Below are 72089 nucleotides of genomic sequence, written 5' to 3'. Positions count from 1 at the left end.
CAGTCGGGCCCGATTATCGTGTAGTGTATGGCCAGCTTAATTCGCTGGAATTTTGATACTTTCTTTGACCCAGTATTTGTATTTTGTATCAAAATACTTTTCAATGTATTTTCGCCCATCTCTAAGTAATCATGACAATGTTGTTGTATTGCATTATTCTCACCAAAAAAAGGACAAACAGGACGTGGCAAAACAATGACACATTACCTCTCACCTTTTGATATGAAGTCCACTTTAGAAGCACAGTAGTTTTCCCTCTCGAAGAGCGGTAGTTTCACTTCACTTTAAATCATCTCAGGGTAGATTAATGCACAACGTTTCTGGTGCGAAACCTGTGGGAGGTGAACGTCTATTCAACATTGGTTTAGTTTGTTTGTCAGATCAAAGCGAAGAATCAAAAGAGAAATCCATGGCAGATTTTTACCAAGATAATCTTTACTTTAAAAACAGCAGACATGGAAATGTTATGAAGTTACATTTAAATAATCACCAGTTTCTTTCCTTCAAATAATGTTGACTTTCATTGAACAAACAAAGAGACAAAAGAGAGAACACAGACCTTTAGTCATTCCACTGAAGGTCATGTGTTTGGAGTATATGGCATGTTACCCTTTGACCCACCTGCCCCCATCCCCAATGGGTACAGTACTGTATGTGCATATAAGTAAAGATTTACTAAAAACAAAACAAAAAAATCACAGTCTCTGATTAATTCATCTTTTGTACATTCATTAGAAGCTACAGCACTTCTGAGGGTCACGTTTGACCAAGAAATGGGATGATCAACAAGACATGTTGGCTTGTATGTTCTGGCAAGCTAGCGCTGCATCACCTTCCATAAAATGGACCATCATCGACTTTTCAACAGTTCCAGACCTTTGAGTTTTCTGATCACGCTGCCTGGCGAAATAACCTCAGAGATACTCTGAGCGGCTGCCGTTTTGTCTTTCCCAAACTCTTTAGAGAACAAGCAGCAAGTCACTTCAACAGTGATTGGATTGTAAACAACACAGAACCACAGTACAGTGGCCCCACGACAAAGGGTTCTTTTTAAGCAATCATCGTCCCCTCTAAATGAACTCCAAACCTTCGTATTTCACATCCCCTATTTTGGTTTCGGGCAAGAGGATGCGTCCGTCTAGCGTGAAGGCCATGATGTACGTGGCGATCGTTCCGGCGTCCTCCTCCGACTTGAGCGCCAGGATGATCTGATCGTCCGTGTTGGGGACGAACTTGAAGGAGGAGAATCCGTGGGTGGGGCTTAGCGGCCCCACGTGGCTCATGGTGATGTCGCTGAAGTCTGGCGAGCAGCTGAGGACCAGGTTTGTGGCGCGCCGCTCGTCCGCCGTCTCCTCGTAGCGTTCTGTGCTGGCGCGGCGGGGGAGGAAGAACCAGCGCTGCAGGGTGTCGCTCCAAGCTGCCGACTCGTGTATGAGGTAACCTAAAGGCGGGAGAGAGTGATATGAGAAGATGTATGGCAAAAAATTCCTCCGCTGTATACAAATCAGCATTATAGCCTGTAATACATGAAGATCTCTACTGGATAATGTTAGCTCTGAGAGAGTGTGTGTGTATTTTTTTTATTTTTGGCTTTTATGCCTTTATTTGATACTGACAGGAAATGGGGGGAGAGATGGGGAGTGACATGCAGCAACGGTCGTCCGGATCGGGAATCAAACCGGCGACGCCGTCAGGCATCAATGCCAATGTGGCAATGCCTATGTGGTATGCGCCTGGACCAGTAGGCCAGCGGGCACCCTGTGTGTGTGTGTATTCTGATTGGCTGCTATGTATGTAAGGGAATGTACATTTCTCATCACCTGCCAAAATGTATAAGCACTCTTATGTTTGAACTGCCATGTTCATGTGCAAAAATGAAAATGATGCCTATTTAGGATGTTACAGCCATTACACCCGATTTTGTTGTTGTTGATGAGGTACCAACGTCTTAAGGATGCTATTATACAGCTGGGTTACAAATGTAAACTGCTTGTGTTCATATGGGGAGGCATTGGCAAAATTCTGTTTAGTGTCTGTGATAATAAGTCAGGCAACATATTTGGAGGAGGCGATGCTTCCTGTATCTGTTATCTTTCTGTATCCTTTAACAGTTATTGTTGAGTTTCCCAAGTTTCTGCATCTACTACTGTTTGTGTTCAAGAATGTGTTGGTAAATGTGACCACAAAAAAAAGATGTTAAATGTGTGTTGTGTGTGTGTGTGTGTGTGTGTGTGTGTGTGTGTGTGTGTGTGTGTGTTTGTGTGAGTGTGTGTGAGAGAGAGAGATAAGCAATTGTTGTTGACAGTATAGGTAGGTTTGCGCCCTCACCAGGTGGTTCGATCCCTGCAGCAGACTTCAGAGATTTGTATCTGGGGACCCAGTTCTCGTGCTGGACGTCCCCTCTATAGCCCACCACTTTCACCCACTCCGGGTTGTTGTTGACAAATTCCCCCGCCGTGGTGGTCCACTCCTTCCCCAGACCGCCGACGTACAGATGCTCATCCTTCACCGCCAGCCACTCTGCTTTGAAACCTACCGGGAGAAAAGTTTCAACATCACCCACGTTTCTACAGGGAACCATTTCAATGTGTGCACTAGGGATGGGACGATATGCGATGTTATCGTTTATCGTGATAAAAACACTCACGATAATCGTATTGTGGAGATTTAATTCATTGTGATATCGTCCTCTGTCATGCACTGGGATCAATTCACCTTTTATTTGCTGAGCTGCATATCCGGTACCACATAAACCCTCTATAATTGGTAAAAGGTACTTATAATATACATACTTTTTTTCACTCTCTATGAAATGTCAAAAAAATGCCGATTTACAAGCTCACAATTCGTGAGCTTGTACATCTGCTATTTTTTGGCAAATATTCCACCCCAGGATAATGGATTTTGATTATCACAATAATATCGCAAATTGCTATTTCTTTGGTTACAATAATCGGGATATGAAACTTTCATATGAAAGAACCTGACATCAAGTTACTTGTGCTTATGGATGTTTGTAACTGCGGGGCATCACTGACCTTTGGCCACAGAGCCGTCTCCATCGGTCAGGATGACCCACGGCACGGCCTTGTCGCCGTCGATGTTGTACACGACGCCCGTTCGGTCGTCAACGCTGTAGAGCTTTCCGTTGAACACCACCAGCTCAGAGAGCTCCATGCCCCTCCCCTTCTCCGACAGGTGGCTCTCCAGCAGCACCCTCTCGGCGTCCCACTCCACCGCCACCTTGTCACCGCTCTGGGACACCAGCAGGTAGCCGCGGCGCATGTAGCTGAACCACGTCAGCTTCTTGTCGCTGCGCGAGTTCGTGTCGAGGTCGGCGATGACCCCGATGCGGTAGCGGGTGCCCTGCGGTGTGCGCTCGGGGACGCTGAGCGGGTACGTGTCGTTGTAGCGGGACTCGGCCTGCCTGGGGCCGGGGCGGCCGGGCCTCCAACCCTGCGGGCTGGACGGGCGCGACCGCAGCCCCTGGCCCAGGTGCATGAAGAGCAGGAGCACCAGGACCACGGTCGCCGCCACCGCCACGATGGACCGCCATTTGAGGCGGAAGCGAGGGTCAGTGGTGTTGGCCATGGAAGCCAACATGGGGAGACCACCGACGGAGATGCGCAGAGGGTTCATAGGATCATTCTGCTCCAGTCGAGTGTAGCCTGGAGGAGCAGGCATGGAGGAATGTGCACCAGCAGGAGCTGCAGGCAGGAGAGAGGATGGTTAATAATGACCCAATCTAACTGGGTTTCTTACTTCTTATGTCATTTGAGGGCAGGGCAGGGCAGGGTGACTACTAAGACGCCTCAGGACGACTGGCAAGGTCTGGTAGAGTGGTTCCCCTGACATCACAGTGACATCAGAGCATGATGACATCATGATCAATCATCATAGGGCTGTGTTTGATGTCTACGCTATGTCCCAATGGGGACAGCACCAAGAACTGCAGATTTAGGCGGAATGTGATAGAAACTACCGCAAATAAATGGAAATACAGCTGTAAGAAACTGGGTGACAGCAACTGAAGCAACCCAATACATGTCCCACATAAGACCATAAGAACTATGAAACTCTAACTTCCTTTACTATATTCACTTAGTGGGGCGGCAGTGGCTCAGGAGTAGAGTGGCCGCTTGGCAACCGAAGGTTCCCAGTTCGATCCCACTCTACCCCAGAGTTAGTGTCGAAGTGTCCTTGAGCAAGACGCTGGACCCCTAATTGCTCCCGAAGAACAGGTTGGTGCCTAGCATGGTTTCCTCCACCATCGGTGTGAGTATGAAATGAATGTGTGTGTGAATGGGTGAATCATTATATACAATCATTGTAGAGTGCCTTGGACAAAGGCGCTATATAATTGCATTTCATTTCTTCTTTAGTGTGGCAGTTACATCCAAATGAAATGTCCTTCATATCCTAAAGGCCTAACAGGTTATCTAACCTGCATACCGGCAGTCTGATTGTGTACTCAAATCAACCAACGGGCAAACTGAGCTGAGGGGCAGAATAGACATATTTAGACAGATATTATACAACCTAACGTGCCACGTAGCCACTAGGCTTGTATCGTGTCCATGATTGGGTTGGGACCATGTCAGTAGTCTATAATACCAAATATCAGGACATCTCAAACATAGTCATGGTCAACAGTACATTCAACTGCATGTAACCACGGCATACAAAACCAACTGTATCAGGTGTCTGTTGGACTACAACGTGGCTAGTACCTACCAAGACTCAAATATGAGCATCTAGAGAATCCACAGGCCAACATGTAAAATGCCACTGTCTGCTTTAAAGCCAATACCTGCCAGTTACTGTCAAATCTCAAGCCATTTGTATCCTCCTCAGGCAGTGTATCATAAACATCCATCCAAATACATCAAAATATATATGACTCTATGATCCATCTATGATATTACCAAAGGCACAAATATGTACGTTAAAAACCTTTCATATGTAAAAATCTTTTAAACAATTATATTAATTCTGATCGCCTACAGTAGATATTCATACAGTACCATGAATAGGGTCCACCGACAGCTCCTTCATCCAGGTGATAAGTCAACACTCAAAACATGTGAAATAGGACTTAAAATCCGAGGTAAAACTCATACGACTGACTGTGTGACAGTCCTCCCAGTTACTGTATATTCTTTGAGGTGAACAAAAGCAGGAAGAGGGTGGGAGGTCACACACAGGCATGTCACACTGACACAGGTAATGTACCACGTCGACGTGAAAGGAGGGAGTGGCCCATTCAGTCCCTTTAGAAAGGGACAGTGCCAACAGGTAAAGCAGGAAATACACTACCAAGCTACTGTATCTCAGATATTACTAGCCAGCCCCTAGCCTAGAACCGGATACCAAGAGACAGGAGGCCGCGAACGTGGCAAAGACTCAAATTGACAGGAACGTCATTATCTAGTCTTGTTTATCCTCTTGGATCCATTCTGTTGAATGAACAAATCTATCTCTGATAAATTATATACATACAGACAGAATAGTAAGCTCCCTGCTTATATTTGTTCCATGACGGAACAGAAAGATAGCACTTATCGAACCCGCTCCACTGATATTGTAATGCTCAAGGTTCCTCATGCTAAGCCAGAGCTGGGCAAGGCAGCTTTCTCTGTCAGCGGCCCAACTTCCTGGAATGAGCTTCAAAAGTCTTTAAAAATCAGTTCCTTGCCATAATATGGTCAGTTCAGAGCAATGGTCCTTAACACTTTTGACTGTGATTCCAGCTGTTTTAATAGTTGTCTTGTTTTATGTACGGTACAGTTTAAGTTATTTGATTGTGTAACTGACTGTACTTTGATTCACATTCTGTCAATCTGTAATGAATTTTGATTGTGTATTTATTATTATTAACCTTGGCTAAATTTAAAATGAGGGCTTGCCCCTCAAATGTACTCCTGGCCTGGGTCTAAATAAAGGTGATGATGAGATTAAGTTTAACAGTAAGTCAGTAACTGAAGTCTAATACACAGTAATACATGATCTACTTTGCACCCGAAGGGCCTACACTTGGCTCCATAACCTTGACCTACTAGACCAACTACAGATTCACAACTAAATTCCAATGACCTCTTAATCTAATTCCAACCTCAGGAACTTTACTCCCTGTGGCCCAAACATGGCTGCATTTCTCTGAAAATGAGCAAGAGGAACCCGCCTCTCCTGAAAGGCCCTTTCATAACAGGGCCCCAAGTCAAACAGCAGTCCATTATGGCAGCATCATCAGTGGCCGTGTGCTCTGAGGCAGACCAGCTATCCTCTCCTAAAATACACAGTATCATGAAGCCTGTTGAAACTGAACAAAATGACTGTATTTTAACTTCAGGGTCATTTGTCACATCACAGGTTTACAGGGCAGGCATAAAAGAGCAGGTGACATTATTTGTTGTACAAGCGAGTTACAAAAGGTAAAGAATACAGAAAGAAACGAGGGAAACAAAGTCGAATAACAAGGAGGCACGATGCCAAATATACACTAGGTGCATCCGCATGGTCAAAATAGAAATACAATTAGACAGAAACGCTTCTTGTGCAAGTAGAGAAACATTTGCAGCAGATATAAATAGAGGCAGCAGATATAAATAGAAGCAGATATAGAACTACAGTCTTGCTTTCTTGTGCAGGTGAGAGAATTTTGATGTACTGAATTCCAAATGCAGTGGATCCCAGTACACAACACCCACAACCTATCGTGACTTATAAGGAGAACACAGCAAGAATATTTTTGCTAGGGTCCTCTGAATAATCAGAATCGTGCAGATCAGCTGACACCTACCCCTTCTCCTTCTTTTGCGTTGAACTACTGTCATCTTAAACACCAGTGAAAGTCCAGCTTAGTGCACTCAGTACTGTGCACTCAGTACTGTTCAATTCTACTACAGATTGCACACACAATGCAATCATGACTAAGGGACCGGGTGTTCTAACGTTGGGAGTGAACCTTAAGCATTATGACAGATTGACAAAGTGCAAGTCCAAAGGTGCAAACCATTCAAGCAGTCTAGTGAATAGGCCCCTGTTGTTTACAGTTCGCCCAGAATCCACCAGTAATCTTGGGTGAGCTCAGGTTACTCCCCACAAATGTATAATTAAGCGAACAAGATTCAGGAAATCACAACTGGCTTTTACCTCCTCGGTTTGAAAACCCACAAAGCCAGCAGGCTCAAAAATAAATCCATCAGAAACAAATCTACAGTTGTAATAATGACAACTACACTCCCACATCCACATAGCAGAGCAGCTCCTATGATGCAATGAGCGAGGCCGGGCTCAAGTGCGATCTGTTGACGATAACAGAGGGAGAGAGGTGTTTCTGGGGGATAAATCAGCGACACGCTCTGCACAAAAAAAGGGAAGGATCATCACTCATATTTATTTAAACAAATTGCCGTTTGTTAACACAGGCTGACACTTCTCTCTTTTGTAGGGTTTAATCTGAGAGGATGACAGTGACAGCAGTATAGTTTCTGTTATTATCCCTTAAACCAGGGGCCGGTCTACAAATTATTTCAGGCCAAGGAACCCCTTAGCTGAGAGAGAGAGATGAAGCAGGACCCCCACTACCACTACATATTGGAATCATGTTAAATGTGTGTTTTCAGAAATTTTACCACTTAAACCATCAATACTTTGTCATACTTGTTCTGCTCTTTTTTCCCCCCTGTACACCAAACCTCTTATAGCCGATCTACAAGCTCACATTGTGTCGCAGACTTGTTGAGCTTGTCGATCTGCAATTTTCGGCTTACGTTTCCCCCAGATTAGGAATGAGAGGGTTAAAGTAGTCCCTATCAAAGATTTGGAGCCCTAGGGGTCCCGGACCCCCTGCCTTAAACAACCAGCATAAACACGTGCTCCTGGAAACTCTCCCTGCCTTGTGAACCATCCTCTCCCATCTGAGAACATCTGGGGAGATGGACTTCAAAGGAAAGTGATCACGAAGCACCACGTTAAAAGAGAGAAATGAAGCTCACAGGTGTTCCTTCCAAGACAATAAATAGTTTACTGAGTGCTGTGGGCTGTAGGGTGGGAGGATGCGCGTGGCATTCCTGTAGAAACACTGGGTCATATACGCTAATCACTGATTTACAAATCCTTAAGACATGGGTCTTCAACAGGGGGTCTAGGGAGGCGGTCCTCAGAGTGGGCTACAGGCGGGCTGCCAAATCTTTATGCGATAGGAAATCAAAAATAAACAAATATGTTTTGGGTTAAAATATTAGCCACTTAACCCTGGCAACCCTATTCGGGAGGGACCAACACAAGCTTGAAGAGGAATGGTGTAGAGGGGGAAAAAAGAGCAGACCAAGTACAGAGCCAAAGGTCAAATTATTTCTTAAAGTACACATGAACATGAATCCGACACTGATGGATTAAGCAAGTTTACAAGTCATCTAGTCTATGTACATAGTCTATATCTATGACAAGTTGTAATCTGCAGCCCAATTTTAATTTATGTATAAAGTATGTGGTGGGTGGGGGGGGGGGTCCCTGCTTCATCTCTCTCAGCTAATAAGGGGTCCTTGGCCTGGAAAACGTTGAGGACCCCTGCCCAGTTAGAATGGCAAATTAAATGGTACACGACACGTTCTCTAGAGGCTTTCATGCACAGTAATTAGACTAAAGACCCCTAGTATAACCTATGTTTGATGGTTGTGAGAACTTGTGACGTTGGTCTCTCTCTCTCTCTCTCTCTGTGTCTCTGTCGCTTTCTCTCTCTACATACACACACACTCATTGCTAATCATTAACCAGTAGTACAGCTTTCCGTGTAGCTAAACAGACTGTAATGCTGTCAGAGGAAAGGCAGGGTTTAGAAGTGCCATCACATAATGATGACATTCATCCCAAGCGCAATCTCTCGCCATTTCCAGGTCCACAAAATGAAGTACTTTGATTCGGACTTACTGTAGCTGTTAGCTCTTCATTTTAAACGTCCCATAAAGGAGGTTGGAGTTGGGATAACATTGCGTCTTGCTGGCTTTGCTTCTCTTTGGATCCCCCAGGCAGCCTGCGTTCCGTTCGTTTAGCAGAAAAATGTTGTCACATTACTTCCTGTATGCTGTGATGACGCGCATGTCGCGTACTGCCTGCGCACGGCCTGCGCAGTGTTGCTGCACAGGGATGAGCCCAGTGGTGGAAAAGGTACTACTCAATCAATATTCAATCAATCAATCAATCCAATGCATAATGTCCATTCATTGATGACAAACCACCTAAACCCCATTTTCTAGCTGATTTAAATGTTGATGAATTTAATAGGCTACATTGTGTAGGACCACAATGGTATCAAGTCCCCAGGACATTTTTTGTGTCCTTTTAGCCCAAATGTATGACTGTTTGCATCTAATAAAGCAGGGGTCTTCAACGTTTTCAGGCCAGGGACCCCCAAACTGATGGGGAGATGGAGCAGGGCCAGGGAGCCCCTCCCTCGTAGGGTGGGGATGGGTGGGGCTACAACAAATATTGTATATTTATGTATAAAATTATTCAATCAATCAATCAAAATGTGCAAAGTAACTAAGCTGTCAAATAAGTAACAAATAAAGTACATATTTGCCTCTGAGGGTGAGAATGGTTGTCATCACAGCAGGTGGCACTTCCCTGGTGAATGGCCTCAAACACCTTCAGACTGGTCAGAGCCCCCTCCAAGGCCGCTGCCTGGGCCAGGTCATCGAGGTTACACAGCATTTGTGAGGGACATTTGACCAGGATCCTGTCCACTGAACTCTCAAAGGTGGCTGGGGTGTTGTAAAGATGATTAAAGACCAAATGGCGTATTTTTAAGTTGCCACAGTTCTTGGCCACTGGAGAAGATCTGATGGTCTTGGGACAAGCCTCGGGGTGGAGGGACCTCTGTTTGCTGTGTGGGACTTGAGTTACTAGGGCCCAATTAAGGTGGAGGCGGCCTTAATTATTTTATACTTTAGCTATTGAAAAATAACAGATATACAAGCTCACATGCGAGCTTGTAGATCTGCTATTTTTTGAAAAGTCGTGAAAATGTGTGCAAATCTTTGAACATATTTGTATTTTTAAGCGAACATTTGTAACTGAAATGTTGCTTCTGGGGGTCATGGAACTAAATATTTTGAGATGGAATTCCGCGGCCAAATACATATCATTTTGGGGGTCCTTCACATGAAAAAGTTTGAGCACCACTGACAGAAAAAAACCTTAGGATTTGAAATATAAGACTTTTCACGGTTTTTCAAAAATAGCAGATCTACAAGCTCGCAGCGCGACACTCGGTGCCACGCTGTGAGCTTGTAGATCTGCTATTTTTCAATAGTTAAAGCACAAAATGTGAGTGGATCCTTGTACCCAGTGCCCAGAATTTGGTGCGACACCCCTGCCCTCTGCCACTGTAGAGGTCCAGCGAGCTGAACCAGATGTGGTCGAGCACATCATCAATGGGGGGCAGCAGTAGCCTGGCGTTCCAGACACCGCCCTTTTGGTGGCGTGTGTGTGAAAGATAGATAGATAGATAGATAGATAGATAGATAGATACCTTTATTATCCCAAGGGGGAAAATTTGTTGCCCAGAGGCAGCACAGCAGTATAAGGTTATTAACAAAGTTACAGAGAAGTATGAAAAGAAAAAACAAGAAGAAAAAACAAGAGTACAGAGTACAGTAAGTACAGTAAGAGCAAGGTACAACAGGAAAGGGAACGAATAATATATATACATAAAGTGTCTTAAAGCACGACTATCAAAAAATAATACAGTGCCCAAATCAAAGTGACCATACAGTCAATGCTAGTTAGTGCAACAAGTATCTCTACATGTCAAACACAAGCAGAAATACTAAAAGAAAACTACTAACACAACCTAATAGTGCAGTGTCCAAAGGTCAGAGCGATAAAAACAACTAGCAAAAAAGAATAAAAATAAACAAGAAAGGGTGATGCGGCAAGACGCACAAAAAAAACACCCTCCCTGGAAGGTCCTTAGAGGTCAAAGTCAGTGCAGATATAGTTCCAGTAAGGAAAAAAAAGGCTACCATCGTCCTACGTTAGGAAGGTAGTCCTTGTCAATCGACCGTTGTGTGTCTCGTTGTACAGCTTGAGAGCAGCCGGTACAAAAGACTTTCCTAGTCTCTCGCATCTCCGCCCTGGGTAGACAAAATGGTCATTTCCTCTCTTACTCCAGTAACTGAAGATCTCAAGATGGAGGGGGTGGGAGGAGTTGTTCAAGATGGAGTCCAACTTCCTAGCCGTTCGCACCTTGGCAACTTCCTCCACCCCCTGCAGAGAGGACCCAACAACAGAGCCCGCTTTCCTCACCAGTCTATTTAGGTTAAAGGTGTCGCCCGCTCTGTTGTTGCCACCCCAGCAGGTTATTCCAAAAAAGAGGACACTTGCCATGACAGACTGGTAGAACATCTGTAGCATCCTATTGCACACGCCAAACGATCTCAGTCTTCTCAGGAAGAACAACCTGCTTTTCCCCTTGCTGTGAATCGCCTCCGCGTTGTTCGACCAGTCCAGTGAACTGTTCAGGTGCACTCCTAGGAATTTGTAGTTGTCCACAAACTCCACCACCTCTCCATTAATGGTGCTTGGCACCGGGGGGACTCTCTTGGAAGTGCGGAAGTCCACCACCATCTCCTTGGTCTTGCTCGCGTTGAGCCTGAGGTGGTTGGCCTCACTCCACTGCACAAAGTCCTTAACCACACCATCGTGCTCAGCCGTGTTGTCACCCGAGATCTGGCTGACCACCACAGTGTCGTCTGAGAACTTCTGCAGGTGACAGATCTTGGAGTTGAAGCGGAAGTCCGATGTATAGAGAGTGAACAGGAAAGGTGAGAGCACAGTGCCCTGGGGGGCACCCGTATTGCTCACCAGCACATCAGACCGACAACTCTGCAGCCTCACGTACTGTGGTCTGCCTGAAAGGTAGTCTGTGATCCATGCCACCAAGCCCTTGTCCACCCCCATCAGCGCAAGCTTCTCTGCCAGTAGAGGAGGTTGGATAGTGTTGAAAGCACTGGAGAAGTCAAAAAACATGATTCTGACCGTGCAGCCCAGATCTTCCAAGTGGGTGAATGCCTTGTGGAGCATGTAGGTGATGGAAAGAGGCTGGCAGAGCCAGGCTAGGGCAGCGGGTATGAGTTCCTGTGTGGCTGAGAACATTCATCACTGAGTCGTCCTTACTCTAGTCTGTATCATCATCAAATCACAAGACAACACCATGGAACTTCATCATATTTGATTAGATTGACTCAATATTTGACATATCGTCGTTGTCGGGTGGAAAACCGTTTGTTTTGAATTTATCATTTTTAAAATGATTTAAACTAGTGAAAATAGCCGATCTACAAGCACGCAAGGCGTTGTGTGCTTGTAGATCGGCTATTTTCATTATTTTTGTGCGACATACAAAACATACAAATGTGAAACTTGGAGATACAAGGTTTCTGCCCGACAGTGACGATATGCTGCAGTTTTGTGGTCAAAGGTCAAGGTCAGGAAGGAAGATGGTTGGGCGGGCCCAACTACGCACACCTCTCTAAGCAGGAGACCAAATTGTGTCTAAGCACATACAATCCAAGTGTAAACTCAACAACTCAAAACTAACCTGAAAGAATGGATGACCTTAATGTCACCTTGGTAGTAGCACCCTCTGCCCCTCCCCCCTCTTCTGTAAATATACTTTTACTGCTACTGTCTTTTTATTCATTTATTGTATGTCTCACTTATTGAGCACAATGGACCACAATAACCACCATAAACTGCACCTGACTGTGAAATTGTCCACCTGGTGGACAATTTCAAAGTCAGGTATAACTTATAACACATTTGTGTCAGTTCAGTTCCTTCACTCTTATCAGTAATCGTTTCTCAAATATTTGTGCAACGAACACACCCCAAGGAAGGTCCTGTTTGAACCGGAAGAATACATGGCTGAGTCAGGGCTGACCTCAAAACGTAACAAGTTTTTATTTGGCAAATGTAATGTGAAATACCGTATGTCGTGTAACAGTATACTGTATGGGAAACTGTGTTATTTCAAAACCTCAGAGCACACCATGAGACAGCAATGCATTTGTAGTCACAACTTGCTAGACTGTGAAAAAAAGAAAGGGTCCTGACGATACAAGTATGATTGTCTAATCCTGAATCACCAGGATTGATAAGGTTTAAATTAGCGAATAAATACACCAATGTTTTCCTACTAATTATGTCATATTGTCAACAAAATTACTGAAATCGACATTTTGGCTTAACTGTTAGTGTAACTGAAAAGTAAAAGAAAAATAATACATTAAAATTACAATAGCAAAGCTCCTTTAAAGGCACATTAAGAGTTTTGCAGAGGTAGCAGACAAACAGTCACCTTAATGTATACTATTTAAAATGCATTACGTACAGTCATTTGCAGCAGTGTGGGATTGATTAACCTTTTGTATAACGATCTTAGATTGTGTTATAGATATGCGATAAACAATCCCAAAGAAAGTAAGGCATGTTATTCAGTGCACAAAAGCCCTTTTCAGTTCAGTGGTTAGTTATACAGCTATAGCAATACAGTAGTTTTCTAAAACATTTTCCAAGGCACCCACTGAACAATGTATGGGTTTGTGGAAAAATAAGAACAATGCTTAGCATTATGCATTTTCTGAAGAAACATATTCTAGGGTTATGGCAGCTATGCTAATTTAAAAATTAAAGCAGATTTATGTGCATTAGAAAGTAACACAAAGATTCATGCAAAATGTCCAAAGCTCAGGCTTTCATTTAAAATGCAAAGCAACTTTCCCTGCAACAGAATACACCGTCACATAATCCCAGATTTGTGCTTTGATATTAACCGCTTTAACCCTGATGTCCCTATTTGAGCAAATTTTCAAACAATATCAGGTCTACAAGCAAGCTTGCAGATTGTCTGTCTTCATTATTTGTCATATTATGAAGTGCATAGGGCTTAGGTGGTTAAAAGCTCTTAAATTACTGAATTTGAACTTGAAGAATTATGCAAAAGAAATAAAGGGGGAAAGTAATAATTATAGAGTTAAGCATGGCACAGTGCCTTCATCTCTTCCGAGGCTACTTTAATTGTATCACAATATACTCTCAGATTCCACCTATATCAGGTGTGGGTATAAACCAGCAAATATAGCCACAGTATTACAAATCAAATAAAAATGAAAACCAAATTATACTTACAAACTAAACACATAACAGCGTGATTGCACCCTCCAATGTGCAAAAATGAATACAAAAACAACAACTTAAGTTTCAAAAGGGAAAGGAAATGTGGAGTGCAGAATACAGTTCAAACTGTAAATGAAATAAAGGTAACCTCTTTGTAAAGAAGGATTCGAGTCAGTTTCGCGTATAAGGCTCCCAGTCGTCTAGTATGCTGCTGGAGGCTGGTATTCTCCCGGAGGACGCTCCTCACTTTGGGTGATAGGTGACTGTTGGTAGCCCTGTGGGCCACTGCTGGGGTACGGTGGATAGCTGGGTGGATAAGGAGTGCTCTGGTCCTGGGCTGGGTCTGTGTAGCCAGAGTCCACGTCACTTACACCCTGGCGATATCTGTTGTAAGCTAAATATGTCAAATGACCCTGTGAAAGAAGAGGAATAAAGGTTACAGAATAGAAATTACTACTACTGCTACTACTGCTAGCAGTCAAATAATTTCATCAGGGGATATCGTTGGCATATATCCATCTAGTCCATGTAATTTTGCTAGGCAAATGCTGACCACACCCGGTGCACTGATGAGACAAGCTTACCCAGGTGATGATGGAGAAGAATGAGAAGGCTATTACAGCTTGAGCAGCATCAGTTACAACAAGTGTTCGGTCAGTGGTGTGGGACCACTGGCTGGCCAGGACACAGAAGCAGATGAACCACAGGAACGTCCAGGCTCCTACAGCCCAAAATGGAAAATGTAAGAATTTTGTTGTGCTTAATTTCAAGTACTGAACCTGAGCCATGTAATTATAAAGCCCTGTTGAAGTGGGTAGAACCTTGGGGTTTATAGCTACATAGCTTAGTTAAAGGGGCCACACCATGCTTTAAAACATATATATATTTTATATAAATATTGTTCATAATACGGTTTTATACAGGTTGTAGCCTAAACAACCACATCAGATATTGAAATTTCATGTTCCGTCTGTCTTTAATACCACGCCATTTCAGATGCAATACCAAAATGCCCTTTGTTGGCAACAGGGCACTGTCTTTGGGCTAAAATTGGAGACTCCGATGGAAGCTCGTCTGAGGACGACCGAGAGAGAGAGAGAGAGACGATAAGCACGGTACCATGGCACTGGCGCCATGCTAATCTTCTCTGTATCGTTCCAATTTTAGCACCACTTTACTTTTTGGGGGGCCAATAGGAAATTAGCCCAAAGGTGACCTAGACTGAGGGCAGATTTCAAAAGAGAACCGTTTCACTTTTAGCACATACACATTATGCAATCTTCAGCTATCTTCCATTTCCATACTCACCGAGCAAAGATCTCACCAGATAAGCCCTATGCCTCGTCATATGAAGAATTGTGAAACTGTTCCATATAACACCCAATATAGGTGGGTTTTATAAATGTTTGAAAAGAGTGTGACTAAATAATAACTACATTTCATTATAGTTATTTCCATTTCCTGAAAAGTAATTTGGACATACAAGATTCTGCCCGACGCCGACAATAGAAAGACAATTTGGTGATCAGAAACTATTGCCACATTTCTATTTCCTTTTCCTATTTATGTTACTTACTGTATCATTGTAGAACGTTTTCAACTGTTCTGAAGTGGGTGAACATAAATCATAATAATAATTGTTTCTTTATTCCATACATATACAGTCTATGATTTAAAATCTCACTCACCTGAGAAGACCAAATCAGCGGTAACAATGTTTTTTCTCTGATTGGCATTGCTGATCTGGGGGAAGTATCCATCCAACATGAGGAAGATGACGCACGCCATGAAGGCCAGAATTCCTATTCCTACGCCATAATTGCAGGCACTGTCGTTGCCGTTGTACATGCACTTGGCAACCGCTTGTGTCGATGGGTTGACGAAGCCTTCCGCCGTGATCGTTGCGAAAACCACAATGGAAAACACCTGTGGGTTAGGGTGGGGGGAAGAGAGAGAGAGAGAGAATAATCAATTATACTATAATGGTGGCAAAGGGCCTCTAGGTTTCAGGCACAAGCACACATAGACATCAAAAGGTAAAAAGTGCCCTCTCCAGACCATGAATGCAGTTTTTACTATGGTGAAAGAAATCCAAATGCCCTCTTTCCATGCCATACCTGAAGGCAGCATTCAAGAGAATTGCCTTGTCCAAACTTTCCTGAACTGGAATGCAGCATCTTATGTTGAAAGAATTGCTGTGTAGAAATCCATTTAGTGTACCGAAAATAGCCGACCTCCAGCGCGACGGCATTGTGAGCTTGGAGGTCTGCTATTTTCAATATTTTCACCAAAGGGCCCTTTTAGAATTTTCTGCCTCTCTAACATTCTCTGCACTTCCCTGCTCCCTGCTAGGTTTGCATATTAACCAAAATTAAACCTTAGCCTCACGTGTCACGTCCCTCCTTTTTTCCCCCTCTACACCACATCTCTTTGCCAAAAAACAGCCGTTCTACAAGCTCACAGCGAAATGGGTTTTAAGCTTAGATATGACATTTCCACCAAATGTTTCCCTATTATGACAAGGGACACTAGGATTCACGTGTTTAAGACAGAGGGCTATGCATTCAGAGAGAGAGAGAGAGAGATTCATTATATTATAATAGTGGCAACTGGGCCAGCCCAGCCTCTCTAGCTTGGACTATTAAGCCTGGGGGCTTGTGCATAAAGTTATGCATTAAGTCAACCAGTTGTGAGACTGTGTGGTGTATATCACATGATTCACATGGCAGGAGATTACCCACTTGCTGGTTCCCCTCCCACCATAACTTGAACACATCTACATACAACGTTAAATCAAACATACGAGACTTGTTTGATGAGTTCTCAGCATTACGACACATCATGAAACCAGAACCTTTCATTTCAATTCCTGTTTTGACAGCTGTTGATGAAAAGCACCTAACAAAAAAAGGAATGTCAAATGTCACATCACGCGGTAGGTGGTGGCATGCATCACAAGTTGTGTGTTTGTTCCAGTTTCATGATATACATCTGAGCTCATGTAAAGATTTACACAACCAAACATGTACTACTACTACTACTACAACAACAACAACAACAACAACAACAACAACAACAACAACATGTGTCAGAAACGTTAATGTGACTTTTTGGTGACACAGCACAACAATAGCTAAAAGTTAGCAGGTATATCCTAAAGCTGTGCAGTTGCAAAAAGAAAAGTTTAATACTTGACTTTTCTGGCAGGCAAAAGTTGAACTACAAGGCTATACCACCTGACAATGATCTAGTGTGTAATAACACTAATGTAAGCCAATGTAACTACAGCCAGTTGTGTGACAGCTGGCTGACATTAGCCAGCTAGCTAACATCAGACACACACACACACACAGCAGTGCTTTGAAAAGGCATCATCACTCACCCAGCTCAAGAAGCGTAGAATTGTTTGAGGTCGTTTCACAAAACTCTGGACATCAAAGGCACCACCGGCGAATGCGGCCCCGTATGCACCGCTTTCCATTTTTCTCGGCACGCAGAAGAAATCTGCCAGTAAATTAAAGTTTGCCTCGGTGTCGTCTGTTCTGCTTGATGTCACTTTACTTTTGTTTTCTCATCATCAGTCAGTTTCCTGAAACTTTTTCTCTCTCCGCCCCTTTCTTCTTTGAACACGTCTGCCACCATGACAACCCTGCTGGTTTGCATATCCGGTGCAGAGCGGATACGGAAATGGTCTGTGTGTGCATGTTTGTGTGTGCGTGGGAGTTGCCGGATATAGTAGGCGGCCCCTAAAACCAGATCTGAATATGGAGAAGCAAATGGAAACCAGACACGAGGTTACCCTAAAACACACCCACACTAATGGTACTTCAACTTCAGATGTTTGTTATTTATTCCTGGCAACGTTTTCTTTCAAATGTAGCTATTAACTTTTTAGAGAATCGGAATCTTAATGATTTGAATGACATACAGAGAGAGAGGCTCAGAGAGAGCTTTGATTTGATTGAATGATTGAAGACTTTATTAGAAGTTTGTATAGAAAAAGCTACAGTTTCATGACGGTACAGTTAACTGGTACAAGGTCAACTAAAAGGAGATCCTAGAAAAGCACTTGACTTATTTTACACAGGAAACCATTGAGCAGAATGACAAACTACAGTAGGCATGGCTTTGAAATCAGTGGCAGGTTGTCGAGGGATTGCATTGGCGCCCCCTAGTGTTGAACTTGCACACATCTCTCACATGAACGTTAGATTCTAAGGTACTTTACTGGACGCAACTCACGCAGACAAAATGCCATTGACCTTGAGGACAAACGAGTTTTATTAAAATCTGGTTCAGAGTTTCCCTACGCAAACAAACTAACAAACTAACTAAAAACTGTAATACTGTAGACCTATATTAAATAGGTAGGCCTATGTTCACATATGGATATAAATAGGCATAAATCTAAGTTGCAGAAGTAAGCTATTGATTAATTTCAAGACTGTATAATTAGGCCTAATTAATGCAGTCCTAACCATCTAAATTATTTGGATATTTTGAAGCCAGAGATGCTGATTTCTGCCAGGCATAATACCACTTTATGGTAACTAGACACACCTGTGCTTAATTCAATTGGAAGATCAGTTCTGGTGTCTTTACCTCTATGGTCTTTACCCAAAATAGACATTTTGGTATTTAACACAATCTTTTACAATACATTCCATTAGGGCCTTTTGAATGTATGTTTCTGTCTATTCGGACACAGAGCTCTCTGACAAGGCTGATATGAATAAGAATAACTATGATAAGGGTCAAGAGGAGGTCTAACGTCTGGGGGTGGGCTATTCAGGTCACTAGGCATGGTTTCCTGTGACAGGAAATTGTAGCATAATTTTGATTGTGAGAGTGTCTGCCATTGTCTTCATTTTGGTAGCATGTAGTGAAGGGATTGTTGATATTTTGTAGAAGGCATTTCATACTTGATACTTCAGTGACAGCTCATTATATGAATGGTATATGCATGACAGTAGGTCATAGTTTCCTTTCTTCTGATGGTGAAAATTCAGTGGTGAGTTCAATTCATTCAGATTCAATGCCAAGAGAGGACATACTGCAGTAATTTGACTTTAACCAGGACCATGGCATGCAGCATTGACTTCAATCTTGAGAGTTGGGATGTCGAATATGAGTAAGTTACATTTTGTATTTCTGTTGGAACCTTCTTTTTCCTAATGTCATTTTATGTTATGTCTTCTCAAAATGGCAGTTATTTATTTTGATATTGAAGTGTGTACTCAAACATGACATAAGTCTAGCCTACTTCTGCCAACACTACTGTATTTTTTATATTTTAAGACACATACGTATGGGTCTTCATTGAAAGGGCCATATTAAAAGTCCCATATCCTTCTATAACCATGTGAAAACATATAGCCTACAGTTGTTTTGTAGCAGTTGGGCTACGTTTAGTGCTCTAAGTAGAAATGTTGTATGATTCTTTTTGGAAGTCTGTATTGTTTATTGTTTCTTCCCTGCTGTTGTACTTGGAAACACCCCAGTTGCTCTGGGAAAGAGGCACATTCGTTTCAGTGGAGACTGAGAGTGATTCTCATAAACTCAATATATTTCTTTTAGCCTACGTTATATTTAGCTAATCCAAATTCAGGGAAAATGTATTAACTTAAACTTGCAAAAATGTACAGGAGTCTATTGACTCTTTGTCTGTACTGGTTACCCTTCACATAGGGACTTGGATGAGCGAGCCCGGGACTCACTTTGTCACCTCATCAAAGAGCCCTGCCGTCGCAGTCCTGAAACCCTGGAAATGGAGGATTTAACTGATGGCAGAGGTAGGCCTACCTATTATAACTTAGACAACTAAGATTGTACTTATATCTCTTGGAAAGGGCTGACATTGTGCTCTGAGAACAGAAATGTACATTATGTCAGTGCTTCCTCAAGATTGTAATTTGTTTCCCAGATAGACAAGCCTTCCAAACCAAGTGGTCATCTGCCACCCTGAAGGTTCTATCCTCCATGCCCAGTCGTGCTGCTGGTGAGATGACACTCAACACTAGAGACTGCACAAGGTCGTGATAGTCTCTATAGGCATTATAATGCACACACATATATACATTTACAATGTATTATGCAGAGCGACTTAACAAAGTGCTAGGTCAGAGTGAATGGCATGAACCCTAATCAACCAACAGGGTAAGTGGTAAGTACAGGGTGTCATGGATGGTTTTGGTTTTCTGTGAGAGATGGGCGATAAAATGACAGATTTCCCATGTTAATCTGAGTCATACTGGCTGTAACCTTCATCGCCCGCGCAGTGTGGAACAGTGGTACGCTCCCTTCAAGACTGTCCTCTGGACTACGTAGACGCCACACCATCTCCCAAGACTTCTTTCAGTCCTCGGGGATGACGGACCAAACTGGCGCTGTTCAGGCGGATTCAGAGGAACTCAGCCCAGAGGGTGGGCATCAATCCAAAACACGCATGCACGCACGCACGCACGCACGCACGCACACACACACACACACACACACACACACACACACACACACACACACACACACACACACTGTCCTGCTTGTCACCCACATTGTGTTACACAATACTAGGATAGACCTGTTCCCCCCCTGTCTCCAGTCTGCCCACTGGGAGTCAGTGTTGGCTGCATTAGCTGTCCTCTGAGCTCAAATCCACCAGGTAGTAGATCATTTGGTCATTTGTCATTATTTCATAATCTGCAGAAAACGAGAGCGAGCAGTTGGTGTCCACCCTCCAGAGATCATCAGTGGCTGAGCGTGCACGCAAGCTGCGAGCCATGCCACTTCATATGGCAGAAAAGAAGGCGCTCAGGTACTGCATGGGAACACTGACCAAGTGCCGAAAGGCATAATATAAAGAAAGAACCAAAATGAGTTGTTATTAATAGATTTAAGACCATTTACCGTAACTCACTTTTTGATTTCACAGGAGACTGGCGTTCAGTGATACCGAAACCTCTCTCATAAACAGAGATGTTCCTTGCTACAGTCGTCTCAAGGTGTACATTGTCAGGGTGAGTGTGACAAACATGACAGTTCTAGATACAATATGAATATTTTACCTGTACTCCTGTTTTGCACGAGTGTGTGTTTCAATTCAATCTTTATTTCAGACCCAGGTAGATCCATATCACAGTTACAATACAATAAAACATATAAATATATGTGACGGAGAGAGTCGCAGCCCCAGCCTTGAAGCCTCAAAAGTCTAGTATCTTCCCCGGACCAAAGAGATGTCTCTTTGGTCTAGTGGTTAAGATATTGGACTTTCACGCGGGAGACCCTGGTTCAAAGCCGGGTGGGGAGGTTCGGATGACCTCCGTTACATATATACAAAGATAAAAGCTAAATGTACCAAGGTCAAATGTTCAGTTTCTGACATACAGACACGTGCGCCAATGGTTCCACAGTCTAGATGAGAACCGGACAGAACTGTGTGAAGGTTCTGTTATAACAGTGATGATATCGACTCAGATGCCCTTCACATAAACCTGTAAGGTTGCGTAGTACAGCAGAGCAGGTGGGTACCCCGATACTGACAAACATCTGGCTTGCACTGGAGCTTCTCTGAGCTCTCAGCAGCAGCCTCATGCAGTCAATAGGCCACTGTGAGACGTCTGATGCTGCCTTGCCTGTAGCGACACCAAAGGTGGGCAGTATACAGTGGTGTACAAAAAGGATCTAAAGAGAGATATCTTCACAGCACATGTATGCTAAGTTTGCGACACAGCATGTTGGCTTGGGCATGCAGCTGTGTGATATGCACTTGTGCCTTATTGTGTTTGTCTATTCACAGACCTGGCAACACTGCTGGTTTAGTTGTCTGCCTTTCCTGGGCTCACTGCAGTTGTGGCATTCTCCACTTAAAAAACTCGCTGGGCGTTTTGGGACCGGCGTTGTTTCCTACTTCACCTTCCTCAGGACCATCCTGCTCTACAACGTCTTCCTCCTTGTCGTCAGCGGCCTGTTCCTGGTCATCCCTCAGGCCATCCACCCTCCTCCATCTGGCTCCAGTGACCACCCATTTACTGGCCTCGAGATCCTAACGGGCAAAGTAAGCGGGGAAGACAGGAACGCAACAGTCGATCTTGTGTAGTAGTGAAATGCAACTGGAAATGTAGACTTTCAATACACGTGCCAATTTTACTTCAGTGTCACGTTTCCTGAACCATAAAACCTTCTGCCCATGCATCGATCCAGCATCTTCTGTCAGAGTTAAATAATCTGTGTTTTGCTTGTGTCCTCCTCTATCAGGGCTACCTCTCTCAGAGTGTGATGTTCTATGGCTACTACACCAGTACAAATGAGAGTTGTAGACCTGCTGACCTCACCCCTGGTGATACTGGAGAAGACTCTGAGCAGCCCGTTTGTGACTCAATCATGGGTCGCCATTTGATGACATATAACATTCCCTTAGCCTACTTCTTCACCATTTGCATCGCTTTCTTAGTCACCTGCATCGTACTTGTCTACAGGTGTAATATCCACCCCATTATTTTATTCTGAGATAAAGAGTGCATCTTTTTTGCGTGTGTTCATCTTCAGTGTTTTTTATTTTTACTGCGTGAGTCTCATCATATTTGCATTATCGCACCTCAGCATATCCAAGTCCTTGGAGAGAAGTTACTGCGTGATCAGCTCTCATGGGAATCTGTCTCTAAAGGTGTTCTGCTCCTGGGACTTTAAAGTCAGCAAGAAGAGTTCTGTTCAACTGCAGTCTGAGAACATCAGCACCCACCTGAAGGTACACAGCCAGGCATTCCAGTGTTTCCCCAATAGAGGGTATGAGCATGCATAAAGTGAATGGCAAATCGAGTGGCAAGTCGAGTGGCAAAGTGAGTATAACGTTATTTAACATTGTTTAAAGCAATCAGATAGGACTTTACTTTTTGGATGTATGGGCTTTCAAGGCCAGAAAGTAGTTTTTGCCACTCAGTAGGCTTTCCCGCATAACTTCCTGGTACGATGATGATGTCACACGCATACCTATAGACGATGTGATCTCATGGACGCTCTGTCCAGAATGTCACATGATTTTCTCTGCTTGTAATCACTTTCATGCATTCTCAACATTTTTGATTGTGTTTTTCCTTCGTGCATAAATTATACATGATATTTTCTTTCAGAATTTGAATATAGAGCATTAGATCATTATTTGACCATACTCCCCAGTGGAGATCTGGAGAAAAGTTTTAAAAATGTTGTACATTACTTCATCTTCACTCTACATGAGCAGCATACAATGGGTTCTGTTGCATAATCACATTTCAATGGCAATAACAATTAGTTACACAAACGGACTTGGTAAATGAATGTGCAGGAAGTGAAACCTGAGATAAGGGATAAACAGGAAGCTAACTTAAAAGCTTGTCCTGTGCCTAAAAATGGCCCTGAGAGATGAAAGAGATTTGCATTTGGGATTTTAGAGCAATTTTGTGAGTGGTTACTCAACAATCAATGCTACACAGTCCCCCGTACACAGTAAAATATTCAGGGTACATTTATTTAATATTTGCTACACTCAAAAGTTCCATTAACACCGAGGATGTGAGCATGTAGAAATAATTTAACTGCCGTGCTGTAAGTGTTGCCATGAGTCATGACATTATAAACACATTTCCTGCGCCTTATGTTTGGTTCCTAGGAGCTGCTGTCTGATTTGATCTGTGGTGATGAGCAAAACAGTTGGGAACAACGACTGAGGCGCGCGACTGTGTGCCTGTTTGCATGGACCGTGTGTCTGTCCAGCATATCCCTAGCTGTCCTGGTGATCTACTTGCTCTCAGACCACCTGCACCTGGTGTGTGTGTGTGTGTGTGTGTGTGTGTGTGTGTGTGTGTGTGTGTGTGTGTGTGTGTGTGTGTGTGTGTGTGTGTGTGTGTGTGTGTGTGTGTGTGTGTGTGTGTGTGTGTGTGTGTGTGTGTGTGTGTGTGTGTGTGTGTGTGTGTGTGTGTGTGTGTGTGTGTGTGTGTGTGTGTGTGTGTGTGTGTGTGTGTGTGTGTGCGCGCGCGCGCGCGTAATATGTATTTAGAAGGATTTTTGTCACAAGAAGTGAAATATTGGTGAAATATTTAAATATTGTGAAGTGAAATATTGGTTTTCTTGACCCTCACATGCCTTAAAACCCTTAAAACCATACTGCTTTGCCCGTTGTGTTTTCACAGAAAATTATTTGTGAGGAGTGCTGTATGAACAAAGTTAAAGACAATTAAATATTGGAGCAGGCTCTGGCCCACATAACACAAGAAGGAAAACAAACTGTTCCATATGGAATCAATTATGGTTGTATATTAATTAATAGTTAGCATGACAATCATGGATTAATTGGTATTTTCTCTGTGTCTTCTCTGTGCTTTGTCATTTCCCCTCACAGCAGGGACAGAAGATGTTGGCAGTGGAAGGGACATATCTCACAGAAGTTCATGTTCTTGTCCTGTCCACTGTGGTATCAGGCATTAACCTGTTGCTCCCTGGCATCTTCAATCTGGCATCTCACATGGAAAGCTATAACTCGCCCAGTGTACACATCTATGTCTCCATCTTCAGGTGAGGAGAGAAACTACAACAACATCTCATATTGTCATTTTGAATATCAAACATATAATTTTCGGAATGTCTGAGTGAGTGTCTGTCTGTCTGTCTGTCTGTCTGTCTGTCTGTCTGTCTGTCTGTCTGAGTGTCTGAGTGTCTGTCACAGCGTTTCTCCTCAGTGGCTGGAGCAATTGATCTGAAATCGCATCACCATAAGCATATGAACACACCTGACATAACTGTGAAGCCTGTTTGTCACTTTCACAAATCATATGCTGTATATTAGCATTTTTTATGGTGTACCTATAATATCTATTCTGCATCTAGCTTGAGGCATATCTATTCTGCATCTAGCATGAGGCAACATGTTTAACCAGCTGTGTGTGTGTGTGTGTGTGTGTGTGTGTGTGTGTGTGTGTGTGTGTGTGTGTGTGTGTGTGTGTGTGTGTGTGTGTGTGTGTGTGTGTGTGTGTGTGTGTGTGTGTGTGTGTGTGTGTGTGTGTGTGTGTGTGTGTGCAGGCGGGCGGGCGGGGGGGGGGGGGGGTCGGTTGTCTGGCCCTGTTACAGATTTTGTCCAAAAATCATGCAGATCGGTACACAGTATTTCTGTAGCCATTAAACGAAACGGGTATTTCTTACATTGATGCTCCTACATATTATCATGCAAGCACCAGTTAAAGTTACTTTCCATCCCTCATATACTGTGTGCACAGTGCACATCCCATAACCCACCCACTGCACATCATTTCGGAGCTCATATCTTTGAACGGGTAAGGGCTAGTTACATGAAAACGACATAAAACCTATAGTGCAGATGAAGCAATTGCACTTACCCACTAAAAATGAAAAACTCTGCAATAGCAACAACAGTATCAAAATCAGCAGCAATTAAAACAGTCCATGTGTCACAGATCACAAGTGCAATGATCACGGTTCAAGCTCTAGTCTAGAGTTCATAATTCTCACAGCTACAGAGAAGAAACTATTCTTAAGCCTGGTGGTACTGGCCTTCATACTATGCAGCCTGTGTTTTTAGTGTTATAGCTCTGTCGTCATTCTACTGTTTAACGACCTCCAGGCTTTTCGGTGGTGATGGCTGATCTGTCAACATTGACACAAACAAGCGGAATCAGAATTGGAAACATTTCTGGCATTCGATCACTGTGTCAGTGACAGCTAGGATTCTTTTTGGTCTCTTTGAAAACAGGAACCTGCTGTTAAAGGTTGGTGTCATTGGCATCATGTGTTACCATTGGCTGGGGAGGATTGCTGCAGAACCAGTTAGCCACGGTCTCCAGGTACTGCTGGTCACAAATGGTCATAGTTAGCCCATCATTTTGAGCCCTGTAATTCTTTGCATTCCAAACATGCCACACAAGGCTATCGGTTATAAGTGTGGTTGATATTCCTGTGTGTTAATGCTGATGATGCAGTCAGTGTGAAATTATATTGAATAGCCCCTATATCGTTTGATTAGTCACCTGTGAGTCTATACTGTACTAGGTCCCATCCTTCTCTCCCTCTATACACCAAATCTGTTCTCTGAAAATGGCCCATAGCAACATGTTGTGAGCTTGTATATATCGTCTATTTTGACAGAGTTTTTGCCCCCAGATAGGTGGCTAATGTGTCATCATGGTCATCAACTCATCATCCATCTCCTTTCATTCAGTGTTGGGAGAGTTTTGTGGGACAGGAACTCTATCGCTTCCTTGTGATGGACTTCTACCTGACGGTGCTTTACACACTTTTTGGAGAGTTCCTGTGGAGGCAAGTAATAATCAGCAAGGGTTATCAATATGTTTGTACATGGACAAATGTGTCCGTGGCAAGACTTGTCCTTGTCTGTGGAACATTTTAGATTTTGTTTTTACATAACATCATAATGTTTTGATCATAAGAACCGGTTACATGTCTCCATTCCGACATGTCTCCTTTCCGACACTAACCCTATACTTAACCCTAACCCTAAACCTAACCTCTATGGAAGTGTTGCCACTGAAGTCAATGTCGGATTCGAGACATGTCGGAATGGAGAGCAGCCAATTACTGAATGTCAGTCTCCAGGTTTTCTTCAGAATATGCATGACACAATGACATTGGGAGTCATTTGTACAGTGGTTCTCAAATTATCTTATTTTCACCCGTTAGTGTTCAAATGGAACCAAATGGTCCATTTTGTACACTCAGTGTTACATACCTGTTATGGTGATTTAGGGCTAGCTCTTTATGTGTTCCTGGTAATATTATTGTCTGCTCATTTGCATATCCATGGCCATTTCCTTTTCTTTTTTTTTACCAAACAATGAAAGTTAAAGCTTGGCATTTACTGTCTTTTAAAATAAACCTAATTTGCTCACACATTGATTGCTATAACCTTGTCTCCCCCCTAGGCTAATTGTCAAAAGAGTGTTTAAAAGGAGGAAACCAGTTTTTGACATCGCTCGCAATGTTGAGGAGCTGATATATGGGCAAACACTCACTTGGTAATTACTACACACGTCTTTAGTCCTGTGACATTCTTCCTGTTATAAGCATCAAGGTGACACTCTCTGTATTCTGTCATTGCTAGGCTAGGTGTGCTGTTTTCTCCACTGCTTCCCGCTGTCCAGATCATCAGACTTGTGGTGTTGTTTTACATGAAAAAGGTTGGTGGGTCAGCAAGTACAACTTAAACGAAGAACTAGAGACTGACCGATCCTGATTTGGGTCTGGGTGACTGATCAAAATGTTTCCATTTTAGAACAACTTATTGCAAACAAATAAAATTAAACAAATAACTTTTTGGATGGATTAAAGATCTTCCTAGAATGACATGGCCAAAATGAGGAGGCCAGGTTGAACAAGGCGCCTTTCAAGACACAAGGTCGCCGTACAACAAATTGAAAACAAGGGACACATTGGCAGCATAATTGCCACTACCACCAATGTCATCAAAAAGATTAAATTATGGACAATATCAGTCAAGCTAATGTATCACTTCCAGCTCTATTCAGAAGAACAATGCATGTCTAGAATGGGGAAACGAAATTATACAGTTTCTCCTTCCCTTCAGACCAGTCTGGTGCTAAACTATCAGCCGTCCGGGAAGCCGTGGCGGTCCAGTCAAATGTCCACCGTCTTCATGTCTCTGTTGTGCTTCCCCTCCTTCCTGGGTGCCGCCACGTCGGTCATATACATCATGTGGTCGTGAGTGTTGTAATATATGTGCGTCACGTCACGCATTTCTTAGAATTTTAACTCACTCGCTTACATGCAAATGCTCATTATAGAGGCATACATAGATTCCACACAGGCTCACAACATGCTGCAAAACATGCTCATTATAGAGGCATGCATAGATTCCGGCTCACAACATGCTGCAAATAGTAACCCAACCTGACAGCATTGCAACTATAGACTGTAAAGTCCTATGTGCTAATGTAAGTCCGAAAGTGTATAAATGTTACAATTGTTACACTCTTAGAAATACATTAGCGTGCATTAACTTGAGTATCTTCTCTCGTCTGTTATTTACAGGATTAAGCCATCATCTGGCTGTGGCCCTTTCAGGAACCTGACCTCCATGTATCAGGCAGGGAAACAGTGGGCTCAGGAGCTGGAGAACACCAGCCCCAACCTGGCCTGGCTGAACTGGATCTACACCTTTCTGTTGGAACGCCCAGTGTTCATATTCCTGGCTGCTGGGGCCATTCTGTGAGTTGAGTATTAACCATTTCTACCAGAGTTACATACAGTACTTACTCCTCATTTAATTTAACTTAATGTAACATGGCCTGCCCCATAGCCTATATGGATATTCCTTTTTCTGTCTGTGTCCCTGTTATGCCCATGTATGGAGATCCCTGATGTCATCAATATGTCATTATAGTACTGAGGTCATAGACTGGCCTCCTTAGTACTAGGATTCCTTCCTATGACTGCACTAAGTAATCTAGAGTAAAAATGGATTGTGCACCTTCCTCTGTCTCATTGTTCACGTCCTCCACATTTATTTCTTCAGAATGGTGATTTTCATATATGCTCAAATCGTCGATGGTCAGAAGAGGATCGTCCGCGTTTTAAAGCAACAAATTGAGAATGTGCGTATCATATTTAATCACATACTACAGATATTGCCATTTGAACACATTTTGGTGTGCAGTACTGATATATCGGATTGTGTCTGTGTGAAATAATGTACAGGGGGGCATGGACAAAAGGTTCCTCATTACAAGACTGCAGGCCATTTATGAGGAAAGGACTGAGGAAAGGACTGGGGCCGCCTCTTCTAGATTATAACCATGATGGTGGGTATATTCACGGATACATCCCTTCTGCTGTCTTTTACGCTTGAAGGAGTAGTTCACCCCCAAAAATATCATATTTTCTATCAATTGCACAGCCCATGAAGCCTTGAATTCATGGAGATTATTTTGTTTTTGTCGCACTCCTAAACCAATAATTTGATGACCGGCGGAGTATCCTAAAAGTTTAATACTGACTCTCCTATTGACCGATGACCTGGTCATCAAATTATTGGCTCAGGAATGAGGTAAAATCTAAATGTTCAAGGCTTCATGGGGTGTACTGTCTAATGCATTTTAATTTGTTGGGTGAACTACTCGTTTAACTCTGTTATGTGTCAGAGAAATACACAATAAAATAGTGCTACATTTCATGGCAAGCAATGGCTATACCCTCCATTTAGGATTGGTTTTGTTTTTCTTTCAATATTTCTATTGATTTTTGACAATTTATATGCACATTACAAGGCAACACACACACAAAAACACAAAAATAAAATAAAAGTAAAGTAAAGACAGAATCAACAACAGTACTGCATTCAACAATTGTTTCAGCATGTACAATGAAAGATTTTAGTAGTTATGTTACTCTCCCAGACTGTACTCGTATGTGGTCACTTCCATACATTACCTTTTTCTATTCCTTTAAATGTATATCTTGCAATCGGCAACCAATCCCTTACAAAATCAGCAAGTGCTTCTTAACACATATGATGACCTCCATTTGCAATATGAACATACGTTCTTCATACCATAATTGTATATCATTTTTTTAAGCTTCCTGTATTTGTTCATGAAGTGCAATTGATCCCCAACCATTTTTGTTACTATAGTTAGGCTTGAAATGCAAATGGCCAGAAGTCTCCAGACTAGAGGACCAGTAGAATCACTATTGTATTTACATGCAACTATACATAATATCTGAAATATAATATCTAAATATTTGACTATAAAGGTTTCCTGTTTGGCCCATAAACGACTGTGAGATGGTCACCACAGGATAATGCCAACATCTCAAGGAAATTCAGCACCAGCATTTGAAATGTCTCTTCCACAAGCCATAAAGAGTGAGCAGCGTAAAGAGTAAAGGATATTGCATATAAATAAATACAGCTATTAATCTATTGGGTGTGTTTCATTAACCTGCTGAATTCCAGTTTAATAAAATTGTGTGCCAATAAAAAAGTGCAAATGCGAGTACTTTGTTCTCCATTGATTGAAAATGTATTATAGTAAATGTACCCCCATTGATTCCGGATGGGGACCCAAATGCTTTTGTAATTGATCCCTAACCATTGATTCCGGATTGATTACCCCCATTGATTCCGCATTGATTCCGGATGGGTACCCAAATGCATTTGTCATGTACATCATTGTACATGACCTTTTTATTTCCATTGTTCCACATCTTACATCACAACTATGCAATGTCTAGATGTTCTTATCACGATAGAAGATTTCTCATCAAGATTTTGGATTGGTAAGGTAGATCTAGACTGGTAGAACTTGATCTCCTCCTGACCTCAACTGTCCTCTAAACAGCCAGCAATCTCTACAATAACCAATATGACATACATGCACCAACTCACCTCTGCACCTACATGGCCCTTGCTCATGTAATGTGCGAAGGAAGCACTACTGATGAGCGTTCAGAGTCAGACCCAATTATTGAAATCCCAAATATGGAATAGACTAGCTTTCTCCATGCCACATTTAATGCCTGTCTAAGCCTCCTGGCAGTCTTAAGGTTTCCATTAGAATAGGTAACCTCTCTAACCCTGGCATCCCCCATTTTGATGCAATGTGTTGTGAGCTTGTAGATTGGCTTTCAAACAATGGCTTATATTTCTTTGTGACTCAGTGGTTAATGCAGACATGCTATCATTGTAAAATGTGTTGCACATTGGCATAGCCAATGTGGCACATTAGGAGTTCATTATGTATTTCTGGTAAAAAGAAATATTGATTATGTCTGTGGCAAATATTAAATATGAAAATGTGCATCGCAAGCTGGCATGGTGTTAACCCCTGTTTAACATGAACACATGCAAGCATTCATACATTATGTACAGTTATGCACAAAACACTAACTATGGGTCTGTGGGAATAGGAATGGCCTGTTTTTACACAGGACACTGTCCCTCAGGCCCTTGAACAAGTTCATCGGGTAAACCAGTAAACCATGCTGCAAAACAGCATAACATGTCAACATAAGACATGTCATTTAAGGTTTTCTAATGATGGCCCTTCTCAAGTTGACAGAGTCCTTATGACTCAGAACATGCCATGGGAGATCCAATCTGGCTACCCATCGTCAAACAAAAGGGAACGCCAACTCGGTCTGTCCCTCTTCCTCTGAAGCGTAGATTATCATAGGCTGTCTCGAGAGATTATGGGAGACCCATCCCACAAGTTTATAAGATGATCACAGCCTTGACTCTGTTGTTGAACAGTCTTGGACTTGGTTGATGAACTTCTCCCCTAATGGACACCAGTAAGTATCTCAGCAAATTGGTTTCCTAATTGTATTTTATTTTATTTATATACGTTTATTTGGATGGGACAACGCATATTAATGAACACCACACATAAAATGCTGTCCCAAAGGGGACTACTTGCATTTCATGTAGTGTATTTCCTTCAGTAACTAGGCTAATTTAAATTTAACATAAATATATTTAATGTCATTGTATTATGTATTATATACTAACGTTAAAGGTACTATAAATAATTATAAACTTGAAATTATTTTGTGTGGTTGATGGGGGGTTAAACGATTTTCAACGAATACCATTTCTTCCCAGCAGATAAAATAAAACCCAAGAGAGTGTACATTACTCTTCCCAAAAAACACATGGCTGGTTTGTCGAAACATTATGACCTGGTAAGTAAACAGTCCCTCTTATTCCTTCTTTCATTTCTTCATCTGTGGATGTAATTTATTTTTTAAGAAGAAATGTCCTAAAGCTGAGCAATACATTTTTTCCACACTTTACCAAGGACCACGGACTGGTTGTGAAGAAGTTGAATCCTTATATAAATGAAGGGTACCTGCAAGCTTACTTCAGAGACTGGGGGACCGTCACAGCATGCAAGGTAAATATGGAAATGACAGTTTTACTGCTGATAGTATAGTTTTGTGTTGGACTGTTTTAGTCTGTTTAGCACTTTTTATCATTTTGTACAATTCATAAGACTTTGAGAATGGCTAAAGTAAATGGCCCATAACTTTTTTTGCTTTGTTTGGATGCCTTCATTTAGATTAAAAAGAACATCTCCCCAGAGGATAAAAAGGGCATGGCCTGGGTGAGGTTTTCTTCAGCAGAAGAAGCGGATAAAGCAGACTGGGCAGGTCCTCACTACATTGGAGGCACAGAAGTAGAAGTAAAGAGAGTGGTTAGTCCAAAGGTGAGTCCCAAATCACAGGGAACATCATTTCACCTGTTATATCACTAAACCAAAGTATATGTTTTTTATCTCAAGACTGCAAGTAATGTTCTTCAAGCGTTTTCATTTTATTTTCAGGGTTGAAAAAAAGTAGGCCTATTTGTTTTAATTGTTACACCACTCCCATCTTATTCCAGATGGAGGATGATTCAGACGAGGAAACAGCCCAGGTCGCTGCTGTTCAGCGGCCAAGACGCTCCATGGGTCTTGGATATATTCTGGAAGATGCTCAATGGTTAGATGATGAGGAGCAAGAAGAATGAAGAATTTTGGGAATGGGCAAATATGGGAAAGTGTACATATTAGCAAGTATGTAGAATGATTTGTCGTGTTACCATTAGTGTTGTCTTGCACTATAATGCATTATACAGTTATGAATTGTCTATTAAAACCAATTCATGTTTGAAAATACAGTATTGAGAGAAGTGAATTTGTCATTTTCTATGTAAGTGATTGGTTTCAAGATTCAACAAGAAAGAAGTTGAGAAAGTGTATTTTCAGTTGCATAATGGTGTGGTAAAATCTAAAACAAAACGTCATTGGTTAAAGAATTGAAAAGAAGCCTATACAGTATATACCTACCTGGAATTTACATAGAGCTTTTCTGAGTTGCTTTACAAGTGTGTGGGAGGCCAGTGGGAGAGGGTAGGTAACTTTATTAGGAAAAATCTAAGGTGTATGTGCTTGTAGATTTGCTATTTTCAAATAGCCAAAGTTTAAATGGGGCTGAAGTGTATACGTAACAATTATCAAAAAAGTAACTAGTGACTATAAAGTTTTCAAATAATTGTTGTAGAGTAAAAGTACGGTATTTGCCTATATCTAGTTACTTTCCACAGTGGTGTAAAGTAGATTTACTCAAATACTGTAGGCTACCTGGGTACAATTTTGAGGATTTCTTTTTACTTTACTGGAGTATTTCCAAATTTCTAAACTTTTACTTCTATTCCACTACATCTCAGATACAAATATTGTACTTTTACTCCACTACATTTATTTGAAAACTGACTTTCTACCACTAGTGTATAATATTAATCATGATAATATTTACAGTTTTCTTGAGTCTCGGGGTGGAGCTCTGTCGGGGGGCGGGGCGGTACGTTTACGTCAGGACGTCGAGCCTGTCAGGACCAATCACAACGCTGAGCGCGTATTTCCCGGTAGTGTGAAACATCATGGCGGAGAGCGAGGACACTGTTGTCGAGTTCAAGAAGGTAGGATAGACAGCAAAAAGCTACGTTTTCACGATAATTATCCATTGTATTATGGCCAGAACGTTTATGATGACCCCCTATGTGGAGGAAGCCTTATGTAGATTAAAACTGCACGCCGCATTTAGCCTTAATGCAGTTCCCTTGAGCTATGGAAAATAAACAGGTCGTGTGGTGTGAAGACATGACAACACACACACACACACACACACACACACACACACACACACACACACACACACACACACACACACACACACACACACACACACACACACACACACACACACAAAGTTGGGAACTATTGATGCTGTGTTTTTGTCCAAAATGTAAAAAATAAATGAATTAATTCACTTTTAAAAGTCTTCAAAGTAATGTATACACGACTTGAACATGCTATAGGATAGTACATCATGTTGTTCTTGTTTATGCCCCAAAATGACTCGATATAAACATTTTGGACAACGTGGGCAATTCTACATCAATATGCCCCCTCTCCTTAGTGCTCCCTCTTCCTGTTACCATGGAGAAGTGAAGTACTCAAATACCACAATGTAGAAATTTCATACAAGTACAGCATTACATTTTTACTTGAGTTAATGATGTAACCTACAAAAGTATTGGCATCAAACCATACCACCACACAAAAGTAATCATTATGCAGAATGCCAATGGTCTATTTCACAATAATCGAATTGTATTATGCATTAATTTTTTCATCACGTTTATGTGGTATTAAGGGCTGATGTATGTGTATGTGCTGCTGAGTAGATTAACCTTTAACAATACACCATGATTTATCAGTTAATGTATGTTTTGCATCAATAGGGGCTGGGTTGAGGAAGCTAAATAGGCAAAGTAACTAAAGCTGTCCAAATAAACAGTACAACAATTGCCTCTGAGTGAGATGTATATTGTGCCGTAAGATGGTATGGTATTTGGCAGGAAGAATGTTACCACGATGGTGGTACATTATGATCCAAGAGATTACTTTAATACTTTGGCAAATGGTTAAAATGTGTCTATGATTTGCCATTGCCAAGCATTGTATGAAAGGTATCAGTTAAAATTGTGTTTCAAAACAGTTATCTTTTGTCTCTTTTTATAAAATTTGATTTCAAAATATAATACAACGTGTCGCACAGCGTTTGTGAACTTCAATAGATTTGCTATTTTCACTAGTTTGGGTCCTGGGCAAAATGTCTAATCTCTCTTTAGGGTTTTGAGCTAAAAAGTTTGGGAACCACAATCGCTGCATTAGATGTGGAGACCTGTGGTTATGAAACATACATATCTTTAGGTAGGCATTTAGTATTTAACCTTTTATGTAGCTAATGTTTCTATATGCAAATCAACTCCCTTCTTTTCTTTTTCTATTTGAAAATGGAAGCTTTTGAAATTTCCCCAAGGTCTCTGTCAATCAAATTCATAGTCTGAAATATTTATAGTGTATATTTTTATATTATTTTGTCTTCAGTTCTGCCCCTCTATATTTCCTGAAGTCATTTTAAATGGCTATTAACCAAAATGTAGTGTATTTGCATTGTGATGCCTGAAGTATTCTGTTCACTTTTAGGAAACAGTGAGTAAACTCTTGTCGACTTTCTTCAAGGAAGACAAAACTAAACGTGAGTTGGGTGTGGGTACTTTGATGCAAATGACTCGGTCATACTTTGTTGTCCATGCACTGGTGTCACCTGCCAAAACAGCAGGTCCACAAGCTCATGATGTGTAGCGATGCGAAACATTGTGAGTTTGTACATTGTCTAAATTGGATGATGCCATCATACAACAAAGTATAAAGCGGGCTTAACAAAACATGACAGTGTTTCAGGGCTATCTTTGATTCTAATGACTGCACAAATCACTCTTTTACAGTCAGTAGCGATGCTACAAAACTCATGGCAGTGATGCTGAAAATCTTTGTTGAAGGTAATGATCCTCATTTCCTTCAACTTCATATAGTCTTATTATCTATTGTAGGACTGGGCAATATATATATTGATAGTATAATACTGTGTATCGTGATATCGTCTCTGGGATTTTTAATATTGTTATATTGTGATGTAGCATAAGTGATATTTATCAGAAATTGTGTAGATATTTTCCACACAATATCATCACAATATAAATATCAAGGTATTCGATAAAAGAATACTTTGATATTTTATCTGAGATTTAATCTCTTGTCTATCTACCGGATAGATAATTTGATTTAACCCATTAAAACTCGAAAAGCATGTGTGTCATTTTAGATCTTTGCAGATATAAAAGGTCACATTTTTGTGCCGCTCTGCGAGCTTGTACATCTGCTATTTCTTAACACTTTTTGAATGATCTTGAAAGTGTGAGAACTACTGATTTAGAAGGCATTTGTAGAATTGGTCTTAATAGGTTAAACCCTTACCAGTCTGCTGTTAATTTTCAGAGCTTGCAGAGAGATCACTGAAACAAGCCAACGAGGAGGATTGTGACGTAGTGGACATAGAGCACTTTGAAAAGATCCTACCCCAGCTGGTGTGTATTCGCAATGGTTCCCAACCCTTTCTGGACCAGGGCCCACTTGAAAATGTTCTTGGCCCACCCATCTGTCTACTCATATTAATACAGCAGCCGATAGGTCAGATGGGTGGGTAACGTGCATTCTCGGAGCATGCTTATTTGATCAGTGGAACTAACCTAGAAACTTTAAGTTCCGATTTATTGGTATCACATTGAAAACTATTTTTTCAATGTTTTAAACTAAAGAAAGAAATACAGATTTTACATAAATGTTTGTGTTACATTATCATGTTTTGCCATTTATTTGGGACCCATTTTGGCTGAAATGGCGCCTCTACAAGCTCGATACGTAGATCACACACATATTACTCTGTGTGTGTGTGTTGTGTGTAAATGTTTATTAATCTTTCCAACCTTGTAGAGAATCTGTGGTTAGGATTAGGATGTTCACACTTCTGAGATGATTAATTCCAAATTTGAAGATCCTGTTAATTGACATTCGCAATTAAACCCTTTCTTGAAATAACCCCTAATTTTCAAGCTAAAGAAATGATGAATGTTGAATTACTTGTTAGGATTTAACAACCTTTCGGACCAGGAAGGACGTACTGTATGGCATACAGTGTGCCCTACTGTATTTCCTACACATATACAACAGCCTTTTGAATTTTAGTATAATTTAGATTTATTTTGTTAATTATTTTTGTCTTTTTCCCTCCTAGTTGCTGGATTTCTAAAACAACTTGGCCACAAGATGGAGCTAGAGTGCCGCATGCAGTAGGACCTCATTCCGTTTTCCTGTTGTCTGTTGTCTTATTTTTTTGTGCCTTTTAGTCCGCTGTGTACCTTAAGTCTATAACATAAATGTTGGGGCTTTGACATCACCGAGTCATTTTATTTATTTCTGACGTTTGGCTTTAAAGCAAAAAAAAAAGGCAGCAGTGTTGTCCTCAATACTTCCATGTCTCCAGCAATAAGGCCCACCTGTGCTCCTCTCTGCAACAACAGGTGCTTCCAGCATGCTCTCCGGCGCCCCTCATCAAAGCCTCCTGGAGCAGTTGGAAGCAATTAGAGTAATAAGGGGAGCAGCCAGTCCCTTAGATGATGACAAGTGCCAGGAAAAGAAGGAGTACCCCCTCCGGCCACTTTGAAGTTCCCTTTTGCTGTCCTGCGATGTTTAGTTAGAGGTGGGGGAGGTGGTGGGGGTAAAGGGAGGTGGGGTGCAGTGAGGACCTCTGGTACAGAGGGGGGGGGGGGGGGGGGGGGGGGGAGTTGAATGGAGTGTGCGAGCGTGCGTGCGTGCGCGAGTGCGCGTGTTTAGCCAAACATGGCCGCGGAGAGAGAGAGAGAGAAGGAGAGAGAGAGAGAGAGAGAGAGAGAGGGAGACCACACGCGTAGACATTCTGTTTGAAAGGAAGCATAACAAAACATATTGGAACATGGCCCACGAAGAGTAGGGTGTAATTCTGAAGGTAAATAAACAGCAGAGGCGACTAGTACGGAGGTGCTTTCTCTCCCTTTCATCACAGCAGAAGGGGAAGTTGGCGATGCGAGGGGGGTGGTGGGGGGGTGGGTTATAATGTGGGGCTTTCTTGCCCCGGCAGCCTCCTTGATGGTTTTCCACCAGCGGTGTGTGTTGGGAGAAGGCAAGCGTGTCTAAGCTCTGAGTCAGCATAGCTGTACGACACCTCACACGTATTTGTTTGTGTTGCCGACAGGGGGTGAGTCACTGTGCTTACAACTGACGCTCACCTACGTACGTACAGCTGGAACTTGAAGCAGCTTTGGGTGAGGTAGAAGCCCAGCCTCGGCTCAAGGTGCTCAAAGGGCGCGCTACCTGGGAATTTGACCCGACACCTTTTTTTTTCTTCCAGTAGGAGTCAATGCATTTGCCTTGCAGCAGACAGACTAATTACTTGTGAAACAAGCAGCTCTAACCTACAGCACATAACGTTTTTACATCCTGGGCTGTATTTTGATGGTCTTAAGTACCAGCTTTTATGCCTTAACGTAAAGGCCTGTCCATACTGTCTCCCACCACCAAACCTTACGTCGGAGAGTTTCCGACGTGCAGCTTTACGAACTGTAGTTCGGGGTAATGCTTTTTAGAAGATACGAGTGACGTCATTTTGTAGTTGAACCGGACCTTTCAGACGAAAAGTTTGGTGGTCGGAGACAGTATGGACAGGCCTTTAAGTTAAGGCATAAGAGCTGGTACTTAACACAATCAAAACAGAGCCCCCTGGCTCACAGGGTAAATGCCACAAACGCAACATCTATCGCCCATTTATTGCTAGATCGAGGCAGCCCATGGACCTCATGACTATTGATACTGGACAGTCGTGTTGTCAAGGGTCCTTTTCCATATCAGTGTCTCTAGGGCGGCTATTAAGCACAATTAAACATTTGAATGTGATGATGATGATATACAATCTGTTGAAATTGTGGTTTTGTTTGTTATAGGCTATTTGTTTCCCACATAACAAATACTTGTTTCCCACAGACCACGATGAAATACATTAATAGTGCTGTCTGCATACGGCCATTAAATTAATGCTCACTCCCATGTTTTTTATTTTTTTATTTCTGTGTTATCTCAACTTTACCTGTAGTTATCCCACCAATTCTCTTTTTCATGTAATAAAACACATTCCCACAGATTACATTCTTCATTTCTTTTTTTTCTCTCTTTTTCAAAATACGTGCTCTAGGAAGGTCTCTTAATGGAGAAGCAGTGCACTACTCTACAACTTTTCTCCTTATGCATCTTAGTGGAACAAATTACATCTGAAGGCAGTATTATTAAACATACGAAAGCAGTTAGGACAAGAATGGGGAGGGGCGTTGAAGAGAGTAATGAGTTAAAGCTTTTCTTGATCATACATTAAAGGCAGGGAGTGTCGACAGCCAGTCCAGACGCTTTGGAGAAGCTCTGCAGCAAGAGGCTTTTCCCAAGAGACATACTGACTTGTCTCCGTCCCGCTGGCTGCACTTGGATGATGTTGCGCACATGCGGGATAAGGCCCTGATCATTGCGGCAGATATCGATATGATTCATTTGATCATAATCGATACTCGTTAATTTTTATAGTGTCAGCATCCAATTCCCTGTCAGCCAGCACTTGGCCTCGCTACACGGCTATCCTAGATAATATGCATGTGACACCTTGCTCCCATAACTGCAACACCAGAACGTAACCTAAACCATGTACGCTTTTGTTGACCATGGTCCCCCAGAGCTAGGTCTAGTCCTGTTATATTTTCCTCTCTACACCAAATGTCTTCGCTGAAAATCTATGTAGGGCTTTGTGAGCTTGTAGAGCTGCTATTTTTGCCAAATGTTCACCCCGGAATGCGGACGCCAATAGGCTTTGTGTGAAGTACTTTTTCTCAGCCACAATGACCCGGTTGGAAGGGACATTTCCCCAGCAATATAAACAAATTTCATTGAATTAATTAATTTCTGTCCTCCAGAGCGTGAGGGCAGGTCTGTTAGTCAGAAAGCAGAAAGAACCCATCCGGAATCTCCCAACAGGTAAATCAACAACCTCATGCTTTTGGTTTTAGGGGCACACTACCAGTTTTTTTTGAAACGGGAACTTGGTTTGGCTCCACCCCTTTCTTATTCCACTTCCTCCAGGGTGCTTCTGTGTTTATTACTAAGTCTATTAACAGCAACACTACATGTTTAGGGTATCGGTGCTGACAGATTTTGAGATTATGTTCCAACAATAGCTAACGTGCAGTCAGTTCAATTATCATTGATCTAGCGTGCAAAATAATGTCACTTTTACCGTAGGCACTTACAACGACTCACTGTCTGCAGACGTTTACCAGAGATTTAGAGTTTGTATTTATTTACAGTTGTGCAAATGTAGGCTAGCGTTTACAGGCACTGACTGAACACAAGTGATAGGCTTTATCAATCGTTTAAAAAGAAGCCAGTGTTCTTGTCTTTAAAAGAAGCTTGTGTTCTTTGTCTATAAAAGAAACCTCACATCTTTTATCAGGGGAATTTCAAACACCTGTACCAGCAGGACAGACAGCAGAGCCAGGTGATGCAGCAGGCCTACAGGTGAGGAGGTCAAGACAGATACGTATGTTTTGTGACGTTATAAGTTATCATAAGTAGGGCTGTCACGATATGACATTTTACAAGACGATTAATTGTCACTCAAATAATTGGCGATTAACGATTGAATTGTCTATTCGTCGTTGATAATTACAATTCTGTTTGGCTTTTAGGCTTTGAAGTTGCATATGGTAGATATGACACATGACCTAAATATACAAATACATTACTGACATATTTGACAACTTAGTACTTAAAAATAACATTGATAGTGGAAATAGCCGATCTACAAGCTCACAACGCGTCGCATCGCGACGCGTTGTGAGCTTGTAGATCTGCTATTTCCACTATTTCTGACATTTTTCAACATTCACGATTATGACAAAATAATTGCGATAATGTCAAATAATCACGATTAGACGATTATGTAATAATTGTGACAGCCCTAATCACAAGGTAACCTATTCTAACAGTTGTATTGTTTGGGGGCACATTGGAATACATTCTAGAACATTGATTCTCAACCCCTTTTAGTTTTTTTGCATTAGGCCAGACCTTTACTTGATAATACCTGTATGTTGTTATCCCAGGGACCCCAATCTAAGAACGCATTTATTGTTTGACGATTTATTTTTCAGAATTAATTTACTGTCTAGGTATATAGATAACAGTTAAATGTGGCTGAAAACGGCCTTTGCACGTCCTCTATTTGTGTTACTTTATCTGTATTAAAAGGGTCTTGAAAGTATTTTTCAAATTGTCACTTGAGAAGTGTGCAGATACCCTGTATACACTTAAATAGTATGTTGGTTTTACTCACTCAGCTTTACTGCTGAGTGAGAAAACTGAGAAAACAATGTTGCACATTTTAGCTAATCATCTGGAGAGTGGGGACCCCCTCCCAAAATCATCTGGGGACCCACCACCACCCCCAACCCACAGGTATAACTGGTCTACATGGAGAATCCAGCCATACCTTCAGCCTACAGGGAGCCTACAGGAGATGCAGCTGATGCACCACAACAGGCCCACCGGCAGGTAAGGTCTAACCTGTGGGCTGGGACCCACTGGTGGGTCATGAGGATATTGCAAGTGGGCCCCCAAATAATTGGCAAACCTAGATGTTATTGATAATATAGCATTAATGTAAAAATATAATGTACAAAAAAAAAAAGATATTGTCGCTGTCGGGTGGAAACCTTGTATGTCCAAAACTGTTCCTTTTTATTATTTAAAAAAAGGAGCTAAAATAGTGAAAATAGCTGATCTACATGTGCTCTTGTAGATCTGCTATTTTGGCACTACTTATGTGCAACAATCTTGTATGACGAAGTAGGGTTTTCATTTACGAAAGAACGTACTATTTTGAAACTTGGGAGATACAAGTTTTCATGCTCGACAGTGACGATATACTGTATTTCATTGGGATACAATTATACTATCGGTATGTTAGTTTGTTACATTGCTTGATACAAGCTTGAACACAATCAATTGATCATTAAAATAAAACATGCTCTGAAAATGCACGCAGCCCACCCACCCGTTCCATTTGTTAAGAGGTCAGATGGGTGGACCACGAGATATTCAGAAAAGGTTGAGAACCAACCAGTGATGTGATTATAACGGTGCATTCTGCATTTGAGCCTGTTTATTCTTTGACGTAGGCTACAGTGTGGTGTAGTTTGTGGTACTAAGTAAGTAATCATCAGCAACATATTATTTTATGAATGTGCTCATGATGACGCTACACGCTGCTCAGCATGACTTAACATATTAATATTGTTTAGTTCTGCAGTCTGTGCCCAGTCAATAGACATTTTGGTTATGCATCAGGGTTATGTATTGGTTGTATACTGTACAGCACACTGCAAAAGAATAATAAAATGAATTCTGTCCCCACCCCCAATATTCATATTGCTGGTGGCTCAGCAATACTATAGGTACAGTAAGGACTAGCTCTGGTTAGTAGGAGTTCTCCTTCTAACGCTAGGATCAAAGCTAGGTAAGGACGTAGGTTTGGTTTATATATATCGTGGTGGGGACAGAATTATTCTTTTGCATTCTCCTGTACAGTATCGGGTGCGTAGGGTTGTTCCAATGTCTCATTGTACAATTGTATGCCGCCATTGTCCAAAAACTTTTTTTTTTTTTACGCTACTATTGTACAACAAAGTATAACATGGTTTTAGTGGTTAATAAGACTAATCAATTTAGTCGACTATAAAACAATCTATTATTATTTAGCTTCTTTATCATTTGGTTATCAAGTCGGTTAGTGTTTTCGGTTAATTGCCCAGCCCTAGTACTGGCCAGGCTTCTTTAAGTGACCGCACTAAGCTGGAAAACGAGGGACAGAATGTAGTACAGCAATAACGTTCACCAGTACGTGATAAAATCGACGCAGCTCTTTAGCAGTTCTAGTGGTGATGAAGGGGCGACGTTGCTCTTGGGTGGAGTCGTCGGCATCATTCTTTAGTGTACTCGCGAGGGTAAATTAGGATTATGTCAGCTTTTCACTCCCTAATTCCCCACTTACTGTTCCCCCCTTTTTTCTGTTTCAGTTGAAAAATGACACAGCTTCTTTTCTCCTTTCCAATATTTGGTCATCTCCCCGTTCCTTTCTTCTCAAGCCCAAACTTTAAGGGCCCTGTCGGTGACAAGTGATCGTAGTCCGCCCAGAACAATTGTTTTCCTGATGGCGGGACCATTCGGTAATAATATTCCAAAACTGCAGTTTATGTACCACATCAAATTTAAAGGCCCTAGGTGGCACGTAAAACCTTCACTTTTACAATTCAATGCATGCATAAAAACGTTTACTGTATCTTATTCGTCATTTTGGTTACAACTGTAATCAATTCATTCAGCACTGGTGGCCCTTGTATTCTGAGGACTACAGATTTATGGTCTTACAAAGTTCATTTGGAAAGATGTGATTGCAAGCAGTTTCCATTCTCTAATTCCTGGCTAAAGGGGGACAGAGGAGGGGACGTAAAATAAGACGAAGCCATGAGCAGTGGTGAAACTCTACAGGTGTCATCTTCAGTGTCGGTTTAAGTAAGGTAGCCACTTATTATGGTTCCACATTACACTCTCAGAGTTAAAATAATATTGAGGGTTTTACAGTGTAGATTTGGTAGCCTGGCATGGCTAGATTAACATCACTGCGTAGATATTAAGTCTGGAATCTCTGTAAGGAACCTGCATTTCCAATACAATGGCATGCAAGATTTTTTTTTTTTTAGCATTGCCAAATTCGTCTGCTATCCAGGCTATAGATTTGGGTCTCAAAGATACATATATGGGGGCTTCTGCTGGCCTTACAGTCCACGCGAGTACCACATATAGGCTCTAATGCGGACTGACAGCGCGTCAAGTCCTGTTTGAGTCCCATTCCCGACAATCTTTGCTGCGTGTCTCTCCCCTTCTCTCTCTCTCTCCCTCTTTCCTGTCCATCTTCAGTCTTGAACTATCAATAAAGGCAGAAAAGTCAAAAAGGAATCTTTAGACATATTCAAATGTGATCAAACTGGGGGGTCCATGAAATAAAAATCACTGGAATAGAACGTATGATTTCAGCTTGGCGGTTCTTCATGCTTATGGATACATGTGTATTGATGCGTCGGTGCCATGCTTGCGTGTGTGTGTGTGTGTGTGTGTGTTGTGTTGTGCTGGATCTGGTTACGGCTGTGATGCATTAGTGTGCAGGAGCCAAGAGGCCCTAGTGGCCCCCTCATGGGCATGGAGCTGTCTAACCATGGAGGAATGCTGGGGACACAGTCAGAATGCATTCCTCATGGACAGTCCACACTCCCAGCGCTCACACGCAACTCACACAGACAGCCATACACAACTGCTCGAAGACTTACAAACACATATGTTACTCGCAAACATTTACAGCACCGTATAACAAAAACACACACTCACGTTCACGTGTGTGTGTTTGTCGGGTGAAAGCTAGCGTGTGTGAGGAGAATGTAAATAGAGGCGGTGGCTCTGTCTGGCTGTATATACTGCTGTGACATGCGGGGGTTCCTGGGGGCCCGGGACCTCTCTAAGGGGCCCTGGTCCTCGGGCTAAGCTTCGTTAGGGAGCCACGGGGCCCACGCTGGGGCTGATTAGAACATACCTGGCGGTTTCAGCCACTTGGGCGCTCTTCTGGGATCACCCCTAACTGGTTGTGGCGCTTGGCAGTTAGTCCGGGGCTGGAGATGGTGTGCTGCTGTGCTCTGTGTATCGGCCGGGGCTTTGGTAGCCACGGGGGGCGGAAAGGACTCTTCCGGAACCAGTGAGGTGGATGATAGGGTCAAAGACCTTGGCATGCAGTTGAGGAGGGAAAGGGAGCATGAGGGATGTACAATTAGGCCTGGGGCAGGGCTATTTTTGGAGCCCTTGTACTACTACCTTAACTACACCCACCAGCCTCCCTTTTCCAACCACGTCCCTTCCATAATACCCCCCCCCAACCTCCCCCCGAATGGTGGCCTACATGGCCAGGGCATAGGTGATAACAACAGAGTAATCCCCTTACATAACACTGCACAAACTCAATGAAAGAAAGCCGTTCAATTAGTTTTGGGCAAGCTGTCTAAAAATAAAGTGGCTGTTTGGCCAAGGTGACGTCAAAAGCGACGTGAGGAGGGGGGGGGAGGAGGGGGGGGGGACTCGCGATGAGCTGCTCAGACCCCTATGAGGCCGCGAGGTCAGCCGAGCGCTCTATTTTTAGGTCGCATCAAAAGCGGGCGATATAAAAATACTACTGCCCCGAGATCATCTGTCAATCAGGCTTAGAAAAGCTGTGAATTGTGAATGTCATGTGGTTTGAATTATGAGAGGGCCGGTGTTGGATGACATATAAAAAAGAACAGGTAATGACTGAAATCTCTTTAGCTGGCAGCGGGGTGCCCAGTGAAAGGTTGCCCTTTGTTAGACCTGTTACAAGACTTGTAGCTCTCAGCAAGTGGCTAATATTCCTCACAATAGACAGTGGGGGAATCAGTAATGCGTGGTCAAGCTACAGCCGGCGTGTCCATCAAGTTCATCATCGACTCGGCTCAGACCAACTGAAACAGTCGAGTGCACAAAGGCCTTCAGCATCACAGTATATCAGATTCCCTCTCTTGTTGTGAACTGATCAAAGATCAAAGTCAACAAACACTACGGCTAGGGATGGGACGGTACGCGATATTATCGTTTATCTTGATAAAAAAACACTCACGATAATCGCATCGTGGAGATTTCATTTGTCGTGATATCGTCCTCCATCATGCATTCGGATTGATTCACCTTTTATTTGCCGAGCTGCATATCCGGTTCCACTTAAACCCTCTATAATTGGTAAAAGGTACTTTTAAAATCTACATATTTAATACAGTCTTTTTTCACTCTCAATCAAATGTCTTTGCCAAAAAATAGCCGATCTACAAGCTCACAACGCGTCGCAAATGCGACGCGTTGTGAGCCTGTAGATCTGCTATTTTTTGGCAAATGTTCCGCCCCAGGATAAAGGATTTTGTTTATCGCGATAATATCGTAAATCGCGATTTCTTTTGTCACAATAATCGTGATATGAAATGTCCATATCGTCCCATCCCTAATTACGGCCAGTAAAAGGTCCATATTCCCCTTTTATGTTTTTGTTCAGCCGCTGCATTAACCTTGCACAACAACACCGCCAAGTGAGTCCAATATGCTGATCGTCTTTCCTTCATAAGGTGTGGGGGGCACCGGAACTCCAGATTACTCCGGAGAGTTAACTGGACAGTTTTCGTGTGGACAAGAGTTCGCAGGAGAGGTCGGGGTGCAGGGGTCAGGCTGTGGTGTTGGTCCTTGTCATTAACGGCTTCCTGTCTGCTGTGCTCAACAAACACAGCCAGAATCCCGGGTGTTCCATGTTGAAAGAAAGCGGATTTCTTGCGCTCTCTGAGATAGGTGTGGATGTCACCACTCCACCTGCTGTTTAAGACGGTGACACCGGTTCACACAAGTTCCCGAGACAATAAACCCAACACCAGCAACACTGCCTCAGCCTTTTAGTTAGAGTGGGGTTGAATTCTAATCTGTCTGATTTGCATTTACACAAGTAAAACATAACCCACAGCTATTTCTGAAGTGTTGCGTTGTTCCATAGGGATGGGACGATAAGCGATATTATCGTTTATCGCCATAAAAAAGAGATTGATAAAAAAGAGATGATATCATCCTCCGTCATGCACTGGGATCAATTCACCTTTTATTTGCCGAGCTGCATATCCGGTACCACTTAAATTGGTCAAAGGTACTTATAATATACGTACTTGATAGTCCCTTTTTTCCACTCTCTATCAAATCTCTTTGCCAAAAAATAGCCGATCTACAAGCTCACAACGCGTCGCAACTGTAGATCTGCTATTTTTTAGCAAATGTTCCGCTCCAGGATAATGGATTTTGATTATCGCGATAATATCGTAAATCGCGATTTCACAATAATCGTGATATGAAATCTTCATATCGTCCCATCCCTAGTTGCGTCGTTCCATTGCATAAATGATGTTGTGACCTTCTAACATCCCAGTACCAAACCACAAACAAATGTTTTCAATACAGTGGCATGCGAAGATATGGACACTATCGGGGGGCAAAAGAACGGCTTTCATGTTGTCGATGTTATTCCTCAGGATAAGTGCTGCGCCGGATGTAGCTGATGTGACTTGATATCTGACGATCTTAAGGCCCTTTTGTGTGTGAACGGCTCAGGAGCCTGACAGCAATTAATGGAGAGGAAGTTTGCACTGAAGCATGAACAAACAGCCTCACCTGTACCCACTCAAGCCCTCACTCCCCCTTCATCCAATTACACAAATAGGAGGTAAGGGTATACAGTGAGTGGGCATAAGCCGTTGGACAGGATGCCGTACATTTTGTACAGGCAGACCGCTGATCGGAAATAACACGGCTATGTGAGCAGGTACAGGGCTAGGTACAGGCACACCTTGTGATATGTCCTCTTTTAGACATGAAGATGAATATCGTCGTTGTCGGGTGGAAACCTTGTATGTCCAAAACCGTTGGTTTTGTATTTATCATTTTTAAAATGATTTAAACTACTGAAAACAGCCGATCTACAAGCACACAACGCCTCGCACTGCGAGGCGTTGTGGGCTTGTAGATCTGCTGTTTTCACTACTTTTGTGCAACGTCCTTGTCTGATGAAGCAGGGCTTTACTTCGCGAAAAAACATACACATTTGAAACTTTTAGATATGAGGTTTCTGCTCGACAGTGACGATATCCTTATTGAAACTGAGAAGGGAAGCCCTATTGTAGCAAAATGAAACGGTAACAGTGAAATCTGGTAGGGGAGGTAGGGGATCTGTGGCAGGTTCACTATCACAATTTATTTTGCAGCTATTGTCGAGTGTATATTTTGAGACTATGTTTTATGCGGCACCTTTCCCGATGTATATAGAGGGCATCTGCCCACAATCATTTTATTTAATCCACGACGGGAATGTTTTATTATTCAAATATATCAGGTGCATCTCGGCCATCCCACTCACTGTCGGACTTTGAAGGTGCACCTGTTACATGCATCATACAATTCCAGAGTAGCAGTGGAGGTGAGGGGGGGGGGGGGGGGGGGGGGGGGGTTGAAACCCAAGCCCAGGTCAATAAGAGACTCAGCAGGGGGCTATGATTTGAGGTGTCTCTTTTTCTCACGGAGAAGGGAGAGGGGAGAAGCAACTCGAACCGTTTTTCTTCCCCTGGCAGGAAATCTAATAAAATAAAAAAAGGCAGACTATAAGCGAGGTGATTTACCAACCTGTCTGGACATCAGAGTGGAAATAAACCAGAGCTGCTGGAAATAGGCTGGCCCGGAGGAGGACAGAGGTAGTACACATGTGGCACAGCACAACATTTCAACATCACACGGCTGGAGCCCGGGACACTGCACGCTCTCTCTGCTTGCTTCAGGGGACAGGTGGCCTCGCAACATGGACGAGAGGCCCTGTCTGAACTCTAGAGCAAGTCTGCAAATCACATGGGTCTCACTGAACAGGTCCTGCTCGCTTGAAGCAACCGACTGGCTTGCACGGATTCATTCTCGTTGAGGAGGTCTGACGATTAGGCCTAAAGATGAGATTGGGTTGACCTTTCGTGTGACCATCTTTCTCTGCCACATCTCCACCTCTGCACAGTTAAAAAATCACACCCGTGTGAAGTGGAGCTGTGTGTGTGTGTGTGTGTGTGTGTGTGTGTGTGTGTGTGTGTGTGTGTGTGTGTGTGTGTGTGTGTGTGTGTGTGTGTGTGTGTGTGTGTGTGTGTGTGTGTGTGTGTGTGTGTGTGTGTGTGTGTAGGTGTGTGTGTGTGTGTGTGTGTGTGTGTGTGTGTGTGTGTGGATCATGTGTACCGATTTTTGTGACATTTGAAGAAAATATGTAGGAAAAGGAGCAAAAAGTGTGTTTTGGAGAAAATTCAAGATGGCGGAAAATCTATCCTGGCGCAAATGGGCGTGGCCTATATGGGGAGATGCGTCTTGACCCAAGGAATCCAGGGTCAAAACGTAAAGTGGGCCGTTATAGCGCCACCATGAGGCCGAGTGATGTAATTATTTTTCGATTCATTCTTAAAATCATTATGAATCTCCTCTCCGAGGTTTGAAACTGTAGCTCCTATGGTTTACGAGAGAAAAATACTTGAAAGTGATTTCTTGCATTGTCCCATTATAAGTCAATGGGGACAATTAAGCGTCGTTTTTTGCCGATTACGTCGGCATGGTAAGGCGGATCGGAACGAAAGGTAATAGAACACCATTCCCGGCCGAGCCGCACATTTTGATGTATATATTGCGCGAGTGGCGTAAATGGTGCGGCACTAGTTACGCGCCGAAGTCAGGCTACATACACACAGACAGACACACACACAGACCCACACAGCCACGTATAGGGAGCCTGTGTTTCACACAGCTCCAAAAGGAAATCTCAATGTTAATATGAGAGTGTACACATGAAAGAGGTTTCATTTGTACACTCTCAAGAGTTAAATAAACACCTAGGATTTTTACAGTGTAGAGGGGGAGAGAGAGAGAGAGAGAGAGAGAGAGAGAGAGAGAGAGAGAGAGAGAGAGATAGGCCTACTGTGGGGAGAGAGAGAGAGATTGAGAGAGAGAGAGAGAGATAGGCCTACTGTAGTGCTACTCATTTCCAGACCCGAAATGTAGACTCCCTCCAAAAACAGCAACAGATCCAATCTCGACGAGCTGTAATTTAAAAAACGCCTCCCCCGGAAAAACAACAATAAATTTGAAAGGCCTTCAAAAGAGCCTCCCGCCGCTGCACGTACCTTTTTGTACATAAAACAAATGCACCGCCGTGTAAAAAAAAAAAAAAAAAAGGAACCCACTTCAATCGCCCGCCGCGATGATGGAACACACATCTAACAGCACGCCGAGACAAAAGACCACAAGAGGTAGCGAGCGCGGAGAAAAGAGAAAGGTGCTCTTTTGGATTTGACTTATGGAGCCTTTTTATGGTGTCTAACTAGGGAGCCGTTGGCTGAGAAGCCTTTGGCCCTGACGTGTAGTATTTTACTCGCTCTGCATGTCTGATTCCTCCACTTTCTAAGTGGTTGTTGTCAGAGCGGTCCTGCTGTTGGTGATGTCATCTGACGAACGCCGTTTCTCGACGTCGAGCCCAGAGACCACCAGGGGTCTTTCTTCTCATTTCCAGGACCCAGAGTTTTATACATTCGGCTACAGAAAATCTTTTGATATGTTTTTTTCCCCCTTTCTTTTTAATCTGTGACCCCAATCTATGCTGTACAAACCTGTACGCTTACTGCTTTGGAAACCAATTCTGATATGAAAAGCCGCCCTGAAGTCTTTGCATTGGTTCTGAAGTGCAGTAATTTATTTCCCCCTGAAAAGTAACAGTTTTGAACATACAAGGTGATCAGACAAGGTTTCCACTGGATGATATCTAAACTCAGCACAAAAAGAAAGGAAACTTGACTATAAATAATGTTAATCATTAATTCGTCACCTTTGCAACGAGGTACAGTTTGTAAGCATCGGGCATTCGAGGCATGAGCTATACAGTCAAACGTGTGGGTAGCGCCGACCAAAACTTTGCCAAAATGGCTTGCAATACTGTTCTGCTGGCATTTACTCTCGTTTTGGGTTTCCCTGACACTATTACTGTGGGAGAGTGCAATCATTCAATGCTCCAAGCAACAAAGGTGAACACCAAAAGAACAGTATGGCCTGCCAGGCCATTTTGACCATTTTTGGCGGGGCCCTGCCCACACGTTTGGCTGTGTTGATCATTCCACGAATGTCAGATCCTTACAAGCTGTAAATCGTTGTAAAGGTGACAAATCAATCTGCAGTGCAGTTAATATACACATCTCAGAATCTTTTCATCCCAGTTTTAGCCCCTAAATGGTATCTACTCCCAAACCTCTGCAGTCATCTGAGAGTGAAGACCCACCTCTTCAGACTTCTCAGCCCATAGCACTTGCAGGCTTATGCAAAGGCTAAATGTAATTTAGATAGCATGTTATGTAGACAGATGCCTGGTTCATTTATAGAACTGGCATCTCCTATAGTGTGTATAGTTTCAATGTAAAGGTGTGTGTGTGTGTGTGTGTGTGTGTGTGTGTGTGTGTGTGTGTGTGTGTGTGTGTGTGTGTGTGTGTGTGTGTGTGTGTGTGTGTGTGTGTGTGTGTGTGTGTGTGTGTGTGTGTGTGTGTGTGTGTGTGTGTGTGTGTGTGTTAGTGCGTGCGTGCGTGCGACATGCATGTGTGCGAACAGCATGAAGTGTCGAAGTGTCCTTGAGCAAGACACTGAACTGTCCCAGATGAGCAGGTTGATGCATTCCTCTGCTGTCTGTGTGGATGGGTGAATGTAATAAATGAGAAAAATAGAGTCCGCAACACTGGTGAATACTCAGCTCTGTTTTATTGCTTCAATGTTTTGATCCGTTTGGATCTTCTTCAGGAATAGTGAAGAATAGTTAGTCCAGCACCTGGGCCAGAGTGGATTTGTGCATGCACTATCACCCCTGAATGTAATAAATGCACATTGTAAAGCACTTTTTATAAAGGTGCTATATGAATCCACCATTTGCCATTTGACAGTGTATACATTAAGCATCATTAACTCACATTATAAAGTGTATACACAGTTATTTCAGTCTGAATGTGGCATCCAGCATATTGTTGTCGATGTCAGGCAGTTTGTTCGTAAATTAATGCCCCAGTTCATTGTTCGAGAGTGTCTTCACTGTCTTGCAAAAGTTGCGTAACTAGCAAAGCTCACATCCAGTTTCACTGGATCCATTGAAGCACAGGTTCTTCTATTTTTTCTCCATTCCCAGTTTCTCCAGTTCTCCAGTTTTGAACATACAAGGTGATCAGACGTTTCCACCGGATGATATCTAAATTAGAATAATATCTAGTCCAAGGAATGGAAGAGGGACCACACACACACACCCCAGTAATGCTTGGGATGGATATTGTACACCAGTGGTTCCCAAACGTTTTAGCTCGAGACACAAAAGAGAAATTAGACGCTTGCCCAAACTAGTTAAATATTTTTTTAGTTTGTGTTGCATTCCTAAGCCAATAATTTCATTTCAAGAACAGCAGATCTACAAGCTCACAACGCATCGCTTTGTGCCGCGTTGCGTGCTTGTAGATCAGCTATCCTCCGGCAAGGCCGCTGTCCCTCCTATTTTCACTACTTCTTAAACATTTGTTGTACACGGTCTGTGAGGGCTGTGGACCTTAAGCACAGGCATCAATAGGAGGGCAATATCCTGCATCCTGAATCCATCAAGAGAAGAGACACACAACCATGACATGTTTGAGTGACCAAAGAGAAAAGGCCAGGTGTCGTCCTGTCCCCCCCTAGTCCTCTTTCACTCAACGCACCCACACCGTAAAATACTTGGCATTAATTCGTCTGCGAGTATGAATGGACACTGAGGGTCCATTTGTTTTACACTCTGGGTTAAATGAAGACTCTGGATTCAGTGGTTCACTGATCCAACTTACTGCAGAGAGCTATACAATCTCGGCGCCACTGAGCTGTGGAAGAGTGTGTGTGTGGGTGTGGGTGTGTGTGTCTGTATAGTCAGTGGACCTACAATAGTGCTCCCCAAACTAGTGCTTCTCAAAGTGGGGTCTGGCAGGGTGGTTCCTTACCACCGCACCCCTATTTTATGATTCAACTACTAAAAAAATAGCACATCTACAAGCTCAAGATGCATCATATCGTGGGCTTGTAGATTGTCTAGTTTTACTATTTGTCATATGACAAAGAACTTTTGTACCTGGCTTTAGGGCGTTAGATCACCCGAAACATGACTTATTTTCTATCAATTACACTCCCCATGAAGCTTAAAAATAATATAATGCTTGTGGTGGATATTGGACACCATAGTCAGAGGCCTTAGGGTTTACCCTAAGACCATTCTATCTCCCTAAGGCTCCTGACTACCAGTGTTTCCCAAATCTTTTTAGCTCGAGACTCAAAAGAGAAATTAGGCGTTTGCCTGGTACCCAAACTCAAGTCGAAGTGTCCTTGAGCAAGACACTGAACTGCCCCAGATGGGCAGGTTGATGCATTTCCTCTGCTGTCGGTGTGTGAATGTGTGTGTGGATGGGTGAATGTAATAAATGAGAACAATAGAGTCCGCAACACTGGTGAATACTCAGCTCTGTTTTATTGCTTCAACTTTTCGATCCGTTTGGATCTTCTTCATGAATAGTAAAGAATAGTTAGTCCAGCACCTGGGCCAGAGTGGATTTGTGCATGCACTATCACCCCTGAATGTAATAAATGCACATTGTAAAGCACTTTGTATAAAGGTGCTATATGAATCCACCATTTGCCATTTGAGGCTCCCGACTACCAGTGGTTCCCAAACCTTTTTAGCTCGAGACTCAAAAGAGAAATTAGGCGTTTGCCTGGTACCCAAACTAGTTAAAAAATGTTTTTGTTTTTGTTGCATTCCTAAGCCAATAATTTCATGACCGGCAGAGTCTCTGGTAGCTTCTGAGTCTCATATTGACCGATGAACCGGTCATCAAATTATTGCCAAAAACAAAAATGTCTGTGTAATTGATAGAAATGAAGTCATTTTTTGGATGAACTACTCCTTTAAGTGATTAATCGACTGTGGGATGGGGAAGAAATGTTATCAAGTTTGACATGAAATTCTGTCGCACAGTGTGAGAACAACGGACGAGAACTGCAGCATTAGCTAAAACGAAAATGTCCGGAATTTAAGTGGTTTGGGTGGGGGGATGATTATCGTCCCAGATAACAGATGTTCACACGAAAATGGTGGCACAAAAACACACTCTCACTCCGTCAACAGGGATGGGGCAGATCAAATCAAACTCAACAGCAGGGCTCATTTACATCCGTCCGAGGTCATGGGAAGGCTTTCACACGCAGGTTATTTTAATGCGCTGCTGACCCAGGTGGAGAAAGCACAGGAAGGCAGGGACGTGCTGGGCCCCTGATTCAGCCCGGGAAAAAGAGTTGGAGAGGCCCTCATTGCGCGCTATAGAGAGAGATCTCTCTCTATAGCGCTGCTGCTACTCAAAGATGGAAACCTTGTATGTCCAGAACCGTTTGTTTTGTATTTATCATTTTAAAAATGATTTAAACTAGTGAAAACAGCTGATCTACAAGCACACAACGCCTCGCGGTGCGAGGCGTTGTGTGCTTGTAGATCTGCTGTTTTCACTACTTTTGTGCGATGGCCTTGTATGATGAAGCAGGGCTTTGCTTTGAGAAAAAATGTACTAATTTGAAACTTGGAGATACAAGGTTTCTGCCCGACAGTGACGATTTACTTTGTTGACTGCCCAGCCCCCAAAATGGAACGAAGGCCAACATTTTATTTTTAATTTTTTCCTAATGGCCAGCCTGGACCGGCCGGGAATGAACCGGCCGTTTGGGAGTTGTCCCGCTTTTCCCAATGGCCAGCACGTCCCTGCAGGAAGGACAAGGACAGGACATGCACACGGCGCTTTTTGAGGTTGAGACGAGACCTTGCGTTTGCTGACGGTGTCCGTATATCTCCTTCCTCCATCTCTCTTGTACTTGAAGAAATATTGTCACAATATGAAAAGGGAAGGCCAGATGCGCAACCAATAATGTAAAAACAAAGCCACATGAGCAATTTTATTCTTCATCGCATCCCTGACACTAGAGAGGGGAAGCAAAATCTGTTCTACCTACAGCTGAGTAAACTACTTAAGTCTATCTTATATGACTACAGACATGATTTTTGAAATGGGAAAACCCAAAAATGTGGTAATGATACAGATAGACAAACATAGCCAATGTTTGATTGCTAGACTTCCTTTTGTTATTTCACTCTGTGTTTGAAGTCTTACGAGAAAAGGCGAGTGAAACCGTTGTGAACTGTCTTCAATTTCTGCACTTTCTCTGCACTTGAGTCTCCACTCTGGTGATAAAATCTTCTGGATGGGATTCACAGAGGGCCTGAGCTCTGACAACATTCTGCAGCTACCAAATAGCTGTGACACTGCAATGGAAACCGGCGCCTTGTCTCTGTTGCGGATCTTGTATTGTCTTCTCCGGCCAGCTGTGTCCAACCTCGCCACAATAAGATAAGCGCCTGTGTCTGTTTCCTGCGCCTATAAATACGTTCCAAATCACTGTCTAATGTGACTGGAGGGGTAGATGTTACAGTTGCACCCCATCCACCGCGAAGTCCAAAGACTGTTTACACAGTTTGCATTCATCTGTGCTAACGTCCATTCCCAATTGCAACCAGTCGGTCGGCCAGGCCTGGTCTGGCAGTTTACCGTATGTTGTGGAGCCCCTCCGCCATGTGGAATACACTCTTCACCCTCGGCTTGTTTCGTGACTGCACACAAGCAAATAAAAAGTGAAGATGTATGTTGTCCGTGAGTATTCCATAGAGCAGCGCGAGCTGGGCAGGCTCTGGATCTAAACAGACTCAGATGATTGTATATGTGGCGTCTGTATAAAAAAAGTGGAACGTTAACGTTATGCTTTGATCTGCTAATTATGGTGGAAAATAACCTGGCATAAAAAAAACTGGGCCATTCCATTTTATTGCATTACCTGAATTTTCCACCTCGCAAACATCACTCTTCTCCTACACTAAAAATCTGACATAAAAGTTACGTAAAAGGTTGAAATCCATCAGGCGTCGTTCCGTAAAAAAAAGCACATTGTTCTAAATATGTCGGTTGCAATCGTAAGAATAGAATTTTAACACAAATTTAACGGAATTGGCCCTTTCGAATGCAAATGTTTCTGACTTTCACATCTTTGAACATTCGTAACGCTGCAGACATTTTGTGAAGAATGCACCGACGGCCTATAGTACGTAGAGACCATGAGTGTGTCTGTCCTCCACAGGCAAAACTTTCAATTAATGTTTAGCTGTCATCTTTATCTTGCAAAGCCTTTTGTGCTCCTCCAAGGCATTAAGCCATTTGGGCCTAGAATTATTGAATGCTTTAACTATCGAAAAATAGCAGATATACAAGCTCACAGCGCGGCTGTGAGCTTGTAGATCTGCTATTTTTGAAAAATCATGACGATTTGTGCACATCTTTGAATGTATATATTTTTTTAAAGGGAACATTTGTAACTCAAATATTTGCTTCTGGGGGGTCCCTGATACTACATTTTGAGATGGGGGGGTCCGTGGACAAATACATATCATTTTGGGGGTTCCTTCACCTGAAAAGGATTGATCACCACCGGCATAGAAAACATATCTTTTTAAAAAAAACCTTGGAAGGATTCAGAAGACACTTATCCACGAGTTTCCAACGCCCCATAGTGCATTGCGCAAACGTCTGCATCGAGGTTCCGCCGCCGATTTACAAGCTCACAACGGGTTGCATCTGCGACGCGACGTGAGCTTGTATGTCTGCTGTTAAACCCGGAAGTTTGGTCCTGATAGTCTCCAGTAAACCCCCGGGGAAACTTGTGGATAGAATCGAGTCAAAATATTCAAAGAATTGCACCAAAAGCTTGCAGCGCGGCACTCTGTGAGGTCGTATATCTGCTATTCTTTATAGCTAAAGCATAAAATGATAGCCGATATTGCGTGCCCGGTCTAACTGGATTAATACCTGAACCTTGGTGATGCCTTTAATTGCCATTTAAGCATTGAGTGGGCCGAACAATAAAACCCCGGCTGAGGGGACTGCTGTCAGGTTTAATGAGGCCCTCGGTGAAAGAAGGCTGCTGTGTCGGCTCCACCAAAGGCTGCTCCCTGAATTCACCTCCAGCGGACCAGAGTGGTCCCGCAGGGAATTGATGGGCTGAGGGCGCACAGACCGTCTCTCCCCCACTGTGGGAGTGCGAGGGGCTACGGTGGCATTGGTGGCTCTCGCTGTGAAAAAAGGGGGGGACAGAAAAGCGCAGAGGTGCACATGAAACAGGGGTGTGTGCCCTGCATTTTAAGGGAAAGGTCATAACCATGGTGCCACAGAACCGTGTTGTTGCCATGTCTGCTTATTATAAGCAACTTTGGGCTTGTTTTTCTGTAAAGATGCTTGAAAATATTGGTTGTGGCCGGGTTGGGCTTGTTGTTGAAACCAGTGGTTCTTACACAACCCTACTAATATATTTGCAGTATTTGTCCTGCGGACCCCCTCTGAAAATATTTTGTGCCAGAGACCCCCGTACCAGATTATTAAAAAAAAAGAAGCTCACAACGCGTTGCGTCGCATGGCGCTGTGAGCTTCTTTTTCTGCTTTTCGCTTCTTTTCTGCTTTTAGCTTCTTTTGAGCTTGTTTTCCTAGTGGTTACTTATTTCTCTTGCAAAATCTGGCAACGCTGCACAGAACTATAGCCTACTGTCAGTGTCAACAGGGCACTTGCAGAAAGCCTGTCTGTGTGGGAGTGGGGAGTGCTTTAGTCAAAGTCTAGATACTCCTGGTCAAATGGTTAGTACTGGAGTACTTGCTTTTAAAATACTTACAAAGTATATGCTTTTACAAATACTTAAATAGCCTATTACAAACTACAAATTACAAAGTACATTTCCTTTTTAATATCAATGTATTGCTGTATTGAACTTTACACCCCCCCCCCCCCCCCCCAACCAGAAATATTGATAATAGTGAATATAGCAGATCTGCAAGGTCACACACGTTGCATCCTGACAAATTACTTTCACTATATTTGAAATGGGGCTTAAGTAATTCATAATTACATTTTCCCCTTCCTTGAAACGTAGTGGGGTCAAAAGTGCAATATTTGTCTTGGAAATGTAGTGGGGTTAAAGTCACTGTGGCAACTACTCGAGGTGCCGCAGAACGGGCACGTAGTGATGTTTCCATGTGCCGTTGTTTCGAGCGGCCAGTAGTCCGAATCGCCGTTGAACGCTAACCCACCGACGCTGGTGAATGCTAACCTGATGACGCAGGTGAATGTCAAAACTGGTGAATAAGTCTAAACCTTAAACCTAAACCTACACCTACACCTAACCCTAACTGGAGTACTGGGGATTTGAAACAGCGGGACATCGAAATATCGAGATTTTGCCCCACACAACTGCTGTCAACAGGGCACTTTGACACAGAAAGCCCAGCAGTGTGAGGAGTGTGGACCAGAGAGACCTGCATTCTGCACTGCTCTTCCACATCATCAGCTGACTGGAAAGAGAGTAATGCACTAGGCCCTCTTCCAGTGGCTGACGTAAAGAATATACAGTGCCAATAAAAGGCAATGCAGCAGCCACGGCCACCGCTACACATATGGAGACAATGACATGTATCACAATAGGGAAAACAAAGGCAAAAAATAAAATAAAAGCCAAGCAATGACAACTGTGAAGTCCAGGCCCATATTTAAGAGGGGTACATGGTTCACAGTTTCACATGGAGTCCTCCGCCCTCAAACCCCAATCCAATTGCTTTGATTCTTTATTCATCCCTTTCTCCTTTACCCTCCCCTCCTAACCCCCCTCCACCCCATGCTTAAGTCCAGCTGATGGGAGGCTCTTTTGTCCACCAGCACCCAGGCAACAACATCAAAGAGCTGCTGGGTATAAATGCAGAGTGCCTGAAAAACAAAACAAAACAAAACAAAACAAAACAAAAACCGAAAGAAAAAAAAAAAAAGAAGTCCCCAGAGGGGATGCATGCATGGGAGCCGGCTCCCAGGGGGAACGCCGCATGCGGAGGGACGAAGTTACGCACTAGAGGAAATAAACGCTCGCGGGGAGAAGGAGGGATAGCATGGAGAAAGGCAGAATGAAAGACAGAAAGAATCTAACACGCCCTAACTGTCTCAATAGCAGTCATTTGTCAGACATTCGTCATCATTACTGAACACACAAAATGTGTGGGCTAGGTCACTCTCAGTTTAATGACAACAATAAACAAATGAGGGGAAAAAAAAGAAAAAAACACATTAGACTTTGTATGAGGCCATTATGACACCTTCATTGTGCTTTATCATCAAAGCCCATTAGGGGACAGTGAAAGCCCGTCATTACCGCTCAACAACCACTTCCTCATCCGGTGACAATTGAATTGGTGACTAGGATGGATTGCCGGCGCAGGACAATGTCACGCTTTTCTGAGCCGAATGCACTCCTTTGATCTCGGGGGATGTCCCGGAGAAGCTTTAAACAAGGCCTGATATGTTAACAACCAGCCTCAGTGACTCGGATTCTATATCCTCCACCCAGGGGCGTCACACCAAATTCTGGGCCCTGGGTACAAGGATTCACTGCGGGCCCCCCATGAATGTTAACTATTGAAAAATAGCAGATATACAAGCTCACAGCGCGGCACCGAGTGCCGCGCTGCAAGCTTGTAGATCTGCTATTTTTGAAAAATCGTGAAAATGTGTGCCCCCCAAGGACCCCCCATCTCAAAATATTTAGTTCCTGGGACCCCCCAGAAGCAAAATTTGAGTTACAAATGTTCACTTAAAAAACACATATATTCAAAGATTTGCGCACATTTTCACGACTTTTCAAAAATAGCAGATCTACAAGCTCGCAGCGCTGCACTCGGTGCCGCGCTGTGAGCTTGTATATCTGCTATTTTTCAATAGCTAAAGTTACTAGGGCCCCTCCACCTTGGGCCCTAGTAACTCAGTCCCACTTTCCTACCCCTTGCCTCCACCTACTGCCATGCGAGTCGATGCTGTGAAAGGGGAAAGGAGGGGGTGGGGTGGGGTGGGGGGGCCGTAAGGGGAGATAAAAGCTTTTCACCCCCCCCCCCCCCCCCCCCCCCCGCTCCCACCCTCTCCCTCTGGGACCCCATGTGGAGTCACGGCGTGCTTCGTCTCGTACCCACAAAGTGCCCGCCGATGACACGCTGACTCCAGGGGCTGGCACCAGGTCCCCAGCCAGTGCCGGGGCCAAACCCTCTATTCAGTGAGACAGCGGAGACACTGCTACATCGGGCCCACAGCTTGTAATTAAAACTCCTCAGGCCTCAAAGAGCACAACATCTCCATCTTAATGGTAGGCTTCCCTCTGAGGCATCGGTTTAATACTAACTCTGTGTCCCATCAGACAGTGATGTGGACAGAGGAGGAAGAGAGACATTAAGAGTACAAAGAACACATGTGTCCCGTCCTGGATTAGAGGTTCCCTCTTTTCCCTCAGTAGCCTAAGTGCCGGATTGACCAGATCAAAAACAATCACTTCATTCAAATCAAGGGCATTGTCTCTGCTCTGGTCTCGCTGCATTGTTGCACAATAACTCGACTCAGAGGCAGTCACACACACTGAGGAGGATGGGGGGGGGGGGGGGGGGACAGAAAAAAGTAATCTAAAAGTCATGGAGCAAAGATGAATGTAGTTCATGTTTAGAGAGCATGTTGTGTGATTAAGAGGAACCCACATCAAACGGTGAGGCTTAAGAAAACCGCCGCTTGAAAAACAAGCCGCTTCTTCTGTGCGGAGTAGTGGAGGAGACTAGAGACGGTGTTGTTCGCAAGGCGGACCAGCCCAGACTAACCCGCCTGTCTGTCTCTTGGGACAAACCGGGGAAAATGAGAAACATTGTGACTCGGAGCACACATTGGACGCGAGCGGGATGCATGGCTACTCTTAAAGCACTGCGTGTTGTCATTTCTATGATGAACACCAGTTGCTTAAGCATAATATGAAGACATACGGAGATTGAATATGAAGGATTGATATCCAGAATTTGTTGTGCAGTGGGTATGACCATTGCACAGTCTGAACCATATGAAACCGTTTGCAAGTAAAAAATATTGAAAACTAAATACAAAATTGATGTGCCTGCAAAAAAGCACCGAAATTGAATTCATCAACCACCATTTGAAACGTTTTTGGAACAGCTAATCCCGGGAAAGATTGTTTATTTTTTCTTGTCTTGTTGAAAATGTAATTGCTCCTCATCACACATTGCCGTGTGTGTGTGTGTGTGTGTGTGTGTGTGTGTGTGTGTGTGTGTGTGTGTGTGTGTGTGTGTGTGTGTGTGTGTGTGTGTGTGTGTGTGTGTGTGTGTGTGTGTGTGTGTGTGTGTGTGTGTGTGTGTGTGTGTGTGTGGCAGCAGGCAAAATGCTCGACAAGGTCCAATATGCATTAACTATGTTTGATCATAAGGGGCGGTTTGAGTGAAAATTATTCAAGTCATTATTATTGTTTGGCTTTCATCTCTTTCTTCTTCTTCTTCTTCTTTCTTACATTTGAACAAAACCTCAAGGCCCTCCTGGGCTCCATTCAAGGCACACCACTGCCCTACAGTTTATGCTGAGTGGTAAGATTGGATAGCAACCCCTTGCCCGCAAGAGGGAATCTTTCTGGACAGAACAGCAATATTGCAGCCACATGTGTGAGCTTGTTTACTTTTGCTTGGCTTTTAACTGAAGGAATCTCATGAATTAAACCGCAAACCCAACCAGTCTAAATTATTAGCATGTTAACCCCGCTGCACACCCTTTCCCATTGATTGCAAACGGCACAAAGCGTGCATGTGTCTGCTGACATCAATGGACACACTGGTAGATTTACACACGCACGCGCACACGCACACACACACACACACACACACACACACACACACACACGCACACACGCACACACACACGCACACGAGCATGCACGTGCACGCACACAGGCTTCTGTGTACTCTTTGGTAAAAAAAAGATGGAAAGTTTATTTCTGAAAGCTTAATCATGGAAATCTCCCCTTTAAACAATAAACCTTCAACTTTATTTCATCTCTCCTCCTGCCAGCACCACATCAAACGATCCCGGGGGTCAACAGGGGTCAGCGAAAGGATTTGGGTAATGATGAGGCTCAAAGAGAAAAAGAGAGGGTGGTGAAAGAGAGATGGTAAAAAGGAGGAGGGGAGCTGATGGGAAAGGTTGGGGTTGGTTGGAAAGCGAGAGAGAGAGAGAGGAGGGAGAGAGGGAGGTGGGTGGGGGGGGGCGCTGGGCTAGGTGCAAAGGCTAGGCTCTGTAACGACAGAACCCACTGATTACATTGTTGCACAAATAAACAGGCACTCTGCAGGCTCCCTGGAGTCCAGCTGCGGTGCAGGAGAGGAAAGCTTTCATTTCGGGGGGTGGGGGGGGGGCTGATGTCGGACCAGGGGAGTCAGCGGAGGGGCCTGGCTGGCTGTCTGGCCGGCCGGCCGGCCGGCTGGCTTGTCTATACCCACACACCGCTTTCTCACATCTCCATCACCAGCAGCAGGTCTAGTGGACACCGCGGCTACAAGCAAAGGGAGCGTCGTTCTCTGGGAAGCACTCTGTGTGCCGATTACGCGCCGTTTCCCAAATTAACTCGGATGGACCCAGAAGGGTCCATTTGGTTCCATTTAGTGGAGATACATAGATAGATAGTTTTTTTTTTCTATCATTGTGTCCTGCACCGCAAGATGCGCAGCCCGCACAGGCTTACAAGACACTCACAAAATGTACTTGCACCGAGATATAACACCACAGAACGGAATACGTACATCGTTCTCCAATGCAACTTACAAATGGATAAATGAACAGAGCATTTGACTGTTTATTTAGATGCACCATCAGGATGCAGTCAAACACCCGGCCATCTCAGACAGTGGGCATTATAGAAGGGCCCAAAAGGAGGAGGTGTACTATATCTATGATGTTTTCTTTTCCTTTCAATGAGGACTGAGGATCTGCCATCTGTACGGGGTCAGATAAGTGTTTGGGGGGGGAAAGAGGCTGAGACAGACGAGGCTCTGATGTCCTTGAGCCACATCTGCAATAGTCTTTCCTTCCTTCACCTCCGACCATTACGGGGTCCTGGCCTTCTCTTGTCTGTGTCCCGCAGCCATCAAGTCCCACATCAAGGCATGCTCTGCCAAATGTATGCCCCCCATTAAGGGGCCATCATCAGATAAACAAGATAAACAAGTCCAATTCCTGGCAAGGCTGATCAAAGGACTCAATGTTAACCCTATGGCCAATTTCAAGTAGGCAAAAATCAAATGCAGATGAAGTCACATGGAAATTAGGGGCTGGGGTGGGGGCTGTTCCGCTGTCCCTTTTTTTGGGCACTGACGACGAGGGACGGTGAAGAGAGTGGCGGAAATAAACAGAAGTGTGGAGGGAACGCTCTTCTCTGGCTCTAGGATCTTTCTTGAAATGTCCATAGATCTCCATTTCAGCCCGGAACAAGCAAGGTGACCAAAATCGAGAAATAAGGGTGGTGCAGGAGGCTGGCGTTAAAGGGATATTTCACTTGAAAGAAAAAAATTGTATCGTCTACTCAGGCTTTTGGGAACACCCGGGACAGTTTTTAAGTTGCTGAATTTAGATATTCATTTTATCAGACACGCCCCCTTCCTATACAAACCCATTGTAACTTCAAACGATGATAGATTGATCAAAAACACAAATGAAAATATCCCTTTAAGCAGAGCGGTCTTAAACATTCTTAAACAGGAGTTTTTTTTCCTCAATAACTACTGCCTCGCTGTTCATTATCCTGTTTATCGCATGGCTGCTTCCGCTAAAGGAATTAATACATTTGATTTAGCAAATAAGGTCTGTCCAGCGCAACAAGGCCGGCTCGCAAAACCACCAGTCAAACGGGAGGCTCTCTCCATTCCGACATGTCGCCACTCCGAAATTGACTTCTTATTGTCGGAGTGGCGACACTCCTCCATAGGGGTTAGGTTTAGGGTTAGGGTTAGAGATAGGGTTAGTGTCGGAATGGAGACATGTCGGAAAGGAGACGTGTCGGAGTGGAGAGATGCATCCCAGTCAAACTATCAAACTAGTGCTGATCAAACATAAATCAAGATTCTGTTAGTACATTGCGTATTGCTCCCCTCAAATGTTTTCAGGAACATACTTGTGCAGTGGTTCCCAACATTTTCTGGACCAGGGCCCACAGGAAAATCTCGAAAGGCCCAACCATCTGACCACTTAACAGGGCTCGGTTGTGGTGCGGTTTGGATCAATGTAGCTATAGCGTAACTATTCAATTTGTTTTTCAATGATTCATAATACCATGATTTTGTTTACATTCATTGTTTTATATTAATGTCATATTATCATTAAATTCTTAATGTTTTGACAATTATTTGGAAGCCCACTTGCAACATCCTCAGGACCCATCAGTGGGCCCTGGCCCACAGGTTTGAAACCCCTGCTTTATTGTACTGTGTTTAGCTGTAAAATGAGATCGCTTTGTTACTTGGCTGCCATGTTGGATACGACAGGGCAAATATCAAGCACCGTGTGTTGATATGATCCAGGTGCTGAATTCCAGGTCTATTGATCAGAACTGCATCCATAACAATGGGCTGTTATTCACCGCAGCGGTCTGCTGTCAAGAAATAACAGACAGCAGAATGCCGCGGATGACCAATCAGACTCAAACATAAAAAAAGAAAAAAGCAACATAATGCCAAATAACACTGCAACTATTATCTTGTCTCACACTAAACAGGAACCGGACCGGTACAGCAGCAGCCAGGCCACATATGACACCTGTTCAAAGAAGTGCCTCAAGATTATGTCAGTGAACCTGCCTGGAGTTTCTGGAAGCCAATGCGAGGGCCACATGAAGACATAATTGTGAGTAGGGCTGTCACAATTATTACATAATTGTCTAATCGTGATTATTTGACATTATCGCAATTATTTTGTCATAATCGTCATAATCGTGAATGTTGAAAAATGTTCGAAATAGTGGAAATAGCAGATCTACAAGCTCACAACGCGTCGCGATGCGACGCGTTGTGAGCTTGTAGATCGGCTATTTCCACTATCAAAGTTATTTTTTAATTAGTAAGTTGTCAAATATGTCAGTATATTATGGTTATGTGTCATATCTACCATGTACAACTTCAAAGCCTAAAAGCCAAACAGAAATGTAATCATCAACGACAAAAACACAATTAAATCGTTAATCGCCAATTATTTGAGTGACAATTAATCGACATGTAAAATGTCATATCGTGACAGCCCTAATTGTGAGTTACACTGTATGAGTCTTCACTGGGTTGGATGATTTGCAGCTTGGTTGCATTGAGATGATTGCTAAAGATATACTATCAATGTATTTCAATTCATAAGGAGAATATTTTGCCTAAAAATATATATATATTCTCTGTTGCAATGTTTTCTCCTTATATGGGTAACTGGTCCGATATACATCACTGGCCTGATGGCCTGCGACCTCCCCCTTTAGAGCGAGGTCACTTGTCGCCCTGAGGCGTCTTACTGGTTAGACACAAATTATCAGACATCGCTTATTATTTATTTCAGGAATTCAAATATATAGGGGAAAAAATGTGGCACTAAAAATGAAATTTCTGCCGTTGTACAAAAAAAGGATTCACCCACTTTTTTCTTTTTACACCTGTAAACCTGTGATGAGACTACAGAGTTTAAGTTGAATTCCTCAAATGAGGCATTCTGGGGGAGCTCATGGCTCTTTCAGGGCCGAGCTCGGAGTAGCTCCGGCACGTATTTCCAACCCTGCATGACTGCTGTATCATCTATATCTGTCACAACTTTTATGTGGTGTCACGCCATTAATCCTCTGCCAAGGCTCCTCTGTAAATCACCTCCTCAACTGTTCTCCCAAATGCATATGTGAAACAGTATTCCCATTTTGAAGATAAAAAACTGTGTGAGTCTTGGCCTGTCGCACATGTGAGCGTGGGACATAGTACTACTCAGGGGCGTCACAAGGGGTAGGAAAGTGGGACTGAGTTACCAGGGCCCAAGGTGGAGGGGCCCTGGTAACTTTAGCTATTGAAAAATAGCAGATATACAAGCTCACAGCACGGCACCGAGTGCCGCGCTGCGAACTTGTAGATCTGCTATTTTTGAAAAGTCGTGAAAATGTGAAAACAAATTTTGCTTCTGGGGGCTCCCTGGAACTAAATATTTTGAGATGGGGGGTCCTTCACATGAAAAAGTTTGAGCATCACTGACATGGAAACATAGGTTTCTTGGCACACATTTTCACGATTTTTCAAAAATAGCAGATCTACAAGCTCGCAGCGCGGCACTCGGTGCCGCGCTGTGAGCTTGTATATCTGCTATTTTTCAATAGTTAACATTCATGGGGGGCCCGCAGTGAATCCTTGTACCCAGGGGCCAGAATTTGGTGTGACGCCCCTGGTACTACTGTTGATTTGAACACTGTCTGGTTTGGTTTCTCCGATCAGCTCTACTCAGGACCATGGCGGATACAGAACACGTTACTGACTGGGCCTGGAAAGATCTGGGTGAGTTACATTTTTTATTGTATTTTATTTCTTTTAAGCTTAGATTACAATAATGAACGGCGGATGATGTCAATTATATGACACATTTTCTCACTGTCTGTCTATTTGACTGCCTTCCGTGAGCAGCTAGGCTTCTGAAACGCGTCTGTTGGAATTACGAGCATTGTCTCTCTAGAGCGGCTGTGGTCAGGTGTCGGCTGCCGCATCGCAGCTGGAATGTGACGCGTCCGCGCCCAGTGGAAGCTGTAGTTTTCATGGATCTCAAGCTGTCAATCTGGGCTGGGCCAGATGGAATGTTTAATTAGTGATTCAGGTAATTAGCTCAGAGTGTACTCTCTCTGTGTGAGTTACATTATCAAGTGGCATACGCAAATATTGCCACAGATATTTGCAACAGCAAAAAAAAAGAAAAGCCCAATGCAAGTTGCAGCATTTCTCTAAAAATGTAACAATCGACAAGACCCATGTTGAACGTGTCCCACTGTCAAGGTAGATGCTGACGAGTAGATCAAAGCGAGTTCCAAGGGGTGATGCCTGCCTTTACTCTTGTAAGCAGCTCATTCACATGGTGTTTGGGAGAGAAAAGGAAATTCCTCTGTGCTCTCTAGAGAGCCATATTGAACTGTAATCAAAAGATTATCCGAGAATAATCAAACACCCCCCCCCTCCCCATGGGACCACCCACAGAGAGCAGAGAGAAACACGAGCCTGTTGCATGCTCTACTCCCAAACAAGACCCCTATGGCCCATAGGCAAAATGACAGACATGTTGTCCTTTGAAGACGGATCAGCATTGATTTCAATTAAGAGATGTGTATGTTCAAGGCCTGATAGGAACGTCTTCGGACAAATAACCCCAGAAAGAAAACCAGCGTTCAGTCATCAGCGGACTGAACAAGTGCATCACTTTAGTAAACATTTGAGATATCTGAAGTTAATTTTACACCAAGCTATTTCTGTCTCATCACTGTTTGATCGTGTTCCCATCAGAGAACACCAGTGCAGTCGCACAAAGTACGTCATTGTTTGGGTTGCCAGCTTATCACATAATGGGGAAAAAGAGCAAACAACAGCTTTACTCTCAAATGATCCTGATAATGACAGACCCCCCTGTCTAAATTTAGCTCTTCTCTCTCTGATGGACCTCTGGGAGGGCCGTAAACAAAGCTGGCAGAATTTAAACAAGCATGCGTGCCTGCCACGACGGTTGTGTGCTGCGTGAGATACAGGCTACGGGGGCCAGGAACGTGGAACGTAGTGTGTGTGGAACGTAGTGTGTGTGTGTGTGTGTGTGTGTGTGTGTGTGTGTGTGTGGGGGGGGGGGTGTACCAATTGAAGTTTACAGACAACACCACAGACTCGGTTTGAGGCCTGTGGTTTTGTCTCAGAACTTTGATTGACTGACAGCCCCTGTAATGGACAGGAGGAGCTGTGGGCTGCTGGTATAACGACGGCAAATGGTGTTTCTTTCATTGGAGATCAGTGTGTTTATTTCACTGGGATGATGCCATACATGGGGGGGGGGGGGGGGACAACGAAACCACGCTACTGTCAAGGAATTACCTAATCGTGAAGCTTACGCTTTGGGGTCAGATAGGAGGGAAATGTGTTTTCAGCGCCTGTCTTGAAGAATTAGTCTCCTTTTCTTCTCAGACTTGGGTGGTGGGTGGGTGGAGGTGCTTTTGCGGTAGTTGGTGGGTAAAGGGTAGAGTAGACAAACCCCACCCTATTTCTTTCAATCGCGACTAATTAAAGGACGATGAGTCATTCGTAGGGATTCAATGGGTTCAAAGGGACCTGGGTGTCCTCCGCTGTAATTTCAAATTACTGATTTCTGTTATTAATTATACATCTTAAGTGCCTTTGAAGAACGCTCGCAGACCATCCTTCATCGGGAAGACATAATGTCTGGCGGACAAAAAAAAAAAAAAAAAGAGAGAGAGAGAGAGAGAGAGAGACTTAAGTAAGCAAAGGCCCATTGGCTCCGATGAATCTGAGCTTCCAGGAAAATCAGCAGGCCCACGTCTTATTGTATCACTATTATTTCTTTGCCTCGGTTTTCTAGCAAAACACCCAGTTCTGACGTCAGGGGATCATTGTCATTTCAAGAGCGCTCTTGGAAGCGGAGCATGGGTCGTGATTGAACTCTGAGAGCTGCCCCGGAGCCCTACTTTGAGGGAGAAAACCACGGAACCACAGATAATGCTTTACAGTCCGCCAGTCTCAACTACTGTCATCAGATTTTCACTTCGTAAAATAAGATCATGTCATTCCCTCGGAGCAAAGGGCAAGGCACTAGATGTCAAAACTCAAAACTGAAGACGATGGTTCTATGGCCACGGCGCTCATGTAATCACGGGCAATCGATGTAGAGAGCATCCTATAGCAGTGGTTCCTAAACATTTTAGCTTGTGACCCAAACAAGAAATGCCTGGGACCCAAACTAGTTTGCGACGCGTTGTGAGCTTGTAGATCTGCTGTTTTCACTACTTCTTTTTTTAAAGATTTGTTTTTGGGCCCTTATGCCTTTATTGATAGGACAGTAGTCTGACAGGAAACGGGGGGAGAGACGGGGAGTGACATAAGGCAAAGGTCGTCTGGATCGGGAATCGAACCGGCAACGCCGCCAGGCATCCATGCCTATGTGGCAATGCCTAAGTGGTATGCGCCCGGACCAGTAGGCCAGCGGGTGCCCCGTTTTCACTACTTCTTAAACATTTGTTTTCTAGATCATGGAATTTCTTTGATTTTTCTTTTATTTATTCATGAAATTACATGAAAAATCATTGCATTTCTTTTATATCCTCATAGCCTCGGGATTGAGGATGAACGTTACGGACTGCAACTTTAATTTAATTCTGAGACATAGGATCTACATTAGCACTTTTACTGTGTACACTAGGTGACCGAAAAACGTATTAACATAAGAGGTGAACACCTGTTTGAGTAAACAGGCAGAGTTTGATTTATCTTGTATTGCGACTTGCAAGTGACGTGTGAGGTTCATTATATGACAGACAAGAACCTCAAGCACACATCAGTGGCGTACATTACCGCAAGCACATTCAAATCACAAGTTAGTGTTTTGTGTACACATGCAGCTAATACGAGGGTTGGTGAAAACGTTTCAACTATAAATACTCATACTTCATACGTCCTTTTATTCATGCAACATTCTTTTGCTGAAGCATAAATTAGGTGTGAGACCAGGCAGCTGCTGCATGCGAGACAGACTCGGGCTGGCACTTGTAGTTCTTACCTCAAAGAGGGTGGTCTGTGGGACCATCTTAAGTCATTTCTGGAGGTGTGGTGACTGTTTATATGGACAGAGAACACAAGCACCATGTGAGTGTCAAATGTATAAAGTAGACTAAACCATCTCCGTTGACTCAAGAGGGAGAAGGCACGAGACAATACAAGTTCAAACAAAGTCCTTCGCCTCTTCCTCCCCTACTTTCCACTGGGGTAGAGGCTTTTCAGGAGACAGGGGGGAAGCATCTCCCTTTCATCCTTGGCCACAGACAACCCTAGACATATAAAAACATCCATGCTGAAGTGGCAATAGACCTTTTAATTCCAGACAAACCCAACGTGAGGGATTTAATTACAGAATGGGGGCAACCCAGCCCTGTTCAAAATTGCACTTACAGTAAGACATTTGAAGCAATTGCATCCTTTATCCTGGTTTTTGTTTTGTTCAATGTTTTGCTCCTTGTAAAGACTGTCATTGCCTACTGTGGTTTCTAGTGGGTCTCCTTATTTTCTCCTCTGTCTCCGGCACTGTCAGGACTTTAGTTCGCCAGGCTTGTTTGGACATATAGATGAGGTAGAAAATATCTCAAACTTTGGTGTGATTTTAATTCAAATCATCATTCCATAAGTAATGGACAAGACAGGTGAAATATATCTAATGAAATGAATAACCATATCTCGTATATTTCTCCAGTTGAAATGACAAAATCACCTGTGTTCCTCCAAAGTGCAATGGCAGGTCTGGTAGATTGACTGAAACCGGCAGCACCAAGAAAGCAGCCTTAACTATCATCTGCTTTAGCCAATCAACAACCTCCTCCGGTCTGTATAGTGACTCGTCAGCTCGCGCTTCAATAGCAGGGCATCGGAAGTTACTGTAGCAAGTGTGCAGAGTTGTTAAATTTAAATAGCATCGAACATAACTATCAAACTTATCAAACAGTCTACATTTCCCAAAAGTAAAGGGCGTGTATTTAATTTAGTCTGAGCAGAAGCAGGGATAAAACATGAAAATTAATGTCCATATAGGGGCATAACAAAAGAGAGGCGTGGTATTTTCCTACCAAATACTCAAGTAAAGTAAAAATGCCGGGCCTGGCATCACAAAGGGCCTTTTGGCCAACTTCAAGACCTAAATAGTTGAGCAGAGGCATTTGTTTTGAGATTTACGAAAAGGGAGACTTTAAATCATTTTCTCCAGAAAAAGGGGACCTTGGATTTTCATTATTTACGTCGGAGCATTAACGATATAATATTTTGAAAATAATGTATCTTACACCAGAAGCCAGTGGCTAACCATAATGATTGATTAATGCTCCAAGTTTATGAATGGAATATTAGGTTTCAGCTCAGAAAGTCTCAGATTAAAACCATCATTTCCAAAAGCGGGGTATTCGATAGGGGAGTCTACAAATCTGGGCAATAGAAAAATGCTTTTGACTGAAATTAAAACTTGTTTAAAAAGAAAAAATGATATTAAAAAAGCAATAATATTTGTCTGTACAAAAAAGATAGGCATCTGTGTCCAGATATGCTTCTACTTTGACATTCTAAGTACTGTTCAGGCATCACTGAATTTTGGACAACCACCTGAGATGTTGTTATTCACAGCTGTTTGACCAGCAAGTTGAGCCGACTCCCACCCCCTGTGGTGCGCACAGCCATGTTAGTTCTGGTTGGGTCTTATGCTCCAATATTCTCTAAACCCTATATATTGCGTTGACCAGAGTACCCTAGGGCAGTGGTTCTCAAACCTTTTCATGTCAAGGACCCCCAGATTGACACTTATTTCCCCGCGGACCCCTATTTGAAAAGACATGCCAGGGACCCCCATAAGAGAAGATTTTTACAGCTCTTGCGGTTATTTTGAACATTTTTAATTTCAAGGACCCCCAGTTTGACATGCTTTAGGCTACGGACCCCCATTTAATGGCATTTCTATCTCTGAGACCCCAATTGTTATTGTAAAATCAATGTTAATTGAACTCTGAGAGTGTACAATTTTTTTTTTCCATTTGGTTCCATTTGTACATTCTCTTAGTTACAGACCCATAAAGGTCCATTTGGTTTCTAACTATCATTTAGCGGGGGATCCCCCTGGAACTACCCCACTTTTTGAACCAATGCCCTAGGGGTCTATTATACTGTACTTTATTACCTCTACACCAAATCTCTTCGGCGAAGCCATTCTACAAGCTCTTTCTGAGCTATAGATCTGCTATTGTCGCTGAACGATCACCCCGGAATAGGGACAATACAGGATAGGGTTCATGTGGTATAACTGCCTTCTGGTTGCCTGGCACACAAGTCTGTCTCTTCGTCCTTGTTCTGGTAGCTCTCAAGCGGTTGTTTTATTATGGTTGACCCACGGTGGAAACATCGCCTAATGCCCGCCCATCAGATTTGTTCTGAGTCTTACAAAACGTTATGTCCTCAGACAAGAATGCATTGATGTTATATTGAAGAACCTAAAGTTAAATATTCTTGACAGTAAACAACTTTGAGTCCTTCTCCCGCAGGTCATTATGTTGTTGTACTACTATAGAAAATTGCTGGTTTTAGCTTTTTTTTTTATGTTTGTTTAGAAAATAATCAAACCGGTTACATTTCGATGAATGTAAAATATTGTACTATGTGTTATGATTTTAAAGCTTGACTGTAGCTTTTATAATTTAAGAAATTAAGAGTAGTTACTGGAGGTAGATGGAATTAGGTAAAGGTTTAGTTGGACTGCGTTCAAGTCATAAAAGTAGTCCCTCCTAACGTTGCATTTGGATTATTACCAAATATTTACAGTGTGAATATTGATAGAATTTGCCAATATTGACAGATGCTGTTAATGAATTAATAATTTTCCATTTCTGTTGGAGTTGGGAAATGTTGATAT

General features: G+C 43.1%; 4 protein-coding genes across 5 annotated transcripts; 2 read left to right on the top strand and 2 right to left on the bottom strand.

Annotated features, from left to right (window-relative positions):
• Positions 1-493: 493 nt before the first annotated feature.
• Positions 494-9065, bottom strand: cant1a (calcium activated nucleotidase 1a). Of its 2 annotated transcripts, none has more exons than XM_080724177.1 (4): positions 8932-9065; positions 3039-3707; positions 2329-2532; positions 494-1441 (listed from the first exon to the last, which is right to left on the bottom strand). In XM_080724177.1, exons 2-4 carry the CDS (start codon positions 3682-3684, stop codon positions 1071-1073), a joined length of 1221 nt encoding a protein of 406 aa, XP_080580303.1. In that variant the 5' UTR covers positions 3685-3707; positions 8932-9065; the 3' UTR covers positions 494-1070. The 2 variants fall into 2 exon arrangements, with proteins under 2 accessions (XP_080580303.1, XP_080580302.1); XM_080724176.1 differs by lacking the exon at positions 8932-9065 and adding an exon at positions 6800-6887.
• Positions 9066-12942: 3877 nt separating this feature from the next.
• syngr2a (synaptogyrin 2a) lies at positions 12943-17754 on the bottom strand. Its single transcript, XM_080724343.1, has 4 exons — positions 17564-17754; positions 15870-16107; positions 14766-14902; positions 12943-14594 (listed from the first exon to the last, which is right to left on the bottom strand). Exons 1-4 carry the CDS (start codon positions 17660-17662, stop codon positions 14382-14384), a joined length of 687 nt encoding a protein of 228 aa, XP_080580469.1. The 5' UTR covers positions 17663-17754; the 3' UTR covers positions 12943-14381.
• Positions 17755-19226: 1472 nt separating this feature from the next.
• Positions 19227-28411, top strand: tmc6a (transmembrane channel-like 6a; the record flags this gene model as incomplete). Its single annotated transcript, XM_080723361.1, has 17 exons — positions 19227-19312; positions 19870-19973; positions 20105-20179; positions 20460-20603; positions 20884-20992; positions 21110-21194; positions 21977-22234; positions 22435-22655; positions 22780-22924; positions 23825-23980; positions 24554-24726; positions 25919-26009; positions 26384-26501; positions 27122-27197; positions 27284-27359; positions 27767-27900; positions 28231-28411. The coding sequence occupies exons 1-17, from the start codon at positions 19263-19265 to the stop codon at positions 28409-28411; spliced, it is 2196 nt and encodes a 731-aa protein (XP_080579487.1). The 5' UTR covers positions 19227-19262.
• Positions 28412-33615: 5204 nt separating this feature from the next.
• On the top strand, positions 33616-37245 carry cenpx (centromere protein X). Its single transcript, XM_080724158.1, has 5 exons — positions 33616-33658; positions 35232-35283; positions 35534-35587; positions 36084-36172; positions 36880-37245. Exons 1-5 carry the CDS (start codon positions 33620-33622, stop codon positions 36892-36894), a joined length of 249 nt encoding a protein of 82 aa, XP_080580284.1. The 5' UTR covers positions 33616-33619; the 3' UTR covers positions 36895-37245.
• The last annotated feature ends 34844 nt before the right edge of the window (positions 37246-72089 follow it).

Source organism: Nannobrachium achirus, assembly GCF_963921795.1.
Source record: "Nannobrachium achirus genome assembly, chromosome: 4".
Classification (NCBI taxonomy): domain Eukaryota; kingdom Metazoa; phylum Chordata; class Actinopteri; order Myctophiformes; family Myctophidae; genus Nannobrachium; species Nannobrachium achirus.
Note: the sequence above shows the minus strand (reverse complement) of the source record. Positions and strands in the feature narration are given on the sequence as shown.

Bases quoted from the DNA above. Each gene is read 5' to 3' on its own strand.
- cant1a (XM_080724176.1), bottom strand. From the start codon at position 6,833: ATGACAGTAGTTCAACGCAAAAGAAGGAGAAGGG. The intron at 3,708-6,799 runs GTAGGTGTCAGC...TCCTGCCTGCAG, and splicing joins ACGCAAAAGAAGGAGAAGGG to CTCCTGCTGGTGCACATTCC. The intron at 1,442-2,328 runs GTGAGGGCGCAA...TCCCGCCTTTAG, and splicing joins TGCAGGGATCGAACCACCTG to GTTACCTCATACACGAGTCG.
- syngr2a (XM_080724343.1), bottom strand. From the start codon at position 17,662: ATGGAAAGCGGTGCATACGGGGCCGCATTCGCCGGTGGTGCCTTTGAT. The intron at 16,108-17,563 runs GTGAGTGATGAT...CCTAACCCACAG, and splicing joins TTCTACGCTTCTTGAGCTGG to GTGTTTTCCATTGTGGTTTT. The intron at 14,903-15,869 runs GTGAGTGAGATT...TTTGGGCTGTAG, and splicing joins CGCTGATTTGGTCTTCTCAG to GAGCCTGGACGTTCCTGTGG.
- cenpx (XM_080724158.1), top strand. From the start codon at position 33,620: ATGGCGGAGAGCGAGGACACTGTTGTCGAGTTCAAGAAG. The intron at 35,284-35,533 runs GTGAGTTGGGTG...ACTCTTTTACAG, and splicing joins CAAGGAAGACAAAACTAAAC to TCAGTAGCGATGCTACAAAA. The intron at 35,588-36,083 runs GTAATGATCCTC...GTTAATTTTCAG, and splicing joins GCTGAAAATCTTTGTTGAAG to AGCTTGCAGAGAGATCACTG.